Source organism: Mus musculus, chromosome 14, assembly GCF_000001635.26.
Source record: "Mus musculus strain C57BL/6J chromosome 14, GRCm38.p6 C57BL/6J".
Lineage (NCBI taxonomy): Eukaryota > Metazoa > Chordata > Mammalia > Rodentia > Muridae > Mus > Mus musculus.
The window spans coordinates 26,043,227-26,113,810 of NC_000080.6; the positions used below are offsets into that span (position 1 = coordinate 26,043,227).

At 46.4% G+C, this 70,584-nt stretch overlaps 2 protein-coding genes and 1 pseudogene across 5 annotated transcripts; 1 reads left to right on the plus strand and 2 right to left on the minus strand.

Moving 5' to 3' along the window:
- Nucleotides 1-20,524: 20,524 nt before the first annotated feature.
- Tmem254c (transmembrane protein 254c) lies at nt 20,525-24,199 on the minus strand. Of its 2 annotated transcripts, none has more exons than NM_001270498.1 (4): nt 23,825-24,199; nt 22,325-22,428; nt 22,049-22,108; nt 20,525-21,434 (listed from the first exon to the last, which is right to left on the minus strand). In NM_001270498.1, exons 1-4 carry the CDS (start codon nt 23,909-23,911, stop codon nt 21,314-21,316), a joined length of 372 nt encoding a protein of 123 aa, NP_001257427.1. In that variant the 5' UTR covers nt 23,912-24,199; the 3' UTR covers nt 20,525-21,313. The 2 variants fall into 2 exon arrangements, with proteins under 2 accessions (NP_001257427.1, NP_001257428.1); NM_001270499.1 differs by lacking the exon at nt 23,825-24,199 and adding an exon at nt 23,572-23,766.
- Nucleotides 35,806-37,072, minus strand: Gm19014 (predicted gene, 19014; annotated as a pseudogene).
- On the plus strand, nt 38,086-52,905 carry Cphx2 (cytoplasmic polyadenylated homeobox 2). 3 transcript variants are annotated; one of them, XM_017315708.1, is made up of 6 exons: nt 38,086-38,252; nt 38,353-38,516; nt 39,092-39,127; nt 48,443-48,645; nt 51,411-51,527; nt 51,621-52,905. In XM_017315708.1, exons 3-6 carry the CDS (start codon nt 39,115-39,117, stop codon nt 51,834-51,836), a joined length of 549 nt encoding a protein of 182 aa, XP_017171197.1. In that variant the 5' UTR covers nt 38,086-38,252; nt 38,353-38,516; nt 39,092-39,114; the 3' UTR covers nt 51,837-52,905. The 3 variants fall into 3 exon arrangements, with proteins under 3 accessions (XP_017171197.1, XP_017171198.1, NP_001257435.1); XM_017315709.1 differs by having other exon boundaries at nt 38,437-38,516; NM_001270506.1 differs by lacking the exons at nt 38,086-38,252; nt 38,353-38,516 and having other exon boundaries at nt 39,067-39,127; nt 51,621-52,901.
- Nucleotides 52,906-70,584: the final 17,679 nt, after the last annotated feature.

Here is a 70,584-nt window from a genome sequence, read left to right on the forward strand (position 1 = left end):
GCCCAGACCCAGGATATTCACCTGTCTGTGCAATTGAGGACGCCTGGCTTTCCCCACACAGTGAGCAGCGGATCCAGCAGTAAAGTGAACCTACCACGGGCAGAATTTACAAATCTAAAGAGAAGTTATTTTGCATCTTTATCAGTTACTTACGAGTTACATCTTCAAAGCAGTTTAAAAGCAAGAGATATTAGCGACATGGTGGGGGGGGAGGGCGGGGGGGCGGGGCAGGTCTTTAATCCCAGCAATTGGGAGGCAGAGGCAGGAGGATCTCTGTGAATCTGAGGCCAGCTTGGTCTACACAGCAAGTTCCAGGACAGCCAGGGCTACATAGTGAGACCCTGTCTCAAAACAAAACAAAAGAAACAAAACTATTTTTAAAAAAGCAAGGAATGGCCCAGAGACCCAGTAAATTGAAGTCAGAGCAGTTAGCAAGTGTGCTAGCCCTGCACTAGCCAGTGTTTGGTAAGTGAAAAAATAAATTAAAAGGGGGACATGACTACTCATAGGTATGGTGAAGGTGAGAGTCTATTGTAGCTAGAAGAGAGAACACAGCCAGAAGCAGAGATGTCTGGGAGAGTCCAAAGCAGACATAACTCTGCACCATGTGAGGAGTGGGGAGAGGAAGAAAGAAGGGAAAGAGAGAAGCCAGTTACAGCAGCCAGGAGGACAAAAGGCAAAAAGTGGAGGGTAACCAACATGGCTGGATTATGTGGGGAAGAGGAAGGGCAGCCCTGAAGCTGGGCTAGAGATTAGGAGATGGGGGTAGAAGATAGGGTATGCCAGCCACACCCTGGAGTAGGTGGAGAGTGAGACTGAGGGATGGTGGGAGAACCTGGGGGCCAAGCCCTCTTTGATATTAAATAGGCACCTCAGCCATTTGTCCCAGGGTTTGAGACTTAACATTTGGTAGTCTCTAGGAAAGGTGAGAATGGAAATAAGCCACATATTCACATAGGTATCTAGTCTTTAAGGAATTCACATACTGAGCAGTCATCACGCCATAAACAGGAGCTAAGCCATGAGGAGTCGCATCTGCCATACTACCTCCGATCCTCAGGGGTAGTCACAGGGGCCTATCATCACACCCATTCCAAAGATCACGAGGATGAGAATCAGAGAGGTTAAAGAAACTCGCTGGTGGCCATACAGTTGGATGATATGGAGTCAGGGTTCAAATCTAATTCTGCTGCCTCTGCCAGCAAACTTTTAGATAACAACATACTCTATGCTGAGTTCTGTTCCCATGCTAAGCGAGCTGTTGGGGAAGGGTGGGATGGAGGTAGGGAAGGTTTGTGTCTTTTACTTAAGATTGAGCTGTTTTGTTTTGTTTTTGTTTTTGTTTTTTTCCCCAGTGAACTTCAAGCCATCCCAGACTTCCTGTAGTCTGAACACTGCTGACACTTCCCTTGGGGAACACATCCATCCAACAAGTGTAAAAACAAACGATAAAGCAAGTACAGTGGCCAGGTGTGGTGGCGCTTGCCTTTAATCCCAGCACTTGGGAGGCAGAGGCAAGCGAATTTCTGAGTTCGAGGCCAGCCTGGTCTACAAAAAAAAACAAAAACAAACAAAACAAAACAAAACAAAAAAAACCAAGAAACCAAGTACAGTGATGCTAATGAATCTGCCGAGCCAGCCCACTCCCAGAGTGCCTAGCTTCAGGCCAAACACCTTTGTGGCCAAGCATGGGCGAATAGTTTCACTGTACGTCAATCTGGGCTCAAGAGACTGTCTGAGGGTCACGGCTGTTAAATTACACGTCTGTGTCTGAACGGTACAGACTCCCACAGAGGGAGTTGGATACCCTGGACCTGGAGTTACAGGCAGTTGTAACCACCCTTAATGTGAGTGCTAGAAACCAAACCTGGGTGCCCTGCAAGAGCAGTGAGTGCTCTTACGTGCTAGTCCTTCTCCCCAGTGTCTGCAGCATCAGCATGCTGGGTCAGCTGTGCAGCTGGTGCACACAGCAAGGGCTCTGTATTCATCAGTAGCTTTTCCTCCTCGGCTCCCCCTCGCCTGTAGGCCGTGGGCTCTGACACAGAAATCCAAACTAGGAGTCTGCCACCAAGACTTGGATCTAATTCTTAAAAAGCAACACACACACACACACACACACACACACACACCCCGCCCCCAAGAGGATTAGGATGCCCAGATGAGCTGGTTTCAGAGGAAGGATTTTTCTCAGTAATGCCAAGAATTGGCTATACATGATAGGGCGTTCTGATTTAGCTTAGCCAGGCATGAGATTGTAGAACAAAACGAAACCTAAATCCACAAGGATTTGTGCCGCTTAGAGCCAGTGAGCTACTTAATTATTTGAATTTAAAATAAGACAACACAAAACCTGGCACTGGTGGTACATATCTGTAACCCAGAACTCAGAAGGTGTAGGGAGGAGTGTATGAGGTGAAGGTTAGACCTAGTTACATAAATAAATTAATAAGTGAATAAATGAATAACGTATGCAATAGGATACTCATCTTTGTGAAATCACAGAGTATGGGCCCATGCTCGGTGGGTAAAGATGCCTGCTGGTCTGTGTTTGCACCCATGTTGGGGATAGCTCTGACCTTCATAAGTACCATGTAGTGCACACACACACACACACACACACACACACACACACACACATACACACACGTACACACCACACATATACACACATACACGCACATAAAAGTAATTAAATTAAAAAATAAATCAATTGGAGCTGGAGAGATGGCTCAGCAGTTAAGAACACTCACTGCTCTTCCAAAGGTCCTGAGTTCAAAGCCCAGCAACCACATGGTGGCTCACAACCATCTGTAATGAGATCTGATGCCCTCTTCTGGTGTGTCTGAAGACAGCTACAGTGTAATCACATACATAAAATCAATAAATCTTTAAATAAAAATAAATCAATTTGGTAGCACTTGGAAGGCAGAGGCAGGTGGGTTTCTGTGAGTTCAATGTGGGTCTATGTAACATGTTCCAAGCCAGCCAGAGCTACATAATAAGATTCAGCTTCAAAAAATTAATTATAAAAAGCAAAGTGATGAAGTACATTATGTAAACCATGAACACCCTCTGTCACTCGCTGTCCCTTCTCCACCACCATAGTCCCTGCAGCTTAGGGTCTGCTTCCTAGTCTCTGTCCACAAATTCTGCATCTATTTAGTATACATTCAGACATATCTAGAATGTCAGATATTTTGTTTTTCCATTTCCATTTACCTCAGTTATATCGCTAGCTCTTGTGAGGCCATGAACAGCTTGAGATGAGTGAAACTGCATCCATTGGACTCCTCTGAAGAGCAGAAGAAAGAGATGGATTAGTTGCTTAGCACAGAGGGCATGGCAGCTCACAAGAGTCTCTAACTCCAGTCCCAAGGAATGCCCTCTTGTGGCTTCTGAGGGTTCTGTGCCCATGGTGATAGGAATACACGCAGGCAATACACCAATGCACGAAAAATAAAATTAAATTAACAATAATTAATTAACTAATTAAACAAACAAACAAATAAAACTAAAAAGCAAGAGCTGCAAAAGCCCCCAGGAACAGATGCACACATCACTATTTATCCAGGGTGTCCTCTATTATTAGTCCAAAACTAATAGACATGTTGTGATTGGCTTTCCACACTACAAAATCCCATTTTAAAAAGTATATATGTATTTTTATTTATATGTAGGAGTCTTGTGAGTGTGTGCTGCGTTTGTGAGGTTGACAGCAGGTGTCAGAAGAGGGAGTAGGATTCACCAGCTCGCCGAGCTGGAGTCAGTTGGGAGGCACCTTATATAGGCTCTGAGAACGAGACGCAGTCCTCTGGAAGAGCAGCAGGGGCTCTTATCCACGGAGCCACCTCTCCAGCAGAGGACACATGTTGAACTAATATGCAGTTCCTAGCGCCAGAGGCTGAAGGGGAATTTGCCAATCAATATTTTAATGTTTGATTTCTCAGAGACGCCACTGTACCAGGCCAGTAAGGAAGAGTGTTTTCTCGCCCTCCACTAGAGGGCGCACTCTTCCCAGCGGTTTTTGTGGGCATTTGCCTCCCATGGTTGGATGTATAGGCTTCGTCTGAGCCCTGACTTCCATACATTTTCCTTCTTTCCCAATTCTTGCCCCCTTGTTCTATTGGAGCATCACAAGACAGAGGTGGCATTGGCCTAGAGAGCCAGGGATGCCTCAATCTTCATCTTGTGAGTGAGTGTGTGTGTGTGTGTGTGTGTGTGTGTGTGTACATTCCACAGGTATGTTATGTCTGAGTGGAGATATTTTTTGTTTGATTAGAGACAGGATCAGTATGGCCTGGAACTCTCTAAGTAGGCCAGGAGGCCTGGAACTCAAAAATCCACCTGCCTCTGCCTCCCATGTGCCCGGTTAAAAGGCATGTGCTACACTATGCCTGGTGTTTTGTTTTGTTTTGTTTTTGTTTTTTTTAAGAGCTATCATTGAGGTAGGCCTTTATCATTTTGTCTCTCTGTAAGGATGGCGCTGCAGGCAGTCATTCTTAGGAGCCATCAGTTTAGGAGGGCCCTGAGGCCAGGGGCATTCTCCAACACTGGTTATTTAAGTTTTGATAGTTTGATGATGGAATAGGATACCCTGTTGTGGGTTTTATTTATATACTGTTTATTGGCAACTGGGCTTCACTGGCCTTTCAAATACCGTTTTCTACTTTTCCTTTTCTTCTTTACATATCTTGATAGTATGAAAAATACCTTCTCTGTGTACTACCTACCTTTTCTCTGTCTTATGTGTGTGTGTGTGTGCGTCTGTGTGTCTGTCTTTGTGTGTGTGTGTGTGTCAGCCTGTGCATGCAAGGGTCAGGAATGTCAGAAGAGGGAAGAGGGTATTATATTCCCTGGAACTAGATATGGATGCTAGGAACTGAACCCAGGTCCTCTGCAAGAGCAGCAAGCGCTCTTAACCACTGAGCCATCTCCCTCGGCCCCAAGAAGAGGTGAGAGACAAAACATTGCTAATGGTAGAAAATTTTTGCTTGTTTTCTTACAAAACCCAGCAAAACTAGAATGACAGGAATCACTCCATCTAGCTGGCAGAAGAGCAGTGTTTCTGCTCCGTCACCCGCAGAAGTCACTCCAAACATTCCAAGGAATGCTTACAGGACAATAGTAACTAGCCACTTCAAGGAAGGGCCTCCTGCAGCATTCTTCAGAAAGGAGCGCTGACATTGGAATGGGAGGTGGACGTCAATGGAAAGAACTAGAGGAATGGATATGCCAGGCAGCTGCTCGGTCGAGTGCAAGCTGGCTGGGCACAGTGGGAGTGAGTGCCACCATTAATGATTATTCTGCCATTTTTGAAATATCTTCTCTGAACCTCGTGCTCAGCTAAGACTGCATACATAGGTCTTAGCACAGCGAAGCAACCAGGTAGGATCTGCAGCCCTGTTTTTGATATTTGATATAAAATGTATTAAACAGTCTGGGTACTCATGGCCACCCACAGAGGGAAGTGTTCTTTCTGGAGGAGCTAGCCCATCCTGCAATGTTCCCATTTCCCTGCTGCAGAAAGCCACAGAGAGTGGAATGTGAGGCTCAGAGGACCTCAGGGGTGGTCGTGGTTCGTCATTTTAGGGACTCCAGCAGTTTGCTCCAATGTCACCTCAGGACGTGCATGCTACAGACTGATTCTGGGTCTCCTTAGCCTAGCTGCTGGAAGACACATGTCTGGGAATCTGGCAGGGGCTTGCTCTCCCTGCTCATGGCCAAAGGCAAGGGGCCAAGGGCAGCAGGAAATAGAGGCTGGCGGACTTCTGGGCGCAGTGGTCGGGTGCGAGGGTCTATCCAACTGGAAGAGCCTGGGTGGCTGTTGGGGGGCGGGGGGGGGGGAGTGTGTGTCTGGAATGAACAAAGCTTTCTTGTCCTCAGCTTTTGGGCTTTTGGTACCAAGCAAGGATTTCCAAAGCCACGGGGAGGACTGGGCTACAGGAGCCTCCTTGGCAGAATGAACACGGCCAGCTTCTCTGTGCACAAAAGGACAGCAGTGGCTGGCCAAGGCACACAGAGTTAGCAATCAGAAAAGGTGTCTCTAGGTCGGCATGGACGTCTGCAGTAGGTTGGGAAATGAGGCAGAAGACATGAAATGTTGAGATTCAGTGCTGTTGTTATTATTATTAATTATGTTGTTGTTTTGTTTTGTTTGTTCTTTGTGTAGTGAGAGGCCAAATCTTTTAAGTTCAAACTCCATTTTAGAGAACCTGACCTAAGTTTGAACTCAGATAAACTAACAAACTGGTACCTAGCATTAGTTTCCAAGTTGTCCCCCAACAAAACTCGAGCCTAGCTCCAGTCTCTAGGCCAATCTCCAACAAGACCAGCATCTCCAGGTTATTACTCCAACAGATCTGCACCCCTGGGTTACAAGCCTATCCCTAGCCTAACAACCACCAATGTAGAAGGGAGCAGAAATTAAGTTTATGATATGGCCCAACACCAGTCAATTATGTTAAAGGCCACAGTAGCTTTCCAATTAGATACTTGTACATGTACTCCCTGCTTTCTGCTTACTATAAAGTCTTGCCCTGAGAGATATTCAGGGTTTCCTCCCCTCACCCCCAACCATCTTGTGTGACAGTGGAGCATTGGAGGGGCCCCAGCTTGCTCGAATAGAATAAAGACTCTGCTATGAGTTGCATCAGATCAGCTTCTGTCTGTTTGTTGGGGGATCACTAACATTTCCCTGCAATTACAGTAGCCTGGAACTAGCTCTGTAGACCAAGCTGGCCTCAAACTCACAGAGATCTGCCCGTCTCTGCCTCCCAAGCACTGGGATTAAAGCTGTGTTCCACCATGCCTGGCTGAGACTTAGTGCTTTTTAAAAGATGAATATCTATTTATTATTTTATTTTACTGAGACAGGGTCTCATGTAGCCCAGGCTGGCCTTGAACTCATGTAGCCGAGAATGATCTGGAACTTCTAATGCCCCTGCATTCAGTTCTGGAATTAGGAAAGTACGCCACATGCCTGGTTTATAAGGTACTGGGCTTTGAATCCACGTTTGGTAAATGCTAAGCAAGCACTCTACTTCCTGAGCTACGGTCCCAGCTGTTTCTGGGTCCCCAACACTCTCCGGTGGAGAGAGGTATAGGAAGATGAGGGGATCAAGAAGTGTACAGTGAGGAGAAGGGGGGATGCTAACAGTGGTGTGGTACCTGCCAGCTCAGCTCTGGGGTGTTCACAAGGGGTGCTCCCGGTGTATCACAGAGCTAATCAACAAAAACATGTTGTGAGTTTCCCAAATGCTCTAGGATCCCCTGTAGAGATGGGAGGCAGCTGGCATCCCACCCCCAGCCCTTAGAGAGTGTTCTCTGCTTCACTCCCTAGAGAGATTATCTCATTTTGATTCCTGGAGGTGGGTGTTGTCATAAAAATGTTAGCTGTCTGCAGACAATGCTAGGATGAAGGCTAGAAGAATCTAAGTGTTAGTTAATGTTAGTAATGGAGGCGAGGACTGGGTTCAAATCTCAATTGTCTTTACTGGCTGCATAGCCTTAGGCAGCCCCTCCACCCCCACCCTGCATCTTCATTGTCTGTGTTCCCAGGTCTCTAGGGAGAAGGAGGAGGATTGACAGTTCAAGGCCAGCCTGGGCTACAAAGCTAAGAACATGTCAAAACCAAAATACAGCCGAATTCCTTTGCCTGCCTCTGAGTTTCCCTGTCCTTTGGAGCCTGCAGCTATTCAGTCAGGCCCTTGCTAATTTCAGCTTTCCTTAGGTGCTCACATTCAAAGTCCCCAGGGAAAGAGGTGGCAGTGGAGGTGTGGCAGGGTTTAACTGCCCCATGACAAGGTCGCAGCAAACACTCATTCTTTTCCTTCAGAACCTGAGCTTTATGTAGTCTGCTTGCCAAGTCAGCACACAAGTGCACACTTTTACAGGCCATCATTTTGTGCACAGAGTTGGCGTAATGTTCAAATCAAGGCAAGCTAAGCAAACGCTTACCATTTCTTTCCCATGAGAACTTTCAAAATCCTTTGATTTTTTTTTTTTTTTGTTTGTTTGTTTGTTTTGAGATAGGATCTCTTCCAGCCCAGGCTAGCCTTTGAACTTGCTCTGAAACCAGTATGACCTTGAACTCCTGATCCTCCTGCCTTCAATTCCCAGTCCCGGGACTACAGGTGTTTGTCCTCTATGTCCAGTCATCCAGTGCAAACTCCTTTGTCTACATTTTGATTTTGTTTGAGATGAGGACTCATTGTGTTGTCCAAGCTGGCCTCAAAATACCAGGCTCACTGGGTGCAGCCTCTAATCTCTGCATTTAGGAAGAGGTCGAAGTTATCTTTATCTACAAATGTAGTTTAAGACCACACACACACACACACACACACACACACACACAGAGAGAGAGAGAGAGAGAGAGAGAGAGAGAGAGAGAGAGAGAGAGAGAACACCCTGCCCCAGCCTTCCTTATAGCTGGGGCTATAGATGTCACTACACACACGCTCTTCCAGGTTTTTAAGTTCTCTTTTAGAAGGTTTTGAAGAAGGGCGTGTGCACACAGTACACATAGGTGCGGGTACTGGGCTTCCAAGTGACTGATTATTAGAGGGGAAAGGGTGCGTAACCCAAAACCAAATGGAGTCCAAGATTACTCAACGGTCTCCTGTGTGTGCCCGCCTCACCAGCACCTAGGAGCAGCAGAGGGGACAGAACCACAAGTTCATGGCCAGCCTAGCCTATCTAGCAAAACTCTCAAATCAAAAAAACAAATAAGCAGGGCTTGAGAGGCAGAGGCAGGCTTGAACTCTATGAGTTCAAGGCCAGCCTGGTCAACAAAGGGAGTTCCAGGATAGCCAGAGCTGTTACACAGGGAAACCCCGTCTCAGAAAACCAACCAACCACCCATCCTGCCAATCAAACCAAACCAAACCAAATCAAAAGTCTTTTTTTTTTTTTTAAACCAATGCATGGGATGGCAGCTGATAGTTTACAAATAAGGGGATCCTCAGTCAGGTAAGTTTAAATTTCTTTTTTTTTTTTGGTTTTTCGAGACAGGGTTTCTCTGTATAGTCTTGGCTGTCCTGGAACTCACTTTGTAGACCAGGCTGGCCTCGAACTCAGAGATCCACCTGCCTCTGCCTCCCAAGTGCTGGGATTAAAGGCGTGTGCCACCACCGCCCGGCTTAAATTTCTACCTTAAATGGTTGACAGTCCCTGCAAGGCAGGTCAACTGGTCACTAGGTGATGTTAACTCCACACTGTCCCCAATCCCACCCCCTCTGGACAGTGGAGCCCTGGGCAGTTCGTGGCTCTCTTTTGTATCCTCCCGCTAGGGAGAGGCTAAAAGAATTCATCCTCCCAGCCGGGCTTGGTGGGCGCACGCTTTTAATCCCAGCACTCGGAAATGAGCCCTTAATGCCTCCTGGGCTGCCAGGGAACCGTGCAGTACAGAAAGGATCCAGAATCTCCAGGAAAAGAGAAGGTAAAAGAAAGAGAGGGGTCGACCATGGCTACATGGAGAGAGGGGCGGAAGAGAGGGAGAGAAGGAGAGCTAGAGATGAGAGTAAGAAAGGTGAGAGCTTAAGAGAGCGAGGAGGAGGGCTGGTGAGATGGCTCAGTGGGTAAAAGTACCCGACTGCTCTTCCAAAGGTCCAGTGTTCAAGTCCCAGCAACCACATGGTGGCTCACAACCATCCGTGACAAGATCTGACGCCCTCTTCTGGTGTGTCTGAAGACAGCTACAGTGTACTTACATATAATAAATAAATTAATTAAAAAAAAAAAGAGCGAGGAGGAGCCAAGCAGCTCCATTTATAGTGGGCTGGGCTACCTTGCTGTTGACAGGTAGCTGTGGGAAGGGGCGTACCTGGCTATTGTCAGGTAACTATGGGGGTGGAGTCTAGCTAGAATGCCAGGAGCTGGCTTACAGTTCCATTGGAGGTTCCGTCCATTGTCGTCGTAGTGAGAAGATTTTGTTTGAGATGAGGACTCATTGTGTTGTCCAAGCTGGCCTCAAAATACCAGGCTCACTGGGTGCAGCCTCTAATCTCTGCATTTAGGAAGAGGTCGAAGTTATCTTTATCTACAAATGTAGTTTAAGACCACACACACACACACACACACACACACACACAGAGAGAGAGAGAGAGAGAGAGAGAGAGAGAGAGAGAGAGAGAGAGAGAGAGAGAACACCCTGCCCCAGCCTTCCTTATAGCTGGGGCTATAGATGTCACTACACACACGCTCTTCCAGGTTTTTAAGTTCTCTTTTAGAAGGTTTTGAAGAAGGGCGTGTGCACACAGTACACATAGGTGCGGGTACTGGGCTTCCAAGTGACTGATTATTAGAGGGGAAAGGGTGCGTAACCCAAAACCAAATGGAGTCCAAGATTACTCAACGGTCTCCTGTGTGTGCCCGCCTCACCAGCACCTAGGAGCAGCAGAGGGGACAGAACCACAAGTTCATGGCCAGCCTAGCCTATCTAGCAAAACTCTCAAATCAAAAAAACAAATAAGCAGGGCTTGAGAGGCAGAGGCAGGCTTGAACTCTATGAGTTCAAGGCCAGCCTGGTCAACAAAGGGAGTTCCAGGATAGCCAGAGCTGTTACACAGGGAAACCCCGTCTCAGAAAACCAACCAACCACCCATCCTGCCAATCAAACCAAACCAAACCAAATCAAAAGTCTTTTTTTTTTTTTAAACCAATGCATGGGATGGCAGCTGATAGTTTACAAATAAGGGGATCCTCAGTCAGGTAAGTTTAAATTTCTTTTTTTTTTTTGGTTTTTCGAGACAGGGTTTCTCTGTATAGTCTTGGCTGTCCTGGAACTCACTTTGTAGACCAGGCTGGCCTCGAACTCAGAGATCCACCTGCCTCTGCCTCCCAAGTGCTGGGATTAAAGGCGTGTGCCACCACCGCCCGGCTTAAATTTCTACCTTAAATGGTTGACAGTCCCTGCAAGGCAGGTCAACTGGTCACTAGGTGATGTTAACTCCACACTGTCCCCAATCCCACCCCCTCTGGACAGTGGAGCCCTGGGCAGTTCGTGGCTCTCTTTTGTATCCTCCCGCTAGGGAGAGGCTAAAAGAATTCATCCTCCCAGCCGGGCTTGGTGGGCGCACGCTTTTAATCCCAGCACTCGGAAATGAGCCCTTAATGCCTCCTGGGCTGCCAGGGAACCGTGCAGTACAGAAAGGATCCAGAATCTCCAGGAAAAGAGAAGGTAAAAGAAAGAGAGGGGTCGACCATGGCTACATGGAGAGAGGGGCGGAAGAGAGGGAGAGAAGGAGAGCTAGAGATGAGAGTAAGAAAGGTGAGAGCTTAAGAGAGCGAGGAGGAGGGCTGGTGAGATGGCTCAGTGGGTAAAAGTACCCGACTGCTCTTCCAAAGGTCCAGTGTTCAAGTCCCAGCAACCACATGGTGGCTCACAACCATCCGTGACAAGATCTGACGCCCTCTTCTGGTGTGTCTGAAGACAGCTACAGTGTACTTACATATAATAAATAAATTAATTAAAAAAAAAAAGAGCGAGGAGGAGCCAAGCAGCTCCATTTATAGTGGGCTGGGCTACCTTGCTGTTGACAGGTAGCTGTGGGAAGGGGCGTACCTGGCTATTGTCAGGTAACTATGGGGGTGGAGTCTAGCTAGAATGCCAGGAGCTGGCTTACAGTTCCATTGGAGGTTCCGTCCATTGTCGTCGTAGTGAGAAGCTCGGCAGCATGCAGCAGGCATGATTAGAAGATTATCAAGAATTAGAAGGCAGCAGGCCTTCTAATTCTTGATCTGCAGGTAGCAGAAGAAGACTGACTGTATGTATTACACTGGGCATAGCTTGAGTATAGATAAGATCTCAGCTGCCGGGTGTGGTGGCGCACGCCTTTAATCCCAGCACTCGGGAGGCAGAGGCAGGTGGATTTCTGAGTTCTAGGCCAGCCTGGTCTACAAAGTGAGCTCCAGGACAGCCAGGGCTACACAGAGAAACCCTGTCTCGAAAAACCAAAACCAAAAAAAAAAAAAAAAAAAAAACCAAGATCTCAACGGCTGCCTCCAGAGTGACATACTTCTTCTAACAAGGACACACCTCCTAACAATGTCCTTCTTTTTATGGGCCAGGCATTCAAACACATGAGTCTATGAGGGCCATACCTGTTCAAACCACCACACACCCCTCACAGCTTTTCTTCTTTAGCCCTATCTTTATGTCTCCTGTGAACAGTTTCTGACTCTCCCAGGAAAACCCAGTGGGGCTGGAGCGGCCGCTCGGCAATGAAAGAAACTTACCGGTCTTGCAAAGGATCCAGGTTTGGTTCCCAGCATTCACACCCTGTTGCATCAGGAGGCTCACAACACCCTGTAGCTCCAATTTCAAGGTATATCACGCTTGCTTTCTGGTCTCTGGAGGGTTTCTGCACGTGGTGGACATAGATTCACACAGGTACACAGATATACACATAAATAATAAAAACAAGGAATCATTTTTTAAAAGAATGGAAACCCAGGATATTAGAGATTCTTTCTGACATCTCTCAGTGGTAAACACCATAGCGATTTCTCCTGCTTCAACTGTAAAGAGCCATCTACCTTTGGGTATTTCTGAAGTACTTGAGCTGATTAGTTTTTACAGTCTCCACTCAGGAAGGCTGTGTAGCCTGCAACCTATGTCAAATAAACTCATCATCTGCTGGAAGTTATCGGCTGCAGTAACAGTTTCCAGCCTTGTTCTGAGGTTTTCTGTCTGAGGTCCGACTGAATCTGGAATTAGACTCAGAGTCACATCATGCCTTGGAACTTGTGGGGTAGGGGGATGAAGGGGAAAGGGGATAGGGGGGTGAGGGGGAGGTGGGATGGGGGGGTGAAGGGGGGAGGGGGAGAATCCCTGCAAGTGGCATGGCTGGTAGCAAAATTACCAGGAAGAGATGAGCGTGGAGCTCAGGTTATGGTGGGTGTAAAGCCACCTGTGTGGGTGCTGGTAACCAAGCTTGTGCCTTATACATGACTCCTGAGCCATTTCTCTCTAGCCAGCTATTCCCCTAGCCTGTTAAGTGGAGTCTCAATGTCTGCCTTGACCCTGACTGAGGATGGGTGGTTTTTGGTTGACAGTCCTTGGAGGGCAGTGTGCAATTATTGATCTGTTCCTTTTAGTAGGGCAGAAGGTACCTGGTGGCTAGTTACAAATGAATTCTTTGGGGCCATCCTCCTCACAGTGAGGACTGGAGGTTCCGAACACTGTATGGACATGCAGAGGAGAGTCCTGGGCATCCTTACTTCTACCCCAGGAGTCTCAGAGCTACTAATATGAACTTGGACTAGTGTCTTAGACTCAGTCACATCAGCCTAGTCATCCCAAACTGCATGTCTGACCTAGCCTCTCTTCCTCATTCTGAAGGTTTAACTCCTAATGTGAGAAACCAGAATCATCATTGGAGTCACCTACAAAGTCCCAGGGGACAGTGCACAGTGGTCACTCAGTACTCAAGTCAAGTTGGTACTTACTTTCCTGCTGGATGCCATTTCAAAGAGGCATCTCAAAGGGCTCTTTGTTGTGGGAAACTCTGCTAATTAAGGTCAAAGTCTACCATTGATTGGATAGCCTTCTGGGGCTTGGCAAGTAATGGGGGAATCCCTTTATTATCGGGGCTTCTCCTTCTCTGACCTTGTCTAGGGAATTCTAAGCCCACACATATGCCTCTACCAGAGGAATGCCACATAGCCTCAATTAGATTACAGGATCAATTTCCTTTCTCCTGATTAAGACCTATTCAGCTAGCTCCTATGATTCCTGAAATACTTTCCCATGCTAATGAGGCATTTTAGTACCCTAAGCCTTCAGTCTGCCAACACTGTATAAGCCTTGACTCACCCTACATAAAGGTGATCTGCATCCTGATGGGTGGTCCAGATGTGGTCACTGGCCATACACACTCAGCCCCCAACCCATCATCTCTGCTCCCTTTTCCTGCATGAATCGTATCAGCTGACAATCCACAAAAGTAGGGAGAACCACACTTTGTTCTAAGCAGTGGAATAATTTTCATAAAAGGAATTGGATAGTGGAGTCTACTTCAGACATGACTTTCGTAGAAAAACACATTTCACTGTGAATGTACAAACAGTGGGAATGACTCTAAGGCCTGGTTAGTCATCACCAGGCAATCAGCCCGGCACACTTGTTACAGGACCAGGCTTTGGAGCCGTGGGGTCTGGGCCTAGGCTTTGGAACTGCGAGGTTTGGGCTTGATTCCTGGTTTCCTTACTTGCTAGTCCTTGCTTTTGTTTTGATTTCTTGAGAAACATCTCAAACTAGGTAGCCCAGGCTAGTCAGAATTTGATGTGTAGCCCAGGCTGATACAGTCTCTTAGGGTTTCTATTGCCGTGGACAGATTCCATGACCACGATGACTCTTATAAGGAAACATTTAATAGGAGCTGGCTTATAGTTCAGAGGTTTAGTCTATTATGATCCATGTCAGGAAGCATAGGGGAATATGGTCGGACATGGTGCTGGAGAGGTCGCTGAGTTTTACATTTGGATTGGTAGGCAGCAGGAAGAGAGTGAGACACTTAGCCTGGCTTGAGCATCTGAGGCCTCCAAGGCCCACCTCTCAGTGACACACTTCCTCCAAAAAGGCCATACCTCCTAACAGTGCCACTTCCTATAGCCCTATGAGGGCCATTTTCACTCAAACCACCACAGCTCTCATGATCCTCTTATTTCTTAATTTCTCAATGCTGGAGTGTTTCAAGTTGGACGAACTGGGCTAGCAGTAATGTTTCTTGTCTCATATTTGCAAATATTCAGCATTTCTCACAGGCAGCTTGGTGAGATCAGGGATCTGGCTGTGCCCAGGGGTTAACTTGGTATTATACCAGAGGCAGGCACAGCTGCTGGCACAACCCCTGGCACACAGCGAGTGTCCAGTCGAGTTTGCTCTTACTAACATAGAAGCCATTTTGTGGGATTCTGCTGATTCCAAGGACAAGATGGGATTGCATAAGAAGCCCTCCTCGGGGGAAGGTATGTCTCAATGCAGTCCTGACACCATGCCAGGGTAACAGTAGTGACACATAAATCACTGGAATTTCATGATGTATTTATTTCCAGTTTCTTGGGAAATCGGCTAACACTTGGAGCATAAGCCCCTGAGCCCTGGCTGTGCAGATGCCAATGCTTCCTAAAAGCTGTAAACATCCTGGGCTGCTAAGAAACCCTGGGACCTGCAGAGAGCTTATGTTATTTGTGCATTGCTATGGATACACACAAAGGCAGGCGTCAGGAACATGGACAGGATGCAGGGATTTAAGGCAGCTAATGACAGGGACCATTCTCCCTGCAACATATTTGGGTCATGAGGCAGACACTGCTGAGAACATGACTTTGGATGGTTCACTCCACACTCAAGACAGGCAGCTTGGGGAAATGTTGAGAGGCGTGTGTGTGTGTGTGTGTGTGTGTGTGTGTGTGTGTGTGTGTGTGACAGCTTGTGTGGGTGTGTGGGTTAAGGGGTTGGGGGTGGAGGATAGGGGGACATAGTGTCAGTTGACAGCCTGCAGGAGTCGGTTCTTTCCTTCCACCATGTGGGTACTGGGCTCAAATTTAGGTCATTAGGCTTGGTGGTGTCTTTCCATGCTGAGCTGTCTCACCAACCCCTTAAATTATGTGGTTCAAAATAAAATAAACTTTGGAGGTGTCCATGATTCCACGATGAACTGTATTGGCCAGCTCTCTCAACAGAGCTTCTCTGTGTGACCCTGGCTATTCTAGAGACAGCTGTGGAGCAGACTGGCCTCACAGAGATCTGCCTGCCTCTGCCTCCTGAGTGCTGCGACTAAAGGCGTGTGCCAGCATGCCCTGCTCTAGAGCTCTAGGCTCCCTTTGGTTTCTCCTGCTCTTTTTTGTTTTGTTTTGAGACAGGGTTTCTCTGTATAACTCAGGCTGTCCTGGAACTCACATTGTAGACCAGGCTGGCCTTGAACTCGGAAATCCGCCTGCCTCTGCCTCCCGAGTGCTGGGATTAAAGGAGTGCGCCACCAAGCCTGGCTTTCTCCTGCTCTTTACATCTAGCTGTCAGTTGGCTCTTGTACTGTCTTCAAGACAGACTGTTCCCTCTCTAAGGAAGCAGCAAGAGATGCGAACAATTCAGCTCTTAGCAGACTGCCAAGAATTAAATGAAAGTCAGACAAGTACTCAGAGCCCTTCCTGAGATGGCGAAGTTAAATAGTGTCTGGCATGTCATAACACAACAGGGCCTTTCCATTACAAACGAATTGCTGTTTATTTAAATTGAACTAAAACACACACACAAAATAACAGTGCATGTCTACATGACAGGCAGCTCTAACACACAGGGATTGTAGCCCAGGATTGAAGGCAGCAGGGAATGGGGATAAAAGGAAAAACAAAGGGAAGAAGACAACAAAGAGATGATGTAATTCTCTCTAGGCGACACAACTCTTGAGAGTAATTTGACAGAGCTGTCACTCAGCGGTGTGAACCCCTGCTCACCGCCTCCTGCTCACAGGAGAGAACAGCAGCAACAACAAAAGACTGACCTGGGTTTTGCCGTGTAAGTATGAAGTGCATCACGTTGTATGCTAACCTGAAAACTGAATGAAACGGAAAGGTGTCCTGTGAACCTCAGGCTCTCAGAGGATTGCTGTGTGCAGCCTTTTCCTTGGGAAGTATAGGTTCATGAGTAGCAGCTGTCTTTCTTTTTGCGGGGAGGGAGGGGCTCTGCCTCTTTTTGGTTGGCTCATCTTATTCCCAGTAGCATCAAAAGGAAAGGAAATAAATTATGACAGTCTTAGCATAAATGATCCCAGATCAATGAAACAGTATTGGACTCTCAGGAGTTCAAGCAGAAAGTTCTTGAAGATATGGTTCTTTTAAAATATTGTCAGAGCCAGGCAGTGGTGGCACATGCCTTTAATCCCAGCTCTAGGTGTTAGCATTCTGTCTTAAGCTCTGTCCCAGTCACCTGGCAACAGCCAAGTAGGCCTGACCCACTATAAAAGGGGCTGCTTGCCTCTCCTCCCTCTCTTGCTCTTTCTGTGCTTCCCCCCACACACTCCTGTCTCTCCCCATTCCCTTCCCCCTTCCCTCTCCACGTGCTCATGGCCAGCCTCTACTCCTCTACTCCTCTACTTTTCTCTTCTCTTCTCTTCTCTTCTCTTCTCTTCTCTTCTCTTCTCTTCTCTTCTCTTCTCTTCTCTTCTCTTCTCTTCTCTCTCTTCTTCTTCTTCTTCTTCTTCTTCTTCTGCTTCTTCTGCTTCTTCTTTCTTCTTCTTCTTCTTCTTTCTTCTTCTTCTTCTTCTTCTTCTTCTTCTTCTTCTTCTTCTTCTTCTTCTTCTTCTTCTTCTTCTTCTTCTTCCTTCTTCTTCTTCTTCCTTCTTCTTCTTCTTCTTCTTCTTCTTCTTCTTCTTCTTCTTCTTCTTCTTCTTCTTCTTCCTTCTTCTTCTTCTTCTTCTTCTTCTTCTTCTTCTTCTTCTTCTTCTTCCTCCTCCTCCTCCTCCTCCTCCTTCTCTCTCTCTCTCTCTCTCTCTCTCTCTCTCTCTCTCTCTCTCTCTGCCTCTACTACCCTCTTAACTCCCCTCCCCATACCCTGAATAAACTCTATTCTATGCTATACCATCATGTGGCTGGTCCCTCAGGGGGAAAGGATGCCTTGAGGATGCCTTGGCATGGGCCTGCTGAGACAACCCCTCTCCCCACACCTTACACACCCATAGAACATATCCCCCTTTCTCTTTATCTTTTTATAAACACATCACATAGCCTGTGGGTCTTGCGTTTATAAGCCCATTTCTAGTCAGCCAGTGGTGGTACAGGTCATTAATCCCAGCACTTGGGAGACAGAGGCAGGAAGATCTCTTGAGTTTGCGGCCAGCCTGGTTTACAGAGTGAATTTCAAGACAGCCAGGATTACACAGAAAAACCCTGTCTCAAAAACAAAAACTCATAAAATAAATACCTGCCAGTATCCATGCACCTGGCTAGTGTTTAATCAAGCTTGCTTCAGATTTGGCTCAAAGATTGTGGTCACGGTCTTATTTTCACCTAGTAGGATCAACAACTTCTAATTCTTGATCTGCAGGTAGCAGAAGGAGACTGACTGTGTGTATTACACAGGACATAGCTGTTTGCCCCTCCTCCCTCTATTGCTCTTTCTGTGCTCCACCCCCCACTCCTGTCTCTCCCCATTCCCTTCCCCCTTCCCTCTCCATGCGCTCATGGCCAGCCTCTACTCTTCTCCTCTCCTCTCCTCTCCTCTCCTCTCCTCTCCTCTCCCTTCCCCCTCCCCCTCCCCCTCTTCTTCTTCTTCTTCTTCTTCTTCTTCTTCTTCTTCTTCTTCTTCTTCTCTCTCTCTCTCTCTCTCTCTCTCTCTCTCTCTGCCTCTACTACCCTCTTAACTCCCCTCCCCATGCCCTAAATAAATTCTATCCTACACTATACCATCCTGTGGCTGGTCCCTCAGGGGGAACGGATGCTTCAGTATGGGCCCCTTTTCCCCATACCTGACTACACCTCCATAGTGCATATCCCCCTTTCTCTTTATCTTTTAATAAACACAACACTAGGGAGTAGAGGCAGGAGGATCTCTGAGTTTTCAGCCAGCCTGGTCTACAGAGTAAGTTCTAGGATAGCCAGGGCTACACAGAGAAACCCTGTCTTAAACAAAACAAAACAATCTAAAAATATTCATTGAGACCCCTCAAATGAATATTTTCATTTATTCAACAAAGAGTAAGAGACTATGGAGTTTGGAATGTTCATCTCTAAACTGGAAGTTCATCTCTTACACACACACACCCCTTCCCCAGGCTTAGGATCTTCTAGAAGAGGGGTGGATGAGTCTGTCAGAGCTTGAGGTGTTGGAAAACAAGGCAACAGCATTCTCTGGATTCAGAAGGGTGTTTCCACATAGAACTCGCAGTGACTGTGACAGCATCCACATTATGTGTACAAGCTCAAGCCAGACAGAACCCCAGCACAGAGGGGCTTAGGTGGGTACACAATCCCACCACCAGCTGAAGAGCTAGTGGTATTTGAAAGCTGCAGGGGGTGGGGGTAGGCAGTTTCCTCACTGGTATGACCCCTAGAGGGTAGACCATACATCAGGGAGAGCCAAGCCACACTGCACAAAAGAAGTTTGATGGAAGATGGAGAAGAAGAAAACTCAAAATTGGGTGGGGAGGAGTGGGAGGGTGAAGGTGATGGTTATGGATAGACCTGGGGGGGGGGAGTGGACGTGTTTAAGATGCAATGTATGACATTTTCAAAGAATTGGTAAAAATATTAAAATATTTGACAATTTCACACATGTACATAATGGACTTTTGGTTGTGTTCAGCCTTCTATTATGCGTCTCCCTCCCCTCACTGAAAATTGTCTTCTAAGCAATCTCTTATTTCTACATTTTTGTGAGTGTGAGTGGGTGGGAGACCCATAGAGAATTATCATGGTGGCTCAAGTTATGGAGCATCGATGGGGGTGTATTTACTTCCATATGGGTGTCATCAGTGGCCACATCACTGAAGAGCATGCTATTCCCTCTAGCACATTCATTCGCTTCCCATCAAGATGGGGAGTGTGGGATGTCATTTGCCCCTCCCATGTGCATGGTGAAGTAGGTGATAAATCCAGTCTTGTGTAGGTCACTACAGCTGCAATGAAGTCACAGATGCAATGCCTCGTCGTGCCCCAGGGACACTGCTGCACAACGCTCATCCCTGTCTTCTGGATGTTCCATTCCTGATGGCTTGTTTAGAGGTTCTAGCAGGGGAGCATGGCTACTCATGCACCTTTGACTGAAACTGATGGTCTTCGTTTCTTTTCTATTGCTGTGAAGAGACACCATGATCGAGGCAACTTATAGAAGAGAGTATTTAATTTGGGGGTTTATTATTCTATACGGTTAGAGGTGGTAAAATAGACAGTGTTGAAATAGAAAGCTATAAACCCTGGCAACCAATGGGGTGACAGATGTTAAAACCAGATTGCCCTCACATCTATGGACGGCTCTTTCATTCTCTCTGTCCCCTCTGCCTTAATTTTCCCTTAGCTTTGGAGGTCATATAGATGTCCCGTTCAAGGACACGCAATCCACAGTCATTTATTTCATACTTTGACCAGCTGTCTCTACAGAAGACACTGTGTATGGGATTCTTTATAATCCTAGGAAGGGACACCCACACCAACCTAGGGTATTTTATGACAGAGCCTCTGTCCACTTTTGTCTATAAAAGGTGACGTTCCTTTTGTCTTTTCCATCTCCTTAGGCCCTGTCTGTTACACACATTTTAAACCCCTCCCCTAAATTATGGGGCGTGGGGTGGGACTGAGCTGAGAGGGTTAGGGAGGGAAGTTGGACTTCTCTGAGTTCTGAGTACACCTTCTGGTGTAGCTTCACCTTTGAGGCTTTATCAGCATTATGGATATCAAGGGTACACTACAGAGAGAGGAAGAGAAGAAAAAAACCTAACAGGTAATTCCAATTAATAAACACACTTACCCCACCCCCAATACCAATAGCACGTTCAGGAGAAACCAAAAGAACTCAGATGCATGTGGAACTGATGTTATGTGGAAGTTTTACTTTATCTTGGTCCAGAACCAGAAAAAGTTTGGGGGTAGAAGCTAAGATATCAGTGGGGAGGAGGGGAGGGGGTGCTAGTCAGAGCAGGGAGTGAGTGTCTTAATTAGGAATTTCATTGTTGTAAAGAGACATCACGATCAAGAGAACTCTTACAAAGGGGAACATTTAATTGGGGCTGGTTTATAATTTCGGAGGCTCAGTCCATTATCATCATGGTAGGAAGCATGGCAGTGTCCAGGCGAACATGATCCGGAAAAGGAGCTGAGAGTTCTACATCTTGATCTAAAGGCAGCGGAAGGAGACCGTTTCACACTGGCTAGACTTGAGCAAATATATGAGACCTCAAAATCTGGCCTCCACAGCGACCCATTTCCTCTAACAAGGCCACATACCTCCTAGTAGTGCCACTTCCCATGGGCCAAGCATATTCAAACCACCACACAGAGCATAGGTGCACCCACAAATAAATCTAGTGTGTTTTAGCCAAAAGGCAGGAAAATGACTCAGCTAAGGACCTCAGGAAAGTGGCCTGAGGCCATCTTCAGGCAGGAGGTCTGCAGAGCTGGAAGGGCAGGGTCTTTCTTATTTCTTTCTTAAACAAGAAAGATCTATCCAAGGTTAGTCAGAGCACCAAAATAATAGTAACCAGAGGGTCTCAGGCAGGTTCTTCGACAGACACTGCCTAGAAGACAGGGAGGCCATCATGGTACCCAGGGCCCCACTGAAAGGAGGGCTTGAAGAGGTGGAGAGAAACTTGCTCTCTCTTTTTTAATTGTGTTTTTGGCGCTTTGATCTGTAAGCAATCAGGATGGAGAGAGAGGCTACACCAAACAGAAAAGTCTGTAGGAACCAGAGGAGCTGGGCCTGGACGTCTGTGATTCCTTTACGCCTGTAAGACAGCAAATTTAAACAATAGAATTTTAATGTTGGTTCCGGGAACAACTGTATTCTTTTACTTTTATGTATAATTCTGAGGTACAATCTATGAGGATCTCATAAGTTTGGGGACATTTAATTTACGTTGACCCACAGCACTGTTTGAGGAGCTTTAAGAAGAAACATATACCCGAGTCTGAAGCAGGGCCTATCAGATCACAGTCTCTGGGTCTGGAAACCAGGCATGTGTATTTTTGAAACAGCTCCTCATGTGATTCTATTTTGACATTGGATTGAACAATCACCAGCCTAGAGGAGTAACTCAGTTCTTTTGCAGACTGGAACACAGACTCTTGGTTCCAGTTGGTTAGGCAGAACTTTTTGAAACACAGCAAAAAGTATCCCAGTTAAATAACTAAATCATTAACCGGAAACACAAGAAACTGCATTCACTCATCAAACATTTAATGAATGCGTCTGTCCCAGGCTCAGTGTTAGGTAGAGGGATTCAGGCTGCAGTGGAGCAGGCTCTCAGCCTAAAAGTGCATGAATTATTTAGACATGGCTACTCGTGACTTACATCAGATATCAAGATAAAAGTGGTAAGTTCCTATTACAAAGACTTACTTGCATAAAACCAAGGCATACAAGGACTCTCCCACATGAATTAGCCAAGCAAGCCAATACCTGAAACCAGAAAAGGAAAGAAAAAAAAAAAGTTTTTCTTTTTTTCAGTTTAGGGTGATAGTTATTTGCTAATCAATTCTAACACAGAAACTTTAAAGATATAGGCACCTGATGGCAAACTAGCATCACTGTTGTTGGTTATCTAAAAGGAACTGCAGGCCTTCCTGGTACCAAACACCAGGAGCTGCTGTGCCTGCCCAGAACAGCTTTCCTTACCCATTCCTTAGGAAGGTGTGATAGTGGTCCACCAAATACTTCGTGAAGGGACCCAGGGGCCCAAGGCTCTGATAAGGGATGCTCTGAGGCCAGAAGACAGCCCACTGCAAGAGAACCACAGGCACAGAACATTTTCAGGACATGGTTATTATGAAAGCAGCTATGAAACAGTATTGATTGTACAAAAGCTATGCACCAAAGAACTCAACAAGTCACACAGTCCTCCCCTTCCCAACTGTCATGTTCGCAAAGTCGCTTGTGAGACTTAGGCAGAGGAAATACGCTTACCAGAGTCACTGTATGGGGTGACCGTTTCTCTTAATGGATATCAGCAAAACACTATTTTATAGAAGTTATTAACTATTTTTTAAAATAATTTATGTGCCATGACTAGACTGCAGAAATTACAGCTTGAGCCAATCTCCTATTCGATTTAGAGCCACTTCTCTTTCGATTTTTATACCCCTAAAATTAGGGATGTCCTCAGCATAGGGGTGGAAAGGAAGTAAAAGCAGGTTTCTGAAGTTGTGATTGCAACTGCTTGTTTGTGCAAGGTTTCTGTAGCTGGATTACCATCTTCCCCGTCTGTCTGGTAGTTTCTGAAAAGTCTCAATGCATGCCTCTGCCTATGGTGAAATTAGGTTAGGGGTGATGACCCTTGACCCCAATAACACCGTAGACATGACAATCCCAGGGTCTCCTGGGATATCTAAACAGCATTTCTTCGTATTTGTACCAGTTGAGCCCAATGTACTTCCTAGCATCTTTCCCATTATTCTTAAAACAAAATCTTCCTCAGATGGAAAGCGCCACCCTTCCTCAGTGCACCTGTCTTCTTCCACACCTATGTCCAGTTATATCCTTTTCCTTCCTTCTTACCAATATAAACTCTACCCATCCATTAGGTTTATCCCAATTTTGCAAGCAATTCAAGCTTATTCAAGCACTCTGCTTCGATTCTTATACTGAGTTGTTAGGTCTACTGCAGTGTACTAATTTCACTTTTCTCTTCCCGATTGGATAAAACTTGGTTAAACTTCAATGATCGTGGAATAGGGCGCAAGGACAGGAACACCATCAAATAGAAATCCTTCAGAACCCACCGAACTTCCGTGTACATCAGTAACCCAGGCAACCGCCGTGCTTGCGCAGAATTGTCCACCCCACCCCCACCCCCACCCCCTAACACCCTTAGCTCAAACAAGGGCTAGAGCTGCCAGCACTCCCCCAGCACTCCCTATGCCTACCGCGAAGTAGCCCAGCCCTAGGGCGGTGATCAGTGAGGGCCAGAGTCTGGCTACACGGAAGTATGCAGTGGGGTCCCTACGGGCCTCCGACTTCGCCACCACCATCTCGAGAGACCTAAACACTGAGTCGCAGGGCCAGAATCGCTTCCAGCCCAGGTCCACACAGGGAAAGCCTGGCGAACCGGTTCCCCAGGCTTAGCCCTGACTAGCCAGTGCGCTTGCGCGGCGCCTGCCAGCCGCTCCCGGGCTTTACCGTGTAGTAGCCGAAGGAGACGGTGATGACTGTGAACCAGAACAAGCTGCCCCTCTGGAAGTAGCCGGCGCCTGTGGCCGTCCCCATCGCTGCAGCGATCCCACCGGATGGTCACTTGCATCCAGTGCAAGGTGGCCCGGGCGGGGCGAGCGGTTTCCTGTGCACCAGACCCGGAAGGTTTTGGCTGCGGTGATCTGGGGACCGAGTCTCGGTCTTTTCCGGTGCAGGAGGCACCTCTCAATTTCAGTTAGAATAGCCGCTGTTTTGCCTCCTTGATAATGGCGAGTCAAGTTTCCGAGCCATTTCAGTGAGTTGAGACGGTGCGGAGCATTGCGCCTCCTCATTTGCTCTCCTCATTTGGGCGGAGCCATTCATAGCGCTGGCTTAGTGAGTGTGGCTATCCCTACCTCGCCTCATTTGGGTGGAGCCTTGCACAGGGATGGCCTACAGAGTCAGGCTATCCCTACCTGTCTACTGCTCTTTTTGTAAGCTTAGTGTAGCTTCCTAGCCCACTTGTTTTTCACTCTATCCGTAAAAAAATGCCATGAGTTAGCCCAGGTCGAGGCTTTGGGTTTATCTAAAAAGAAAGCATTAAGTTTCTAACCCATACTGCCTACTAAGTATTAGTGATTAATATTAACTCTACCTCCTGGTTAAAACTTTAGTGTATGCATTCCCCCCCCCCCCCCCCCCGCGCGCTTAGTTGCATCTCTGTGTAGTGGGAGATGTAGGGTACCCAACTGTTTTGGATTGAGCATCTTCAGAGAAAGACAAGTTTTACTTGGGACTGAAAAAAAAAAAAAAGATTAAAATAACCCGATCCCGATGTTGGACTATGTTTGTAATCCCAGAACTCAGAAGGCAGAGAAGGAATGGCCTGAGGTTGAGGTCTTGTGGGCCCAATGGTGAGATCCAGGCCAGCCAAAATAATAATGCCCCAGAGGGACTAGGACTGTGGGGGACTAGGACTGTGGATTAGATAGTAAGCAGAGAGCTTGCCTAGCCTGCAGAGCGCCCAGGGTTCAGCCTTCAGCACCACGTGAGCAGGTGTGTTGCCCCAAGCTTCTGATCCCATCATTTAGGAAAATGAGGAAGTCAAGGCCATCTTCAGATGCACAAGTTCTGACTAACCTGGGCTGCTTGAGACTCTGTCTCAAAACCAAAAGCTAACCGGAAAACCACCCAAGCATTGCATGGTAGCACACACCTGTCTCTCCAAGACTGGGAAGGTGGGAGCTATGGCTGTTTCAAGCCCCTGCCTCCAAAATGCAAGAATAAACACTGGGAGTTTACTAAGTACAGAATGAGGTTTAGTTTCTTCACTCCTCAGCACATCTGTGGGCAGCAGACTATTGTTTTAATATCAACAATAGCAGGCACACAGAGAGTCAGTCGCCTTTATCCTCTGATGGGTATGGAAGAGGGAAGATAAAAGCCAAGCAGTCCAGGCGGTGTGAGATGAATATTCCCAGAACTTGAGTTAACATGCAATGCCGTCCAGGGCCTGTTTCCTTATTTAATCACCCGTCCTGGGCAGCAGTGTTTTAAAGAAGGAGTTCCAGAAGGTGTGATCCAATCCGTTTCCCAGATAAACCATAGTGCACAGAATCCTCAGACTCATCAGTGATGAAGTGGGCATGGCAGTCCAATCTACATCTGGGGTGGAAGTAAGAGATGCAGGGGTTCAAGGCCAGCCTCGGTCACCCCAACACCAGGTTTCTGAAAAATCTTCACATATGTAGTGGTGCATGTTTGTAATCCCAGCACTAAGGAGGCAAGGGCAGTTTCAGACGTTAAAGGCTAAGCTTCAATAAACAGTCACGTCCCCCAGATACACACACTATGACAGTGTGAATTTAGTGCTTCTCATCAATTGGTCCTGTTTCCCAGCCTGCCTTTTATGTCTTGTCTCCTAGGTGAAAGTCTGTCTTCTCTTGTGTATCCAGGGCTTTTGAGATGCCACTTTCACCTCCATCCGGATGACCCTAGATTGGTCTCTTGAGCCTTGGTGTTTGTTTCCTGTTATTGATGATCATCTTGGTGTTTGTTTCCTGTTATTGATGATCATCTTTACCCAAGCACCTACCCACACCTCAACACAAGAAATCCACTGTCATTTTCCAGAGTCAGACCTCATCAAGCCCCCCGTGGATGTCCATGGAACCCTTCTCCAACATATACATAAAATAGGTATTCAAAACATTACAGACAATAAGTCATAAAGTAGCTTAACAATTTTTGCTATATATCCAATTTTAACATTTTTATCAATGACATTTCCAAATGTACATACCAGTGAATAAATGTTGCCTGTTGATTTACATAAAGAAATCCTGGGCTGTCAAGATAGCTCAGTGGGTTTATGTTAAGTGTTGTAGGCTGAGTTTGAGCCTCAAAACCCACATGGTGGATGTCCAACATGGGAGGTACCCATGCATAGAATGGGCAATCATTATTTAAAAATTGATTCAAGGGCTGGAGAGATGGCTCAGCGGTTAAGAGTACTGACTGCTCTTCCGAAGGTCCTGAGTTCAAATCCCAGCAACCACATGGTGGCTCACAACCATCCATAATGAGATCTGATGCCTTCTTCTGGTGTATCTGAAGACAGCTACAGTGTACTTAGATATAATAATAAATAAATTTTAAAAATTAGAAATTGATTCAAGTCTTGGCTGAGTATTTGATGCTGCAGAACAGAGATTGTTTTCAATAATTTTCAGAGCTAGTCGATACTTTAATTTCATCATAGCTAGTGCCAAGAGAGAAATTGTTGGGAATTTTGTCCTAATCTCAAGCCAAAAGCCATTAAATAGTAAATGTAAAATGAAAACCAAGCCAGCAACTTGAGCAGCAATTTTAAAATTAAATATCCTAGCCGGACAGTGGTGGGAGTCTAGCTCTCAGGAGGCAGAGGCAGGTGGATTTCAGTGAGTTTGAGATCTTCCTGGTGATCTACAGAGTGAGTTCCAGGACAGCCAAGGCTACACAAAGAAACCCTGTCTCAAAAACCAAAACCAAACTAGTGTTTCTAGGGGGTGGAGAGATGGCTCAGTGGTTCAGAGGGCTTGCTGTGCAATCGTGAGACCTGGAGCTCAAATGTATGTAATTCCACTCTGAGGGATCTGACACCTCCCCTGGCTTCTTCATATGCACTGGTGTGTGCATCATTGGCACACACATACAGACACACATAAATATTTGGAGCTTTGACGATGTCTCAGTGAATAAAAGCCTGACAGCCTGGATTTGGCCCCTGGCACTCCTGTGAATTAGTTACTTTTCTGTTATGATAAAAACTATAACCAGGGCAGGGAGTTGGCTCAGTGGTTAAGCACACCTGTTGCTCTTGCAAAGGACTGGGGCTTGATTCCCAGCACCCACCCGAGGGTTCACAACTGCCTGTAGCTCCTGTACAAGGGGACCTGACACCCTCTTCTGACCTCTTTAGCCACCAGGCATGTGTGTAGTACACAGACATGCATGTAGGCAAAACACTCAGATATAAAATAAATCTAAAAAAGTTTTTAAAAGCAAGGAGAAGAACAAAAACTACTTTGATAATAAACAACACATGGAAAGAAGAGTTTGTTTCATTTGCAGCTCTACATGGGAAATCCATAATGGAAAGGAAGACATAGGGACAGGAAGCTGGCCAGTTTTCTCCAGCATAGAAAGCAGAAATTAGAAATTGAAGTAGGATGTCTTAGTTAGGGTTTTACTGCTGTGAGCAGACACCATGACCAAGGCAACTCTTATAATGACAGCATTTAAGTGGGGCTGGCTTACAAGTTCATTGGTTTAGTCCATTATCATCAAGGTGGGAGCATGGCAGCATCCAGGTAGCCATGGCACAGGAGGAGCTGAGAGGTCTACATCTGCATCCGTAGGAGCAGACTGGCTTCCAGGAAGCTAGGATGAGGGTCTTAAAGCCCACGCCCACAGTGACAAATCTACTCCAAGTAGGCCACACCTACTCCAAGAAGACCACACCCCCTAATAGTACCACTCCCTGGAGGAACAAGCATATACAAACCATCATATAGGATGAGGTTATGTCTTTATTACGGTTTTATTGCTGTGAAGAGACACCGTGACCATGGCAACTCTTATGAAGAAAACATTTAATTGGGGCAGACTTACAGTTCAGAGGTTTATCATCATCATGGCGGGAAGCATGGCAGCATGCAGCCAGACATGGTACGGGAGAAGTTGATAGATCTACATCTTGATCCTTAGGCATCAGAAGGAGACTGTGTGCCATACTGGGCTTAGCTTGAACATATGGGACCTCAAAACCTACTCCCCCGGCCCCGCCCCCACCCCCCTACCCCCGTGGCACACTTCCTCCAACAAGGCCACACTTCCTAATAGTACCATTTCTTATGGTCCAAGCACAAAAGCATGTGAGTCCGTGGGGGGCCATTTCTATTCAAATCACCACACGTTATCTATAAACTATCATAGTCCCTCCTCCACTCCCCTACTAAAAGCTCTACCTAACATATTCTAAAAGTTCTATAACATCCCCAAACAGAGCTATCATCTAGGGACCAAGTATTTGAACTTGATGTCTTCTATCACCAAGCCCCAAACCTGGTAAATTGGTGTTTCCCAACCCCACACTCCTGATCATGGAAGGAAGTGAGGTATAGCCCCACAGCCCAAGGATCTGATTGTTAAGTGTGCTGGCTAGTCTTATGTCAATGTCACACAAGGTAATGTCATCTGAGAAGAGGAAATCTTAATCAAGAAAATACCTCGATGATGAGATTGGCCCGTAGGCAAGTCTATAGGTCATTTTCTTGACTGGTGATTGATGTGGGAGAGCTGAGCCAATTGTGGGCAGTGCCCCACACCCCTGGGTAGGTGGTCTTGAGGTGTATAAGAAGACAAACTGAGCAAAACAGAAACAGGCTAATAAGCAGATTTCTTCATGGCTGCTGCATCTATTTCTGCCCTGATTTCCCTCAGTGATGGAGTGTGACTGAAAGTTGTAAGCTGAGATATATCCTTTCCCCTCTGAGTTGCATTTGGTCTTTATCACAGCAGGAGAAACCTGAAGGAGACAGCCTTCACATACATGGCATCCAGAAGACATGCACCAGAGAACCAAGTCACTTGGTTGGCGAGAAGGCCTACTGTTTTCTCTAGGTTGGCAGGGGTCTCACACATGGATACTTTCTCCTTTTCCATTGTGGTAATGACCAGAGCGCATGGAAAATGATCAGGGAAATAGAGACCAGTAACTTCACAGTCCTTGGAAGGAAGACAAGCTGTTAGTAAATATTAAAAAGCAACATAGAGACCTGACATACTGGCGTACACCCTTGATCCCAGCTCTTGGGAGACAGAGGCAGGAGGACCTCTGTGTGTTCAAGGCCAGCCTGTTCTCCAGAGAGAGTTCCCGGATAACCAAGGCTACACTGAGAAACCTTATCTCAAAAACCCAAAACAAACAAACAAACAAACAAACAAACGGCAACATAGATCAGAATGAAGGGAGCAGAATTTAAAACTTCATACTTAGTGTCAGGTCTCAAAGAATCCAGAGACAAGGCTCAGTCAGTGGCTGTGGCTCCTCCCAGCAAGCCTCACCCAGCTGCTACATCTCTGTCACCCCGGAGCTTGGCCTCCCTTCTCCCTGCTTCTCCTTCCTATATAAATGTTCAGGGGCCAGGTGCTCTCTTGGTCCTTGGCTCTGCTCTTGGTTTGCTTGTTCCCTCCCTTCCCATACTCCCCCCCCTTCCCTTTCTCTCTGGCTGCTCCCCACCCTCCAACCCCCTCCTCATGGCCCAGTTCAGTGTGGACTCTTCCAGATGCCACTGGATTCTTCTTCCCAACCGTATTCAGAGTGGTCACGCCCTCACTTTCATTTACTCAGCAAGGTACAGTGGCACAGCACATTGCTGTCATCTCAGGGCTTAGGGGGTAGAAGTGCGAGGATCACGAGTTCAAGGTCATCCTTAGCCTTGTAGCAAATTTGAGGCCAGCTTGGGTTATATGACCCTCGTTTCAAAAAACCTGGTGTAGGAGCCAGGCTGTGTCGGTCACACCTTTAATCCCAGCACCTGGGAGGCAGAGGTAGGGGCATCGCTGAGTCTGAGGTCAGTCTGGTTTATAGAGTGACTTAGTCACATAGAAACCCTGTCTTGGAAAACAAAACCCTTCCTCACCACCTAAACAAAATGAAATAAAAAACCTGGGGAAGGTTTTCATAAGGCGCCTCATCTGGAAGCCACAGGGAAGCTGTGGCCTGACCCTCAGTGGGTTTGACCTCCTCACTCGTTGAGCACATTCATGCCTACTCACAACAAACAGATACATTTCTCATAAAAAGATCTCCTCCCGACACCTGAACAACAAAACAAATTCCCTTGTTCTTATGAAAGTCACCATAAAGTTAAAAGACTTCTAGGCAGTCTTCAATGTTCATAGTGGGAAAAAGAACCGTAGTCAAGCACTGAGCGTCCTCAGATGCCTTGACTGGGATAGAAAAGTGAAAAGAAAGCCAAGGGTAATGACCCTTAATCTATGCAAAAGACGCATAAATAATCTACAGGCAGCTGGGCACAGCAGCACCTGCCTCTAACTCTGGCACTAGATGGGAAGAGGCAAAGACAGGAAGGCAGGGAGTTTTTAGACATCCTGAGCTATGTAGTGGGCTTTACCTCATAAAACAAAAACAAAATAATACCTTTGGTATTTGATCTACAAAAAGATCATCAGAAAATAACTCCAGACATAGACCTGTATGATCCAAGCATTGATTCCCATGATGGAGGTAAGCCTCAGAGAAGACAGGAAATGAAATGGGTGGGCAGGCCATCAGATGATTCTGGGACAATTAGTTACCTATTGGGATGGGACAAGAACAAACCAAGTATCTGGAACTCTATGCCCAAACCCAGATACACAAACAGGTTTGCATCTAACAGGGCAGGGAGCTCCTCTCTCCCACCTGCCCCAGGAGAGTACTGATGCTGGTAGGACAGTGGACTGGGCGTAGTGCAGGGGCAGCGGGAACGGTCAGATATAGCTCTTCCATTCAGCAGACAGAGAAATAGAGGCTTCTCTCCTGCAGAGGCCTGGAAAATTAAGGCATCCCCCATTCCATTCAGTACCTAAGCTCCCCCCCCCCAATAAATTGTTTTTAAAGCTTTAGCACCTTAAAGCTAGTTTTCAGAAATAAAGTTCCTCATGCTACCCTAAGGAGCATGCAACCCATAGCATGACTGAGAGGTGATCTTCCTTATGACACCAAAATTACCCAGGAGAGAGCAGAAGCCTTCTGTAACATGGGAAGTGTGGGAGCCTGTGGTCAGAACTCGGGCACCAGTCACCTGAGGACAGTTTTCCCACCCAGGTAATCTACAGCTCTCGCGCTAAGCTTTTGGGAGTCTCCTTCCTAAATGATTCCCAGGGCTCTTCCAGCTTGTTCCTGCTAGGTGCATGGAGAAGGTTTAAGAGTATGCCAGCAGCAGACTCCTGAAGATCAGCACGATCCCTCAGCTGAACGCCAAAACCATCAAAGACCTGGCCTCCCCTCTGCTGGGCAGCCCCTAGGCAGCCGGGCTTCCATCCTGAGCTTCTCAGATCCTGTATATATTTTATTCTAGTTTACACCACAAACCTCTTCTCAGACTAGTTTTCTAATTGTGTATTGATGAAAAATAAAGCTAGTGATTTTCTTATAGTGTCCTGTGTATATTTGTATATTCTACACTGAAGAAATGTAGAATGGCCTACCATAACTCTGCTCTGTATTGAAGGAAAATAAAGCTATTGATTTACTGAGAGAGAGAGAGAGAGAGAGAGAGAGAGAGAGAGAGAGATTAGCTAGCCAGAAATAGTTTTTTTTTTTTAAAGATTTATTTATTATTATATCTAAGTACACTGTAGCTGTCTTCAGATGCACCAGAAGAGGGTGTCAGATCTCATTATGGGTGGTTGTGAGCCACCATGTGGTTGCTGGGATTTGAACTCAGGACCTTCGGAAGAGCAGTGCTCTTAACCACTGAGCCATCATCTCTCCAGCCCCAGGAACAGCTTTAAGCAGGCTGACCTGCTGAGAGGGATGCCAACATAGAAACAAGGCGCGTTGATTTGGCTAAAGACAGTAGCATTTAAAATTTCTGGCCAGATTAAAGGTGTAAAAAAAAAATCTGAATACAGGGGCAGGGGGGACAGCTCAGCGGGTAAGAGGTTTTCCAGACAACTTGGGTTCAATTCCCAAAACCCACATGATGGCTCATAAGCAATCGGAAGCCCTCTTCTGGCCTAAGCACAAGGGGTGTACTTTGGTGCACAGCCTTTTTGTTTGTTTGTTTTGTTTTGTTTGTTTGTTTGTTTTTTGAGACAGGGTTTCTCTGTGTAGCCCTGGCTGTCCTGGAACTCACTTTGTTGACCAGGCTAGCCTCGAACTCAGAAATCCGCCTGCCTCTGCCTCCCGAGTGCTGGGATTAAAGGCGTGCTCCACCATGCCCGGCTTTTGGTGCACAGTCTTACATGCAGGTAAAAACACCCACATACATTAAACAAAGATTAAAAAGTTCCTGCTTGTGAGAAAATCCTGCCGTCTCTTTCTCATAAGCTGTCACACCGGAGAGGAGACTATCTTCGATTTCGAGCATAGTTCCTGAAGGGTTGTAGACCCATGCCCTGAGGGCACCACTACTTGGGGAGGCCGAACCTGGGAGTTTGACTGTGCTTATCCTACACTGCTTGCTGGGCTGTTGGGAAGCTGTAGGGAGTCACCATTCTGGGGGTGGGAAAGTGTAGACTAAGACTTGGGAAAGCTGGAGCTGGCTCAGGAGTTCCTGGGCCTGCAACAAGGCCGGGCCTGGCCATGGGATTCTCAGGCTCTTGGACATCCAGGAGCAGAGAACAGAGTCGACGGTTGGGGTGTGGGGGCTCTCGGCCCCGGGGCCCAGGCTTGTCCCAGTCCTTGGCTTGGCAGATGCAGGCTTGCTGGTGGTTGTGACTCGGAGCACAGAGAGGCCTTCTATGGGAGATTAGGCAGCGGCTCTGTAGGAGAAGGCCTTCTTCATGGCTCCCCACAGCAGATCTCGATGAAAAGAATGAAAAGAGACAGCCTATGATTCTAAACAGTTCATTGTCATGGTGGAAAGTAGATGCCTAAAACCATATCCCCTTTTCAGGGTGGGCCTGAGATTCCTATCTTTTGCAGGGAGGAATGTCTGGGAAGGGAAGCTTACTGGCTAAGCCCTCAGGGCCTCTAGCTAACTCATTAGCATGTAGAACTCTGTCTTGACCTTACAGGCACGTGTTCCAAGTCTGGAGTCTGGCAGGGAGCTGTGAGCCACCTAAGCCTCAGGTGAGTCTCACCGAGTCTCCGGGTCTCGACCTGCTCTGCCTTACCAAACTTCCTAGCATGGTTTTCCGTCCCACAAGTCCCCTTCCCAAATCCACATCCTATCAATTCAGGGAAGAGGACACCCCACCCCACCCCCCACCTTTTTTTTTTTTTTTGAGACTGGGTTTCTCTACATAGCTCTGGTTGTTCTGGAACTCTCTTTGCAGACCAGGTTGGCTTCAAACTCACAGATTTGACTGCCTCTGCCTCCCAAGTGCTGGGATTTAAATATGTGCACCACTACTGTTCAGCTAAGGACATTGGTTTTTGATAGTGGACAGTTAGCTGAATTCCCTACAACTTTCTAACTTTCAGAATCCTGAGATAATTAAGCCCTGGCTTTCTGCCAGAGGACTGAGGGGGCCTCCTGCCTCTTGCTTATCTGTGACTCTTCTGTGAACTCTCTAAGCACACCTCACACTGAAAACGAACCATAATGACTTATATTTTACAGGAGGGACAAAAGAAACATCCTGTTTCTGAGCCAAATAGGAATGACTACAACCTGGGAACACAGATTCATGTTACCGTGAACGTCAAGTCCCATTATGGGAGAGGTGAAGTTTTATAGTCACAGAAAAAAGAAACTCACAAATCAATATGCTTACCCAATACATTGGTGGGGATATCAGGAAGGAAGGTTGCAGCAGGAGAGTAGGGAATGTTAAATTTTAACCTGGGGCAAGCAACTGAGGTGCCTATTCAACAGATCAGATCAGACCTGGCCTCCAGGTTCTCCCTGTATCCCCCAATCCCTACCTGCTATGGCAGGGCGTGGCTGGCATACCCAGCCCTCTACCCTGAACTCTCTGTCCCAGAGGCTGGGCTGCTCTCCTATATATAATCCAGGCATTTTGGTTACCTGCCCTCTTTTGTACCTTTGGCCTCCTGGCTGCTGCATCTGGTTCTCCTGTCTCTGCTCTGCCTTCTACTCGCCCTCTCCTCACAGGGCCCAGCACAGTCTGGGTCATGGCCACTCTGGACTCTCCCAGATGTGCCTGTCTCTGGCTGTGCCTTTTCATCTACAATAAAGTTTCTTCTCCGCCATACCTAGGAGAAGTCATGTCCTTTCCTTTCTATTTCTTCTTTTCATTCAGGGAAACCTCTCTGTTTGGGTTTCAGCTGTTATGACCTTTAGCTCTAGGGTTGATAGACAGGGTTTTGAGACAGTGTCTTCTTACTACGTAGGCTTGGCTGACGTTGAACTCACAGATATGCACCTGCCACTGCCTCCAGGGTGCCGTGCAACATCACACTCAGTGTAAATGGCTGCTAGTAAAATAACTCAAGATGATTTGAGCTCTCCGTTTGCAGCAGAGCATATCTCCACAACGATGAAGCTCAGATGAAAGTGCAGACCCTTCGATGGATGCGGCCATGGTTTCTTTACGCTGTGAAGAACCTGGGTCCCGTGTGACAGCTCTTCTTTTGGTGTTCTGTTTCTGACTCCCTTTCCACTAAGAGGTGACGTCATTATGTCTGGTGCTGAACCAGCCCAAACTCCAGCCACTTCTTTTCCCAGTTCCAGTATCATAGGATGATGAAATCTAAGCAAACCTTTAAAAGCGGGGCGGGGAGAGAGAGAGGAGTGGGAAGGTTTTATTATTTGTTTTGGCTGGAAGGAAATTACTTGAAGTGGAAGAACAGGACAGAGACAGTAGGAGCCTGTTCAAGAATGGGGTTGGTACTAAACTGGGGGGCTTTTGGATCCTTTAGTTGAGGTGAGTTACAGGTGGTTTGTGTGTTTGTTTTTAAATTTTTCATTAGGGGATTAAAAATGTGTGGTGGAGGCAGGGCTGGAGAGGCAGCTCAGCAGTTAAGAGCACTTGTTGCTTTTGCAGAGGACCCAAGTTCGATTCCCAGAACCCACATTGGGCAGCTCACAACTGCCTGTAACCCCAGCTGCAGGGAGTCTGACACCTCAACCTGCACTCACACACACAGTCCCCCTCCCAACATATGCACACAATTAAAATAAAATAATAGATTTTTTTTAAAACTGGAAAATGATAGATTAACCTGGAGGGAAGGAGGAGAGGCTGGCACGAGGCTGGTGTATCCCTTGTTATTCTGGACTAGAAGGAGCCATTCAATGTAAGGTGTAGTACTGGCATCTGTGAACAGGACAAACGTAGTCAGGTTTAGAGACAGGACTGTGGGATTCTAATACAAGGACCCTTTTTATATTCTTTTATGTTCAAGATAGAGTGCCATGGATTTTACGATAATCCTCCTGCCTCAGGTTCCCAAGTGCTGGGATTACAGGTGTGAGTCACCATGCCTGGGCCTATTTTATGCCTTTTGGGGTGGGGGTGGGGAGCAGGAACTCACATTGCCCAGGCTGGCTTTAAACTCACTACATATAATCTGAGGCTGACCTTGAACTTCTAGTTCTCTTGTCTCTACCTGGGTGCTGGGATTGCAGGCATGAGCCTTCTGTGGAATTAGGGGAACAAGGCTCAAACGGAGGGCTTCATACAAGCCAGGTTAGCACACTTTGAGCTTCACCCCCAGCCTCTATTTTGTATTAACAATGGAAGGCCGTGTTTCAGGAATTGCAAACAGAAGCATCCTGGGGCCACCTTTATTCATTCTTCATTCAAAGTGTTCAGTTTTCTTTAATGACCCCCATCTCCCTTGAAGGGTAGGTGCAGGCAGCTAGGTGACTGAGAAGACGTGTTCACCTGAAGATCTTGCCTTGATTGATGGTTTTACCCATGTATGGGAAGGCCCCCTCCCAGGAAAAGTACTCTCGAACCAGAGTCTGGGTCTCCCTCCCCACCAGGATCCATTTTCCGCCATGGATACAACTCATAGTCCACCAGCCAATCTGGTCTAAGCAGAAAGGCGAGCTCGTGGCCTCTGAAGACCTCAACGCCAGAGATGGAGCTGCTGTCATTGGTTCCAAAGAGAATAACACTAGCAAAGGCATTCTTCCTCAGTTTGTCCAGTTGGTGGAACATTCTAGTGATGAGGTTGCAACTCATGGAGGTCTGGGTGAGCTCTTCGGGGAAGCGATACTCAGCATACCACAGGGACCAGCCACGCTTATCAAAGTGCTCCCAACAATATGGCACTGCCACAGAGAGGGCTCTGAGGCAGACGAGTGAAAGGGTCCTTAGCCCTGGGCTCAGCATCCACTGCCTGCTCACACTCATCCATCTCTTCCTTGGGGGCTGGGCAGCTGCCTCTTTTCCTCTTTCTGCTCAGCCTGGGGCTTCTGTTTCTCTTCTCGTGAACCCTTTTCTTTCCTTGGGGCATCTTTTTTAGGCTGGCTCTCTGCAAACTTCTTAGCATCAAGCTGCACCATCTTCTCACACAGCTTCACCTCTCCCAAGATGGTCCTGAACTGGGGCTGGTTAATGCAGGTAAGGAACCATCAGTTGGTACTGGGGAAGGCCTGGCAAAAAGAAGGCTCTAAGACTTGTATCTAGAGCCACAACTGGGTACAGACAACTGTGCTATCAGCCAGTGTCACTTGCTCACCCACCAGAAAAGTCCGTGTCTTCAAGTGAGTGTCAGCAGCCCCAGGATTCACTTCGCCTCCTCTTTTGCATCTTTGGTGGCCTGTTTGCTGTGGTGCATAATGCCCAGGTGCTAGCTGGAGGAATAGTGTCACTGTCAGCAAAGCTCACTCCCTGTACCTCCTGAGCTGGCATACTTCCCCGAAACTTCTTGTTGCTTACATAGTAGGCGATGACGTTGCTCTCAAACACACAGAATACGTCATCACCCTCAAATGCTGGAACCTTGCCAGCAGGAAATTTTTGAAGAAATTCAGGGGTATGGTTGGTTTGGCCTAAGTGGTGTGGAGAGCACTCATACCTGAACCCCACTGTACTAAGCAGAAATGAGGGCCTTCAAGGCCCTCCCTCCCTTATTCTCCTCTTTAAAGGTCAACTTTCTAGGTAAGTAGCTAATAGTGAAAAATATATTATATTAATATATTTTTTAAAAAGATTGATTTATTTATGTATATGAGTACACTGTAGCTGTACAGATGGTTGTGAATCTTCATGTGGATGTTGGGAATTGAATTTTTAGGACCTCTGCTCACTCCGGCCAACTCCACTTGCTCAGACCCTGCTTGCTCTGGCCCAAAGATTTATTTATTATTATACATAAGTACACTGTAGTTGACTTCAGACTCACCAGAAGAGGGTGTCAGATCTCATTAAGGGTGGTTGTGAGACACCATGTGGTTGCTGGGATTTGAACTCAGGACCTGCAGAAGAGCAGCCAGTGCTCTTACCTGCTGAGCCATCTCATCAGTCCTATTATATTAATAATTAGTAACTAATCTCTTTGAGTTTCTAAGCAGCCAAGGCTTGAAACTTTTATGTCACCAAGATTGGCCTTGAACACCTGATTTCTGAAATCCTTACCTTGACTTCTAGAGCACTGAAATTACAGGTTTGAGTCAACCCAGCTAAGACATACATACCTGCAGATTCAAACCAGGTTGCTGGGAGATAATGAAGGAAGACCAGCCCTTCTACCTGCAACGGGGAGGCAAACTGCTTATACACCTGCAGAAAATTATTTGAGAACAAAGAGGAATTCAACACCTTTTCTTCCAGATGAATTAATATGATGCAGCTGTGAGGTGTGTGTATTTTCTGTACCCTGATTATAGAAAACGACTAACATTGTAGGTTTTCTAGCCTCCTACACATTGAGCAAATACAAAGGTGCTAGATAGAACTATGAGAAAAACGCAAAGGCATCCAGTTTCTCCAACGTGAAACCCAGGTTTGGGCTATCCCCCGTTCTCCCTTCCTCCCTCCCTCCCTCCCTCCCTCCCTCCCTCCCTCCCTCTCTTTCTCTCTTTCTTTCCTTCTTTCTTTCTTTCTTTCTTTCTTTCCTTCCTTCCTTTTATCTCTGTTTTTTTCAAGACAGAGTTTCTCCGTGTGGCCTTGGCTGTCCTAGAATACACGCAGTAGACCAGGCTGCAGTCAAATGTCCAGACACCCACCTACCTCTGCCTCCCAAGTGCTGGGATTAAAGGTGTGCACCATCACCACCACCTGGCATCTTTCTCCGTTTTAAAAGGTGAGGTCTTGCTAAATTTGATAGGCTCATTTTGAACTGTAGACTCTCCGGACCCTCGTGCTTCATTTTCTTCATTTATAATTTTTTCCCCCTGAGACAGGGTTTCCCCACGTAACCCTGGAACTTGTTCTGCAGACCAGGCTGGCTTCAAACTCACAGAGCTCACCTGCTTCTGCCTCCACAGGGCTGGCATTAAGGGCAGGTGACACAATCTTCTCCACCACCCGGCTCTCTCTCAGCCTCTTGAGTAGCTTGGAATTACAGGTGGGAGCATCGGGAATTTCATCTTCTGCTCCTTTAGAGAACTGAGGCTGACTGGGGGTACATGACTCTCAAAAAAAAAAAAAAAATTGCCGATAGAATACATGAGTCTTATAACGGCGAGCACTCTATTGCCTATATTCTCAGTGTTCCTTTATTGAATGTTGTGGGCCCTCTGTGACTTCGATAGACTTCCTTCCTTGCATAGCTGTCACCTGTACCAGGTCAGCAGGATATGGCAAGCTTATGGTCTTGGCACCCTGTCTCCACTGCCCTCTGGTCTAGGTGGGGGTAAAACAATGCCATACTATAAAGATAGCACAGAAACTCAATAGGAAGACTCCTTTGGTGTGTGTTTAATGAATGAAGGGGCTTTGTTTGGAAGACTGATTTGGTTTTTGCCAGTAGGTGTGCCTAAGGTGATCCTGGTGGAGGGTTTGGCTGGGTCAAGGGTGGAGCCTTTTTTTTGTGTGTGAAGATTGGGTGGGGTGCTTAGGGTGTGGCTGGGGAGGGGAGCAGCATCTGCTTATATTATCAGTAACCAGAAAAAGTTATTTCTCTCTTCTGCACCGAGCAAGGTCTGAGATTGGAGGTTTCCAGCATGCTTTCAAAAAGTAAGTTGCTTGGTAAGGGACCAAACTATGGCTTCTGTAGCTATCTATCTGATGCTCTACCCAGGGATGTCTAGCCTCTATGGTATTTCAATGTATTTATCTACATATGTGTTGGGCTGCATTCAGAGCTATCCCAGGACACATTCTCCCTACAGCTTGGACGCGCACTGCATCTGGGTTTTTGTTTGTTTGTTGCTTGTAGGGATGTGAGTTCTCATCTCTGGGTTTTGTTTGTTTGTTTGTTTTGTTTGTTTTTCGGGACAGGGTTTCTCTGTACAGTCCTGGCTGTCCTGGAACTCACTCTGTAGACCAGGCTGGCCTCCAACTCAGAAATCTGCCTCTGCCTACCAAGTGCTGGGATTAAAGGCGTGTGCCACCACTGCCCGGCCTCATCTCTGTTTTTCTTTTTCTTTCTTTCTTTTTTTTTTTTTTTGGTTTTTCGAGACAGGGTTTTTCTGTGTAGCCCTGGCTCATCTCTGTTTTTTAGCTCTTTTTTTAAAAAAATTATTTTATGAATATGAGTACCCTGTCACTGTCTTCAGACACACCAGAGGAGGGCATTGGATCCCATTACAGATGGTTGTGAGCCATCATGTGGTTGCTGGGAATTGAGCTCATGACCTCAGGAAGAGCATTGAGTGCTCTTAAGTGCTGAGCCATCTCTCCAGCCTTTTTTTGTTTGTTTGTTTGTTTGTTTGTTTGTTTTTTGAGACAGGGTTTCTCTGTATAGCTGTGTCTGTCCTGGAACTCACTTTGTAGACCAGGCTGGCCTCGAACTCAGAAATCCGCTTGCCTCTGCCTCCCGAGTGCTGGAATTAAAGGCGTGGGCCACCATACCCGGCCTTATTCTTTTTCTTGTTTCAGGGATTGTGGTAGTCCTGGCTCTCTTGGAACTCCCTATATAGGCCTTAGAGAGAACTGCCTGCTGAGATTTTAGGCCAGTGAAAGTTAATGAGATGGGGCAGGAAATGGAACTTGGTAGCACAGCACTTGACTTGATCCTTAGTCTTGTAAAACCACGTGTAAAAATAAAGCTGGGTGTGGCAGGTGTGGTGTGTCTCCACTACTGAGAGGCAGAGGTAGGCAGATCTCTGACTTGGAGAGCAGCCTAACCTGGTCTACACAGTGCGTTCCTGGTTATCCTTGGCTGAAGGAAAATAAAATTAGTGAAAATAAAATAAATGAAAGGGAAAGAGGTAATAGAGAGAAATAAGAGGCAAAAATCTTATAAATGTTAAGCTAGGGCTATATGGTGCTTGAAATTGCAGCCTTTTAATAACTTTTAACATTAGTAACATTTTTTGCTAAAGGATTAACAAAAGTAGCTGTCTTAACGTCTTGTGTCAAAGCAATTGCAGAAGCAGTGTTGCTAGCTATTAATGTAATTAAAGCTGCTATACCAGCAATAATCAAGCCCACACTACCCTCTCGCTTCTGTTTAGAGCCTGACTCACTTCTCCCAGTACTTGTAAGCTTTTTTTCAGAATACGAAGGTCCTGTAATACTCACAGGTAATAAAACAAAAGCTGGCTGATAGACACCATAGCTGACATGCCAGGTTTCAACACACTAACACAATTAGAAAGTGTACAACTTACGTTGAGTACTATAGAATAAATAAAAGTAATTTTAACATGACCAATTAATAAAAGATTAGGAGTCTTAACACATGCACCAACTCCCAGTCCAGATCCTACCCCAACTTTATCCACTGTAAACGTAACTTTATACCAGGCAGCTGTCAATGTCCAAATGTCTCTGAAAATGTCCAGAACCAGCCTTTCAAATGAAGACTATTATTTCCAATATTGGATTGACTTCTAGGTCAGTCTATGTTTGAGTCAGAATAACTGGTCACATTAAAGGAAAGAGAAGTGTCATTATAATAACTTCTGTTTGGTTAAGTTTTTGAAGGCAAGTTTCCACAGTCCACATGTTCTCTGTCCCACAAAGTCTAAAAGCTTGAAGCAAGGCAGCTTGTCCAATCTGGGATATAGGCAAGCAAAGGTGGGCCAAGAACAGGTGTCCTATACAGCTTTCCTGTCACCATTGTCAGGGCACTCAGCAAGCTCACAGTCAGCATCATTCTTTGTCCCAGCATCAGCATGTCTCACAAATCACTCTGGCAGCTAGCATGCTCCTTACGCTCCTTCAGCATCCTGGGGGGAAAAAACACAAACATGCTCTCTTCCCCATATTAAATATCTGATTGGGACCATGCCATGTGCCAGTATGTGGATCCTTCCATTTCACCTAGGCATAAGTATGCCGAGTTGTAGGGTGCCATGGACACTCAGCAGAGAGAGTTCCTTGGCATCCAAATATAAAATTTTAAAATGAGAAGAACATGGTTTAAATAATTGTGTGGTGTATGGGGGATATAACTCCCCCTTTTTATTTTATGAAGGTATTGTTTTAAAGTTCCACAATACCTTGTCCTTGAGGATTATAAGGAATCCCAGTAATGTGGGTAACATTAAATTGTCAATAGAAAGTCTCAAATGCTTGACTGCAATAGCCAGTTCTATTATCTGTTTACTCTGATCTGAACACCCAGTATAGAAAAACAATGTAGGCAATGACTAATTAAATTAAACTTTTAGCTGCTTCTCTTGTTAAAGCAGTTACAACTAGAAAGTCTTAGAAGGTGTCAATAGTCACATGTACATATTTTACTTTTCCAAAGTCAGAAATATGAGTAACATCCATTTGCCATTATTGATTAGGTATGAGTCCTCAAGAATTAACACTATTATATAGTACAGGAAGAAATTGAGAACAAGTCTTTACAATTTGACTTTCACATTCTTTAGAAATACCAAATTATTGTCTCAAGCCTACTGTCTCAAGTTCTATCTCCAAATCAGGTTCCTGCCAAGTGGCCCCAAGATCTCTTGTGCTCTGAGCAGAGGTTCTCATGAACCCTGTGGGAAATTGGTTGCTAGGATTTTAGGTATGAACCCTACACCTGATGACGTTGCTATTCTAGGACAGTAGGGAAAGCTGGGTTGTGCAATGAAACCTGGGGGAATGTGTTCTTCTAGAGTCACTAAACCTTGCTTCCTTTTCACCAGCCCCTCAATTTAGTTGCAGATAAGATTAAATATACCCCCAAACTCAACAGTCAAGAATTAATTTCATTTAGGTTGTTTAATGGCCTTGGCATGGAACATTTTTTCTGACCTGTATTTTAAGGTGAATTGATGTAACTGAGAATCTGTTTGGAAACAAGGTCTTACTGTGTATGTAGACTGGTTTGGTCTTGGCTCACTGAGATCTGCCTGCCTTCTGTTTCTTGTGTGGGGGTTAAAGGTATATGCCACAACACCCAGTCATCTGAAAAATGAATGCCTTAGAACCAATGAACTGTCCAGTTCTTTTACAGTCTGTTACGGTGTTTGAGACTCTGGAAGCAAAGGGTGAGAACCGCCAGCTTATCTGCTCTCAGAATGAATTTGGCTTTATTCCAAATGGTCCTGGGTTTAATACCAGCCCCACAGAAAACGGGCCTGGTGGCACAAGCCTGTGATCCCAGCACAGGGAGGTTGAAGCAGAGGGATCATACATTCAAGGTCATGTGTTACTTGTCAGTTGGAGGCTAACCGGGGATCTGTGAGTTATGATGGACATGTAACATACACATTGCATGACTTATTTAAGGAATTATGCTTGTGGCTTTCTTCCTGAGAAATCTCGCTAAGGTGAATGCTGTGTCTCCTTCAGGAGAGAGAACAGTGGAGCCAACATTGAAGGAGGGCTGGGGACTTAGAAAAGTGGTAGAGTATTTTCTAGGCCAGTGCAAGGCCCTGGGTTCAGTCCCTACTACCAGAGAAACAACTAAACACTAGTACTGGCTGGTGCAGGAATGTATATCATAAGAACCAAGGACCAATTGGGCCGGTATAAAAATTTTCAGAGCAATGTCAAGGGGTCACCTTTGGGCTTTCTAGTGTAAAGACTGATTTTTTTTCCGTCTATATGAGAAATAGTTTTCAAGGCCCAAGAAACCAATGGGGGTACACTGCCTAAGGCAAGCAATGTAAATGCTAGACCTAGAGGACATCTGGGAATGTTGGGACTGGCCAAGAACTCTGATTCTCTGGGTTCAAAATGGTTCTGTGGCTTTAGCTGACCTCAGATAAAGGTTCTTATCTTATCCTTGTCCGAGGACAACCGAACATTCAGTCTGCTGTTGGGTTTAAGGACCAGCGATGCTACCTGTCAGCCTTGTAGGTATTTGACACACGCTCACCTCTTTTCTTCCCTCGGCTGCTGGAATTTGACACTCACCTTGCTTTCCTTATGTCTTCCTCTGATCTTTGCTACTATGACAATCGCAGAATCTGGGTTGTTGTTTCTCTTTTTTTTTTTTTTTTTTTTTTTTTTATAGTTCTGATAGTCGGAAAGCCCAAGAATGAGGGCTGGTGTTTGGTGCGGGACTTTAGGCCTTGTGGCCCTGTGACAGGAAGGCGGGATTGTGAGAGTGCCAGAGCTCACTCTCACCATGCCTGGATCTCTTTATCTTTAGGTTTTCTAAAATTTATTTCAAACTGTGGTGAAAAATAAAACTTACTGACTAAACCTACAGAGTTTATGTTGCAGATAGCCCTGGGGCTAATTATATTTGATGTTAATTCCGTTCTCCTGTGAGGGGTTGTGAACAAGGAATGAGTCTGCACTCAGGTGATTTCCTGTAAACCTGCTTCCCACCTTAATTTCTAAAATAATGGCTAGAGGGGCTGATTGGGCAGAGAAAGAGGGGAAGGTGGAGCTGAAAGTCTTGGGAGAAAAGGGGAGAGAGAGAGAGAGGATGGGGGAGGAGAAGGAGGGGGAGGAAGAGGAGGAGGAGGAGGAGCAGGAGGAGCAGGAGGAGCAGGAGCAGGAGGAGGAGGGAAAGTGGAGCACCTGGCCTGGAGAAACCACAGGTTCTAAGGGGTCTCTTATATGGGGAAGATGGTAGTGTAGTGGTAGATCTGCTCAATCTAGGTGCAGAGCATGTATTCATATTGAGTTGTGTTTTCATTGCCTCGGCTTATCTGGGTTGGAGATTTACTGCAGCAAGTTTAGTAGTGTTTCATTCACTTTGTTTTATCATCAAGCACTTTGTTCAGCAAACCAGGACTATGATTTGTTTATACGGCACTTAAGTAGATGGCACTCAGAAGTTAGAGGACAACAGCCAGGGAGTCAGTTCTGTTCCCATGTGGGTCCCACGGTCAAACTAAGATTCCCTCAAGCTTGGTGGCAAGAACTTACTTGCAAAGCCATCTTGCTGGCCCTATTTTATTTACTTTTAGATGCATGACAAACCCATTCATTTCTTTTTTATTTTAAGGTTTATTTATTTTAATGTATATGTGTACACTGTAGCTGTCTTCAAACACACCAGAAGAGGGCACCAGATCTCATTACAGATGGTTGTGAGCCACCATGTGGTTGCTGGGAATTAAACTCAGGACCTCTGGAAGATCAGTCAGTGCTCTTAACAACTGAGCCATCTCTCCAGCCCCCGTTAATTTCTTATACAAATTCAATGTCTGAGATACCTTGTTTTTTTGTAGTTTGTTGTTGTGTATTGAGTGAAGCTGACTACTATGGTCAGCGCCCCCAAAAGTTGTATGCTAAAAAAAAACCCTTAATGTATCAAACCAAGGGACCAATTCAAGACTAGAAGATTTGACTCTAAATACTCAAGTTCCCTCTTGTATTGAAATCACCTTTAAGCTACTAAGCCATATCACATAAGGCATTAGCCTACACTTTGAGGCTGCTCACTTCTCGCAGACCCCACCCCTTAGTACTGATACATCAAGTGCTCTTAACCACGGAGACTTCTTCCAATTCCCTTAACATTTTGCTTTTTAAACTTTTGTTTTGAGACATGAGATTCCTAAATTGCTTGAATTCTCTGTAGCCAAGCAAGCCTTGCTTCTCCTCTTGCTTCTTCTGGAACAGCTGGGACTGTAGGGCAGCACCCCCAGCCCTGGCTGTCTCTGTTCTTTGTTATTCAGTTAATGTGCAGTTGTTCTTGAATGCCTTGAACAGTCTCAGTCTTGGCTAATTGATTATTCTGTTCCTGGGCTCCTCCAGATTTTATACAGATTTGTATTGCCAGAGATTGACCTGGTCAGCTTTGGGCTTGTACATGTTTTTTTTTTTTTTTTTTTTTTGGATGTACTTAAAGATTTATAGGGGGTGATGGTGGCCTGTGCCTTTAATCCCAGCTTTGGTAGCAGAGGCAGGTGGATCTCTTGAGTTCAAGCCTAGCCTAGTCCAGGACAGCCAAGACTACACAGAGAAACCCTGTCAACAAAGAAAGACATATTTATTGACTATGTATGAATGCTTTGACTGCATGTGTGCTTGTGCACCACATGCATGCCTATGGATGGTTGTGAGCTACCACTTGAGCACTGGGAACTTGTTAGACCTGACGAAAACATCTCCACAACTGTCTGATTAAGCAAACTTTATTTAGACTGGCCAGTTGGCTGCCTCTCCCAAAGTTTCAGAGAGCAGCCCCTCACTGACTTGGGGTCCCTTTTATGGGGAAGAGTTAGGGTTGAATGAAAACAGCTTTCAGATTAATTGGCTGTTAGTACCCAGACAGAAGAATGGGGGACTCTGGGCTCAAGACTGTCTGTGGGGTAGATTAGTGCAAGACTCATTATGTGAAAGGTATCTGGTAAGACACATTTCATAAGGCAAAAGGGCTATCATCATATCACAGGTTCAGGAGTTTAACAAGACAAAGGGCTGAGTATACGTCATGGGGTCACAAGTTCAGCATAGGTTGAAAAACATGGTTTGCCCTACAGACAACTAACCTGGGCTCAGGGGTTCACAGAGACTGAACGGACAATCAGGGAGCCTGGGTCTAACTGAGGCCCTCTGCATATGTTATGGTTGTGTACCTTGGTTTTCTGTGTAACTCCTAACAGTGGGGGCAGGGGTGGTCTTCCACTCTTTTGCCCACTTTTGGGACCCTTTTCCTCCCACCAGGTTGCCTTGTCCAGTCTTAACATGAGGGGAGGCACCTAGTCTTACTGCAACTTGTTATGCTGTGTTTGGTTGAGGATTGGGGCTTTGGGGAAACAGAGGACTGCAGTCTGGAGGTAATATGAGAGAATAGTAAGTAAATTAGAGGGGCTGGGGAGATGGCTCAGCGGTTAAGAGCACTGACTGCTATACCAGAGGTCCTGAGTTCAGTTTCCAACAACCATATGATGGCTCACAACCATCTGTAATGGGATCGGATGCCTTCTTCTGGTGTGTCTGAAGACAGCGAAATTGTACTCATATACATAAAATAAGTAAATAAAGCTTTAAAAAATAAGTAAATTAGAAGAAAAGAAAAACATGGTTTGCAGGCTTAGGAAACAAACTTATTCTTCTAAGGCATGGAAATTTAATAACAATGTATTATAGTGTGGCTCCTTAACAACAAAGAGTCTTGTTTTTCCACAAGCTGAATCCCGGTCTTCAACAAGTACTCTTTTGTTTGTTTGTTTTTCAAGTCAGGGTTTCTCTGTGTAGCCCTGGCTGTCCTGGAACTCACTCTGTAGACCAGGCTGGCCTCGAACTCAGAAATCTGCCTGCCTCTGCCTCCCAAGTGCTGGGATTAAAGGCGTGCACCACCACTGCCTGGTCAGCAAGTACTCTTAACTGCTGAGATATCTCTCTAGCCACTTATACTGAATGTTTTGAATGTCTCCAGTTTGTAAGTCTTCCAGTGTAGGCTTCTATTGTAGCTCTTATTGTCCTAGCTCTTATTGTCCTAGGCACCTGACTCTTGTATTTGATTTGTAATGTTCTCAAGTCTAGGGTGCTGTGCCCCCTTCCCCTTAATTAGGAAAAGAACCTGAGAAAGTTCCACACTGTGAGGATAGGCTGTTGAACTTTAACCTGGCTTTAGTTAATTTTTGTTTATTTAATTTTTGTTTGTGTGAGTGTGAGAGAGAGAGAGAGAGAGAGTCAGAGACAGAGACAGAGACAGCACAGAGTGTGTAGATCAGAGGATAACTAAGGAACTGTTTCTCCCTTCCCATTATGGGTTCGAGAGACTGGATTCAGGCTGTCAAGCTCTTGTGGCAAGTGTTTTTGCCTACTGAGTCTTCTTGCTAGCCTAAGAACAGTGCTTTCTGACAACCACCACACTGGACAGTCGGGAAAAGACCCCATTTCAATGGCTAGCAAGAAACAAACCAAAATGGTTCTAAAACAATAAACATAGCCTTAATGCTATTATTCTGTTTTTTTTTTTTTCAGAAAAAGATGTTTTAGTTGTGTGTGTATTTCTGTGCCTCTCTCTCTCTCTCTCTCTCTCTCTCTCTCTCTCTGTGTGTGTGTGTGTGTGTGTGTGTGTGTGTGTGTATGAATTCAGGCAGCTGCAGTTGTGAGCCACCTGACCTGGGTGCTGGGAATTGAACTCTGTCTGGTCTTCTTTAACAGCTGAGCCATCTCTCCAGCCCCACCTACACCCATAACACTTAAATTGTTATCAGGTTAATGTGAGTTGGTATATCCTTAATTACTAACATAAATGGGTGTCATTAGGATCTTTCTGCATAGTGTATACAATTTTGTTAGGCAGAAGAAATTCTTTCCTATGTTAGTGACTATAAATAAACTCTGACCCATCCAGCAGGTCAAGTTATTCGAGGGTCTCAAGGGGACCTTCTTCTGCGAACCAAATGGGGGGGGGGGGGGTAGAGAGAGACAACGAGGGCCTTATGCGAATAACGACATGGAACCGTTCTGAATTGCATCAAAGCCCCAATGTATTAGCCAGGCCCTAGGTTTAAATGCACAAGCAAAAGGGGAAGTGCCTTTCAGCAGGAGGAATGGGGCAGAGGAAATGGCACCTCAGCAGGAGGGATGGGGCAGCAGAAAAAGAGGAAGTACTTCTCAGCAGGAGGGATGGGGCAGCGGGGAAATTTTTCTTTTGGCGACTACACGGGGGAAGCAGGAACTTGGCGGTATCAGGGTACATCTTAAGGTCAGGACATCCGGCGCTGACTTAGGGCTGGAACAATCTGTGGTTGTTCTCCGAGCTGTGCGTCCAGTGGCCCGCTTTTGACCTCCTTTTCTTCTGGGGGGGCGGGGAGGCCCAATTCAGAGATCAGGACAATAGCATTGCCTTAATAGCTCCCAACAAAACTCAATTATCCTCATCAATTTAAAGTTGAGTCTGTAACCTTTTGTGGGTAGAAATGAGGTAGAGCACCACTTTAAGAAAACAAACTTTACAAATCAGTCAACAAACAAGCCTTTCTCTGGATGCCACTTACGTTCGATGCATTTCTGTTTCCATAGATTTTCCTGGCGCTCCAGAAACAAAAGACAATCGCAGCAAAGCAAGAAAGCGATATGGAAGCAGAAACTCAAAACCGAGACATAAATTTTCCAGAGATGAGCTGAAGAGACTTAAACAAGAATTTGCATACGCTCCTTACCCGGACTTCACCACCAAGGATGAGCTGGCCCGGCAGTTCCAGTGTGAAGTGAGCGTGATTGACGTAAGTCAGAGAGCTGAAGCTTCCCTTTGGTGAAGCCATTTCATGAGAAAGCTGACTGTCAGGGGCAGTGTTAACATGTCTGTTTTCATCTTTTAATGTGACTGAACATAGTATACACAGCTTAGGGAAAATAACCTATTATGAGGAAAAATTGGAAGCAGAGACACCTTAAGGAGCTATGGTCATGGGACTGGAGAGAACCTTAAGAGCTCTGGCTGCTCTTCCAGGGGAGCTGCGTTTGAGTCCTAGCGCCTACTTGTCAGCTCATATTTCTGTAACCCCAGTCCCAGGGCTTCTGACATCCTTTTCTGACCTTCACACACACATAGACATACCCGCAGGCAAAATACCATACACAAACAATAAAATTAAAAAAAAGAAAATTAGGCCACACCGACTTGGGTCCTGTGAGAATCAGGCAGATCGGGTCTGAGTTTGAGGCCTGTCTGATGTACAGAGCAAGTTTCAGTACAGCCAGGGCTATAAGAAGGCACCCTGTCTCCAAAATAACTACAACAACAACAAAAAATTAAAAGTTATTGTTATTACCTAGGGTGGCAACTGTGGGGGTTTCATACTGTATTTGCTGTGGGAAGAACATTTTACTTTTGGTTGTGAGCCTAGCCTTTAATGGCTGAGCCATCTCTTTAGCCCGGGAAGAACATTTTGGAACATGTTGAACATGTTTGCATGCATGAACAGGTTTGCTGAGGTGTTAGGTATAAAGCGAGGAGAGGGTAGACAAAGTTTGCTCCCCCAAAAAGAAATAAATGGAAGACTGCAGTTGTCTCTGTACTACAGAGGCCCAATAGGGGGCTGTTGACTAACTACTAGCTTGGTCATATGAGGGTCTCCTGTAGGTATTCACAGCTGCTCTGTGGCTATAATTGTTGTTAACCAAAGCTATTTGCTTGAAGTGAGTTTATGGAGGACAAAGCTGTGTCTTGCCTGGAAGACTGCACTTTGCAAGCACCCTTCCCTTCCTCAGTGATGTCCCTGAGCCTTGAAGGGGTTTGTTGATGTAGATCTCCCTGTAGTGGGGGTCGAACACGCACAAGCACTCAATGCCTTGACAGATACGTAGTAATCTGCATTAACTCTACTGTTTTCTTTGACCAAGGTTGAAAGTAGCACAAATCTATGATTTTAAAAGGGAAGTATTTTTAGCCTCCCTACTAGAGGCCCTGAACTCGGAATCCTCTTGCCTCAGCTTTCCAAGTGCTAGGATTACAGGTGTTTACCATCAAGCCTAGTTATTTAGTTAGAGTCAGAATCTTACTTTGTAGCCCTGACCATCCTGGAACTCACTCTGTAGACCTTGAACTCACAGAGAGATTCTCTTGTCTCTGCTTCTTGAGTACTGGGATTAAAAGTGTGTGCCCCCATGCCTGGCCCCCCATCTTAAATAATATTTAATCACTTCTACAACTCATCCCCCTTCAAAAAAATTGGACAATAATTTTCATGTATAATTGTTTTAAGGAGGCTATAAGTAAAGCCTAAATGTGCTTAGGACCAAATACCAAGGCATGACAAACATTTGCCAAGTTTTCCATCTCTCTCTCTCTCTCTCTCTCTCTCTCTCTCTCTCTCTCTCTCTCTCTCTCTTTTGAGAAAGGGTTTCTCTGTGTAACCCTGGCAGTCCTGGAACTCACTCTGTAGGACCAGGCTGGCCTCGAACTCAGAAATCTGCCTGCCTCTGCCTCTCAAGTGCTGGGATTAAAGGCATGAGCCACCACTGCCCTGACAAGTTTTTCATTTTTTTTTTTAAGATTTATTTATTTATTATATGTAAGTACACTGTAGCTGTCTTCAGATACCTCAGAAGAGGACATCAGATCTCATTACAGATGGTTGTGAGCCACCATGTGGTTGCTGGGATTTGAACTCACGACCTTCAGAAGAGCAGTCTGCGCTCTTAACTGCTGAGCCATCTCTCCAGCCCAAGTTTTTCATTTTTAAATGTAACACACAATACAATTTGTAATACATTGTATCTTGGTTGGGGGCAGCCTGGTGGAGTATCTGGGATGTCATCTTAAGGGACAGTTCCCATCTGCTGTCTGGATACAGAGGTTAGAGTAGGGTTAGCTGGAGCTGACTTCCATGCTTGAACATGGAAGCAGGGCTGGGGGCTGATTGGAAGGGTGCACAGCTCACAATCTCCATGGAAATGTGAAGGCATAGAAAAGGCCACCTTCATTTCTTCCCCCCTGTCTTTTCAAGGTCAGGAAGGCTGAGTCTACATGACTGTGACACTGACTATGGGGCATGGCAGAGTGGCAAACACCTTTACTCCTAGTACTCTTTGGGGGTCACTGAGTTTGAGGCCCACCTGATCTGCATAGTGAGTTCCAGGACAGCCAGAGCTATAGAGTAGAGAGAACCTGTCTCAATCAAACAAATAACACAAGTGAGAAAGAAAAGAAGCACTGTGGGGATAATGTGTTAGAATAGGGGCTTGAGTCTGGTCATACCACACCAGGCCAAAGCAGTTCCACGTGGAAGAGGTACTGGAGACAAAGAGGGAAAAGAGAGAAAGACAAAGGGAAAAAGGGTGTAAGTTACATCTTTTATTTAGGCTGTGACATAAGGGAAGTGTGGGAAGTGGACTCAGGGAAGGTATGTGGTTGTCATGGCAACAGGGGTCACCTATGTGTGACATTCCTGAGTTTGGAGCCCATCTACAGAACTGGTTCTTTAGTACCAACAGGGGGCACTGCTAGAAAGCAGCTTTGATGAACAATTTTCTTTTTTTGTTTTAGAACTGGTTTCAGAATAAAAGAGCCAGATTGGCACCAGAATTGAAAAGCAAAATTTCTGCCATGAGAAGAATGCGCAGGTGCCAAGACTACATGCGTACAGGTCACCAGGATACCCAGGTACAAGCTTCAGATTGCAGCCCTGGGCAAATCTCTTACACCCAAGTGTCACCAAATCTCTCACACCCAGGTCCCTTGCTCTCTTTTGTGCAGCCCCCAAAAGCTTCTGGTGAACAGTACAGCTCATGTGACTCTGTGGTCCGAAGCATCGGAAGGCAATCAATTGGCACTGTGGAGCATCAAGGGGCCGCTGGAAGGGAATCTTCTTTCAGACCAACAAACTTTACTTTTCCCCCTGTGTATGAGCAGTATTATATGGGTGACCAGCTTGAGACACAGGAAACCCAATATTTCACATTCTCTTACTGACAATGTTCCTTGTAGGCAGGGGCAAAGGTGGGTGGATTGTAACTGTTCCCCAATGCTCCCAGGACAGCAGCAGAATAACTGGGAATATCAGCAACCACTGCAGCATCCTCAGAGCTACCAAGAGAGGGTCCCGATGGCAGACTGGCTCGTTGTACACCAGAGTCAGAGAGATGGAGACACAGCAGGCACTCAGATGCTCCTTGGCCAGCTGCAGTCAGTGTTCCACCAAATGCTGCTTTGGCTACATGGGCAGCAAGGGACTGCTGACAGTGTTACTCCTCAGGAGAGCAGTCCTGTCAAAACACACAAGCTTCAGGAATTTAGAAAGCAGCATGAGGGGCTAAAGTGGAGTCCAGGAGTCTCAACAAAGATCCAGGGTTCCCATGAGTGATTCTAGAAGAGGAAGGTTGTGACCTTGTCCTAGCTATAAGCCTTTTTTTTTTTTTCCTTCCCCTCACTGTCAGGCATATCAATGCTTTTAACTTCTATGGACCAGATTGGCCAATCTTCTAGGACTCCTGGCAGGTGCTGTTAGAAAAAAGGAAAGCGCAGGGCCAGCTTGTCCAATCCAGCCTCCAGGGCCTCAGTAGCCAGTGGCAGCCTAAGGGGCTTTGACCTTCTCAGTGGCTCCAAGTCTGAGGGAGGTCTGACATCATGTTCCCCAGAGTATTGAGCTCCTGGGTCAGCTGTCAGAGCCTAGCTACAAGTTTAGATGGTCACTATTGGACTGTTCCAATTTTAGATGTAGTGGAGAGAGTTATCCAGAGAGCCAGTGCTCATTTGGCCAAATAGGCAAATAAGAAGTTTACCCTTGTTAACCTGGAGGTTATTATTGTTAATGTCTTCCCCTCCTAACTCCCTTGAGGGTTTTTTGTTTTATTTTATCTTAGGATGCTGCTTAGATTATTAGAGGTTTTATTTCTAGAGGAGACAATCAACTGTTGTAACACTTTATAAGACGTGAAAAGGTGGAGGGAGTGTATTCAGAGTATGAGACTGTGAATACACATTGTATACAAGTGTTACGTTGTCCAAGAATGAATAAAAGATATTAACTTCCAAACCAAAATACCTGTATGTAGACTTTTTTCTTTAGCCAAATAAAGATTCAATCTCTTAGAGAGTGGGTGTGTCACCAGGTAGGTGGCACACACCTTTAGTCCCAGCACTCGGCAGCCAGAGTTCAAGGCCAGTCTGGTCTACAGAGTTCCAGCCCCTGGCTAAATCATAAGTTATTTCCCAAGGATTTCTGTCAACTTACATGTGATCCATCTGGATTCCAGGTTTCTTTCATTCAACTGGTGAGACAGGAGTTTTTGATGTCCTCTGCAGTGGAAGCTAACCAAATTTCTGAAGCTCATTTACATCAAAGCATTTTGTAGGGAACTCTGCTCGCTGAGCCCCCACCCCCATTTTTTTTAACATAAAATTTTTAAAATATTATTGTCGAGGGGTCAGGGCTGCATGCCTGCATTCATGGTGGCGGGGAGGGGGCTGGGGGTGGGGGGGTGGTTGAAGGATTTCTGGGAGTGTGTACTTCCACTGTGAGTTTTGAAGACCAAACTTGGGTCTTTAGGGCTGAGCGATCTTTCGGCCTAAACTGAGGTTTTTGTTTTCCTTATGGAATTGCAACTGTGTAGCACTACACCAGTTTGCTGTGGTGCTATGGAGTGAGCTCATGCCTTTGTGCATACATTCACATTTTTTTTTCTTACTAAGTGGCTTAGCAAGGGGGCCAGAGAGATGGCTCAGCAATTGAGAGCACTTACTGCTCTTGGGAGGAGCAAGATTCAGTTCCCAGCACCCACATGGTGGCTTACAACTTTCTGTAACTCCAGGGAATTCAATGTCTTCTGACATTGAGGGTACCATGCACACAGGCAAAACACTCCATACACATAAGAAAAGTGCTAGCCATTGAGCAAGGCAGGCACTCAGAACAACGCCCAGATTAATACACCTGCAGCAGCTGAGCTTGGCCAGAGCCATTCCTGACCTTACTCTAATCGTTTACACACGTGTTCCATGACCTTGAGCTAAACACGCTCAAATATGTCTATTCTGGGTTGTTCTTAAATTGTGATGATAAACCAAGCACGCATGCTCAGGAATGCTTGCCAACTCCTGTGAGCATGTGTTGGCTCCCTGGGTAAAATCTCCCACCTTGTTCCAGGAGGGCATTGCTCTGAAAATAACTCTTGTGCTGTCTTTGCCTGTTGCAGGTAATATGTATTCTCCAACTCTTAAATCCTGATTATGCCTGTTTAGTCTTTGCACCGAGAGATGTGAGTTTGTTGTGCTCAGTCACAGAATTCCAGCAAATTTCAAATACCAGATTATATATTAGGGACTCTCGTCTTTATGTTGCACATTGGCCAATCAGAATAACACCCTTCAAGTTCATCCGTGCTTTGAACAGGGTTTCTTTGCTAGGATCAGGAGTATTTGGGACAGGGGTCTTGCTCTGTTGCCTAGGATAGTCTAAATTTCTTGCAGTTGAGCTAGGCCAGTCCAAGGCATTCCTTGAGGCCATGATGTGTGGAGAAGGAATGTAGCTTTGTCAGAAACCAGGAGCATGCTTGGCAGGGTTAGTGATAACCTGGGCTGAGGTTATCAGACCTAAGGCTTCAGAGTCTCTGTAATGGCTTGGAATATCTCCTGTTCCCTTTGTGCAACATAGGATTAGCTTCCTACAGACTTTGTCCCATTGGCAATAGTTTGCACTGGCTTTGTTCCACTACAACCCCCCAACCCTGAAAGCTGTGTAGAAGAAGTTGCGTAAGACAGCTTGTGCATGACCTCATGCCCCAAGCTCTCCTAGCTTCCTTACCCTCTCGTGCCTTTGTTCACACTCTGTTCATCTGTTACTGAAGAATGACCTGCTGGCCCAGGTTAGACTACAGTGATCCCCCTGCTTCAACCTCGAGTAGCTGGAACTACAGGTGTGTGCCATGATCCCTTGTTAATTTTCTTAACTGAAAAGCTGAATAGTATTTATCCACTCATTGGCCAAGGACTACTTAATAGTGGGTGCCCGCACAATGACGTCCTTGGGAGACAGATGTTGGTAGAAAATGACTAAGCTGGATAAGACTTCTGCTTTTAAGGCATCTAACCAAAAGGGTTATGTGGAGGACACGTTGGCAGCTTTGTACAAACTGCCTAGGGGAAGGGAGGAACAATGGCCGGTCACATTACTAGGACCCTCCGTGATTACAGTTGAGCACCATGACATTGCTGTCTCCAACATTCCCTGAGATGGTTTGTATCATTTTCCCTCAAAGCTTTGTTCAACAGCAATGGCTTGGTCTCAAGAAAGATCTGGGTTCATTGAGGATACAGGTGCTGTGCAGAGGCACCAAGTGCAAGTCAACAATTTGATTTTAAGGAACTCAAGGTTGCCTCTTTTCTATTCCTCACTCTGTGGTGTAAACAGCCCCCCACCCCAACCTGAAGCTGATGAACCAGACCTGGACTTTGCTGCCACTAAGGAGATTACCTAGGGTGGGGCCTGCCTCCCTAAATCACTCTATTGTTCAGCCACTGTAGCTGTTCCTCTTCAAGATACTGCTACCTCAATATATATCAAAAGATGGCCTAGTCGGCCATCACTGGAAAGAGAGGCCCATTGGACTTGCAAACTTTATATGCCCCAGTACAGGGGAATACCAGGGCCAAAAAGGGGGAGTGGGTGGGCAGGGGAGTGGGGGTGGGTGGATATGGGGGACTTTTGGTATAGCATTGGAAATGTAAATGAGTTAAATACCTAATAAAAAATGGAAAAAAAAAAAAAAAAAAAAAGATACTGCTACCTGCTGAGAGGCCCCGGATCTATTCTGGAGACTACATCCTATTCTGCACCTGCAGCTGGCTCTGAAAGAACCTAGTGGGGAAACCCCCACTCAATTCTCATTCAGCGCACACCCAAGAATCACGAACAGAAGACCATCTTGATGTAAAAGCATGAGGTAGTTTAATGACGGAGCTCCGGGCCGGCAAGCATCTCCCGCAGGAGACAGAGGTGTCGACCACGTGGTGGAGCCATAATGGCGGAGCTCCGGTTCGAAACGTATCTCACAGAGGAGACAGTGGTTTCGACCCCGAGACTTGAAAGCTAGGGACTTTTATAGAAAAGGGGTGGGGCTGGGGGAGGAATTGGCGTGGTTTCACATGATTGGTTCATTTAAACATCAACAGACTGTCAGAAGGGCGGGAGATAGGGAGGCACTAGGCCAGTCAGGACATGTGATGACGAGTCTGCCCGGGCATGACCTGGCCTGTTCTGCTATGTTCTCAGCCCCATGTTTTAAAGCTCACAAACAACTCTTTGGGCTATTTGACATAAATTACATGAATCACATGTCTCAAGTTTTATTTCCTTTCAGCTCCAAGGATGAATTGGCGGGAATGGGTCTCCCCCCTCCTTTATAAAGCGTGTCCACCATTAAACATTTGAGCTTTGATCAGAATACTGTCTTGGTTCCATCTCTCTCTCTCTCTCTCTCTCTTCCACCTAGTTTCCCTCTCTTTCAGTGCCGGCCTGCCACTCAGGTGTACCCGTCCTTGTGAGCCGCTGGACAGCTCGCAACACTGTGGGAAACACAGAGTAGTGATTTTGTATATAATGGACAGTTCTTGGCTCTTAAAGGGATACCTGAGCAAGCTGGGAACCATTTTTCTTTAACACAGGCTATAATGTCGCTTTGGTGACTAGCTGAAGTTTAGGTTCCGTCGGAAAAAAAGACTAGTTTAAACCGTATGAGCTGTAAGAGCAAAGCAACAAGTCTGATTTGAACATTGGGTCACTCTCAGAGTCAGAATGGCTCCTGAGAACTGTGGCCAACAACATACACAGCAGCATTTAAAGAGAACGGAAGCAAAGGAGAGTTTAATGTCGCTCCGTGTCCTCTCCACCACTTGGAGAGGCAGAATGCGAGCAGTCTGACTATGCTTACTGCATGCCGGTGCTGCACTGTGGGTGGGAAAGAATAGTCTAAGATGTGGGAAAGTTAGAGCTGGGCCCCTAAGCCTGCGACGAGGCCAGGGCATGGGGTTCTCAGACTCTTGGACATCTAGGCACCACTGGGGGTCAAAGAAGAGCAGAGAACAGAGTTGGGGGCCTGTGAGCTGGGGACTGTCTAGCCTGGTGTGTGTGTGTGTGTGTGTGTGTGTGTGAGCTGGCTTGTTCCATGGGTGATTTTCATCAGCTTTGGAGGAGGCAGGCTTGCTGGTAGTTGTGACTGGGAACACAGAGAGGCCTTCTATAGGAGAATAGGCTGCGGCTCTGTAGGTGAAGACCTTCTTCATGGCTCTCCACAGTAGATCCTGATGAAAAGAGACAGTCCGTGGTTTTAAACAGTTTGTTAAAATGGCAGAAAATGGTTGCATAAAACCATACCCCACTTCTCATGGGCCTGAGATTAAATACCTTTTGCAGGGAGGAATGTTTGGAAAGGGAAGCTTCTTGGCTAGGCCGGCTGGGCCTTTCGGTACCTCATTAGCATGGAGAACTCTGCTTTGGGTCTACCTGACCTTAGGACACATTTCTTTTATGTGGAAAGCAATGTACGAGTTCCAAGTCAGGAGCCTGGCAGGGAGCTGGGAGTTGCCTAAGTCTCAGGTGTGTCCCACGGAGTGTTCAGGTCTTTACCTTCCTAATCTTCCTGGCATGGTATTACATCCCAAACAGTGTGAGTGCACGGATACTTCAGGAAGCTCCTCCCCACCCTCCAACTCTAGAGACAAACAACCTGTCTTTTCCTGTTCTTCCAGTCAGAGCCATCTCGTGGATTTGAACAAGTTGAAGGTGCAACTCAAGCCTCCTGGCCAGAGCTATTCTCTGGTGTTGGCTGAAGGTTCCTCTGGTCCCTGTCTAACCCTACAGCCCGAAAGGGGTGTTGGCAAAGACTCTTTATCTAACTTCTCCTTAAAACAAAAACAGAAAAAGCAAAAAACTGGTAATGCAGCAGCCACAGGGCGTCTGCCAGTTCTTAAATCTGCGGAAGGCTTAGGGTTTTGGACCTCTGTGACCCTTAAAGCCAATAGGCCAAGGGAACGGTCCCGTTACACAAGACATTTATTCTGTGATGGACAACTTGTCATTGAATAAAAAAAATCCCCCAGGCCAGGGAGATGTGTCCTACTAAAATCCCATGGAATAAAAATAGCTAAAAACAAGGCTTCTTATTTTGGGAGGAAGTCTTTGAGATAGTACCATGTATGGTCAATGACAGTATCTATAGCCCAGACTCATGGACCTGAGTAGCTTCTCTCATCAGAAGCAGAGATACCCAAGGAGGAAAACCCCCCTCCCCCTCCCATGATTTTTTGCTGATCTTAGCTGCAATTCAGCAATGCATAGGGCCATCTAAAATAGGATAGACCGATAGCGACATGGCCCCTGAGCCCCCTCAGTCAGATGAGCCCAAAGATCAAGGCTCTAAAAACCACCCTATTTCAGATCTTAACTGCCCTTACCCAACCAATAAAATCCATCTGCCCACTCCTGCCTCCTTATCCCTCAGAGGAAACACTAAATACACCATCTGCCCCTCCTGCCCCTCCCTCTCCCACCCAAGGACAGGGCTGCATTAAAAAACAAATGAGCTTCACCTGCCTCTCCCAGACTCCACCTTCCCCCACCTAGCCAGAGAAAGGTATCCCCACTCCCCTGTCCCAAAGCCACAAAAGCAAAAGTCAAAATGCTTAGACAAAACCCTGCCAAACTCCAGAGTCCCCCACCCCCAACCATTTACCACGCAACCTCTTTGTAATTTTAGTGACTCCCTTGCAAAAACAAACCCTGCCTCCCATGGTACTCAGGACTCTGATACAGAACTGGGATCCCAAAACACTCAAGCATTCCCCATTAATGTTATCCCAGTCGAACTAAACTACTCAGCTGGTACCCATTCCAAAATTCAGACTTAAAAGAACTCAGGCAGGCAGTGAAAGAAGATGGCATCCCTGGACAAAAATCTCTCCTAGAGAGCCATATTGCCAACCTAACCCCTCAGAATTGGAGAGCTAATTGCCACCCCTCCCAGCCCAGCCCAATGTTCTTGGCCTAGGAGGCCTCATTTAGAGATGAATGCCATCAACAGGTCAGGCAAAATCCCGAGTGAGGTGACACACCATGGGGTTTTGATGAACTCTTTGGCCAGGAAGACTTTTCTACTGGAGTGAAAGATCCTGACAGAATGTAAAAGGTCACAGAAGCCCTGAAATTGGCAAAATAGATTTCATTGTTAGTAGAACTAGCTTCACTGATTTAGAAAAATAGAGGTGCACAATGCTCTGGCCACTCCTCGAACCTGTGTGTCTGCCAATGTTCTGACCAGGTATGTGCCCATTGCTGCACCTCACTGCCAGGTGTTTGTGATATTGGTTGCTGGGAAAGAGTCAGGAAATCTCCCCAGCAACCATAGTTGGGGCCAATCCAATCCGGAGTGCTGCACCTTCATTAGACTCTTTCCTTGTTTCCCCTCCCATACCCATTTCTTGAGGAATCAATTATTTTAGAATAGACATTGTTTAGATCTGGAAATCCTCTACTCCCCTCCCCCCTTCCCCTTTCCCCCCTGAGGGCCTATAAAAACTGGGTCCTCTTTCCCCTCGAGGTCGACTCCTCTACCCCTGCGTGGGATATGAGTCGTCCCCAGAGCTCTGGCTTTCCCCAAATAAAGCCTCATGTGGTTTGCAACAAGCTTGGTCTATTGTGAGTTCTTGGGTGTCCACTATTGTCCTGAGGCCTGAGCGAGGAGCTCCTCTCATTGTCTTTCAGGAGCATAGCAGCCAGCAGGGTACTATGAACAGGTCTGCCTTTGTGCAATACAAGCTTGGGACAGGCTCACTCCACCCTCAGGTTCTCAAGACCCTGCCTCCCCTCTGCTTTCTCTCCATCAAAAGCCAGGAGAACCCCTATCTGATTTTATTCTCAGAACCAGAATGAGCCTAGAAAGAAAAACCCCCAACCCCACAGCTAGAGAGATCTCCTTCTTAAAACTATTGTATGGGAAGGCATGACTTTGGAATCCAGACCAGCCTATCAGGGTCTCTGGGAGGAGCACTATGATAGGTGGATTGTGGCAACCCAAGATACAGGAACCGTATCACACCAGAGCCATTACATCTGTGGCTCAGGTGTTTGTGGCATCAGTAAAAACAGAAGGAATCTGCTTCAAATGTGGACAGACAGGATATTGGAGTGTCCACAAAACTCCTTCCCCATAACAGATCCTAATCCCCCTAAGGAAGTTTGTTCCTGTTGTAGGAAAGGTTTCTATTGGAAGAGATACTGTACCTCTGTGTATGATAAGGATGGTAAACCACTGGAGACTTTAAACTTCAGAAGGGGCAGCCCTCAGCCTCAACAGTAAGAGGGAACAGCTACTCCCATAGAAGCCTTATGGGTGCCCAGCATCTCAGAAGGCTCCCACCCAAAATTAACTAAAATAGATAATAAGCCATTCAAGTGCCTTATTGATCCTAGAGCAAACAAGACAATTTTAAGACAACAAGAGATCCTACAAGACTGGCAACTGATCTCTTGGCCCCAGCTCCTAGGCATAGGGAGCACCTCTCATGTATTCATCACCAAGCAGGCCTGGCCTACAGATGGGAGGGCCCTGATGGAGCTACCAGATTCATACACCCCCTGGTAGCTCAAGTAGCCACCACTCTTCTAGGGAGAGATGTCTTTCAAGCCCTAGAGGTAGTGCTTACCACCCAACCAGAAAGAGATCACATCAAAGTAGAGGGCATTACATATAATGAAAGTTATACCCAAGGATACCCTATACACAATTCTAGGGGCCACTGTTAGATTTCATACTCCCTGCCTTGATTGGCTCTCCAATGAGGCCAACAGTGGCCTCTATCCCACAGTGGCTTCTTTCAGGAGAGAAGCTTAGCGCGCTTACACAGGTGGTATTAGAACAGCTTCAGCTACAACTCATCCGCCCCTCCCACAGACCTTGGAACACCCTGTGTTCACTATAAAAAAGAGCTCAGGGGGTGGAGACTATTATAAGGCTTGAGGGCAATTAACAAAACCATGTGAGTCTGGGGCTCCCCACAAAGAGGGCTACCCCACATCTCAGCCACCCCTGCCAATGTCTCCCTATCAGCAATAGACATAAAAGACTGCTTCCCCCCCCATCCCTCTCCTACCATGAGACTGCAAACTCTTTGCATTCTCAGTACTCCCCCCCCCCCCCAATTAGCAACTCTGGCCCAGCCTCACGATATGAATGGACTGTTCTCCCACAGGGAATGGCTAACAGTCCAACCATCTGTCAGGAGGCTGTAGGCACTGCATCGAAACCTTATTTAGATAAAGGACTCAACTTATACCACTATCTGGATGATATATTAATATCGGGAGACTCTTCCACTTCCCTGTCCCAACTTAATGCCTTCCCTATCTGCCCTAGAATTCAAAATAGCCCCTCACAAAATCCAACTTATTTGCCTATTCAGTTTTTAGGAACAGAGATCTCCCTTACTTCAATATGCCCCCTCAATTCTACCCTTTCCTTCCCTCAAAAATTAACTCTTGCCTCCCTCGAGAAGTTTTTGGGCCACTTTAATTGGCTTTGACCCTGACTCCCCCTTCCCACGAGTACCCTTTAACCCCTCTTTAACCCTCCCAAAGAATACTGTCCCCTGAAGCAATATAAGCTCTAAATTCTGTCAATGCAGCCCTAAAAGGTATGGCTCCTGCTAGCTACGACCCAAAAATACCCAATGGATGGTGCACCCCACATTTTAAATGAGGTGGATGCACTTGCTAGCATGATTGAAAATGGCAAGGACAGAGTCTTACAAACCCTAGGAAAAGAACCTGACATTCTTGTCACCCCCTTCTCCCTCTCTGACATTAAATGGCTAATCAAAAATCACTCCCGCTTTGCTGTCAGCTTAATAGGATTCCCAGGACAAATTGACAACCATTATCCTGACGAAAAATGGGCCCCTGCGGATGAACCCCTTATTCGCTGATTCAAAGAACTGCCCCATCACTCCCTGAGTATAAAGAATTATATGCCATCTCTCTAATTCTAAAAGAAGCCAAGGGCCCCCCTTAATCTCTTTTCAGACAGTGTATATGTTGTCAATTTTCTCCCCTGGTTGTCAAGATCCTTTGTCAAACTAGATGCCAACCCACTTTCCCCTCTACTCACACAGGTCTCCACCCTCCTACAGGAAAGAGCCTCTCCTCCTCTACATCCAGCATGTCAGATCTCACATTCTCTGCCAGGTCTGACTTCTGAGGGAAATGCACCACCTCAGCAGGGACAGTCATCTTCTCCTCTGAGCAAGCAGATAGATTCCACTTGTGCGCACACACAAATATAAAGGGGCTGCATGCCCACTTCCCCTACACTCCCTTTGCTTAACTTCGAAGGCATAATAAAAACACAATGCTCCCTTTGTTCATCCCTTATTACCACCCCAGCTTTACAAATGATGGGCACCAATCCCAGAGGCCTCAAATCCAATGCCTTATGTCAAATTGATGTCACCCATGTTCCCCAATTCGGTTGACAGAAATATGTTTTTGTCTCCATAGATATATACTCACATTTTATATGGGCTATAGCCCAAACAAGTAAAAATTCAGAAAGGTTCATTCACCATATGTTCTTTGCCTTTGCTATGGGCATTCTTCATCAGATAAAAACTGAAAATGGCCCTGCCTTCACTAGCTCTCAATTCAAAACCTTCTGCACACACTGGGAAATTGCCCATCATAGGGGAATTCCCCACAACTCCCATGGCCAAGGAATAATAGAAAGAACACATCAAACCCTAAAAGCCCAACTCCTAAAACAAAAGGCAACCACCTATCCCCCTAATGTACAATTAATGATGGCTCTGACTACCAAAACACCAAACATCCTCCTATCTCCCTCCATTGGCACACACCAAAGTTATGCCCCATTCCCATGCTTGTCTGATGGTATGATCCTTTGGAATTTGGAAGGGGCCAGACACTTTCTTTATAACTGGGAGGGTTTTCACTTGTGTTTTCCCACAGGACCAGCCTAATCCTATCCAGGCTCCTGACAGAAATGTCCGACACCACCCCACCAACCAAGACGGCCCGCCTCTCGATGGCAGATCAAGGACAGAGGAGGAGGAGGAGGCAGAGGAAACAACACATCCACAAGGACAACAAGATCCCCTGGGAGGACATCCATGACCTGGTGACTGCTGCCCAGGCCATGTGCCCTCCACAAGCCCCCCTCTCCTCTATTCTCTTGGCTGTTTTTGTCATTCTCCATGCTAACTCTGCTACTGCCCAGCCTCTCCCTAGCCTTTCCAACCCCTTTCCACTGGAGACTCTTCACTAGGGAAACCTACACTGGACACAACAAAGTTATAGAGACCCAGGACTGCCCACTTGAAGGATGTCAGGTCAGGACTGAGGTCCTCCTACCCCCAGATTCATCTCCACTATCCCCAGCCCTTTCCTCTGCTTTCCTTACCCAAACACAGGCAAACGTCTCCATAAATGGAGATTGCAGATAGTGGAGCTGCAGAAATGGACTCTGTACCAGACTGGCCTCGAACTCAGAAATCCGCCTGCCTCTGCCTCCCGAGTGCCGGAAGTCGAGCGCCACCAAGCCTGGCTCACAGATCTGCAATTTAACTGGTCCCAGCTTAACTAGTTTTTACTAGAGGCAGAGTGCAATGGCTATTTGTCACCAAAATAAACAACCTAAAAATCTAAACCATATGTTTTCAGTCATCGAAATTGTCTTTCTGGACTGGAGAGATGGCTTAGCGGTTAAGAGCAGTGACTGCTCTTCCAGAGATCCTGGGTTTGATTCCCGGTAACCACATGGTGGCTCATAACCATCTGTGATGGAGTCTGATGCCTTCTTCTGGTGTGTCTGAAGACAGTGACAGTGTACTTACATAAAACAAATAAGGAAATCTTTAAAAAAAAGAAAGTCTTTCTTTCTTTTGAGATTTTGTGCTTGCACGAATGCCTGTGTATGGGTGTTTGCCTGCATATGTTTGTAACCATGTGTGTGTAGTGCTTAAGGAAGAGGTCAGAAGAAAGTGCCAGAGCCTTTTGAACTGAAGTTACAAATGGTTTATAAATGCCATGTGGGTCCTGGAGATTGAACCTGGGTCCTCCGGAAGCACAGCCAGCACTCTTAACAGCTGAACAATCTTTTTATTTATTAATTGTTTGTTTGTTTCAGGACAGGGTTTCTCTGTAAATCCCTGGCTGTCCTGGAACTCACTCTGTAGACCAGGCTGGCCTTGAACTCAGAAATCTGCCTTCCTCTGCCTCCCAAGTGCTGGGATTAAAGGCGTGGGCCACCACTTCCAGGCTGAACAATCTTTTTAGCTTCCTTTCTTTTGGAAACAAGGTCTCAAGTGTCCCTGACTAGTTCCGAACTCCCTATGTGTCAAACTTATTATGTAGCTGATGATGACCTTGAATTTCTTTTTTTTCTTTTTTCTTTTTTTAAAGATTTATTTATCTATTATATATGTAAGTACACTGTACTTGTCTTCAGACACACCAGAAGAGGGAGTTGGATTCCATTACAGATGTTTGTGAGCCACCATGTGGTGGCTGGGATTTGAACTCGGGACCTTCAGAAGAGCAGTCAGCGCTCTTAACCACTTGCCAGCCCCAACCTTGAATTTCTGATCCTTCTGCCTTGGCTGTTAGGATGAAAGAGTTGGTGAAGACAGGACAGAGTTTGGTGGGTGTCAGGGCGTGAAGGTGGGAATGTGGGTAGCAGGGTAAGGCCATCCTGAGGAGGGTGAGATGAGTCCAGGCCCCTAAGGGCTGCAGCTCTAGCTGCCTCATCCAATCGGTTGTTTCTCTTGGAGACAATAGAGTCACCAGTCTGGTGGGATCTGCAGTGGACAATCACAATAGCTGTGGGGAGATGGGAGGCCTTTAGCATGGCCATAATGTGGTTTGCATTAGTTACTCATCCTCCTTTTGTGGTAGGTAACCCTTGTTCCTTCCAGATAGCAGCATGGGACAGGAGGATATGGAAAGCATATCTGGAACCTGTGTAGATGTTGAGAGACTGTCCCTTTGCCATTGAAAGGCTCACACTAACAAAGGAGCCAAGGCAGAAAGATAAGGAGTTCGGAGCTAGCCAGGGACACTTGAGACTTTGTTTCAAACGGAAATAGAGGCTCCCAACTTAGCTAAAAGATGCCTTCCCAATAACGGGACAGGACATGTCGGCACTACCAAAAAGGAATGGGTGAGGGGTATACCCCTAAATATGCAACTAAGTGGTAGGGTCTGATGAGGAAGACTAGGTTGTCCTCTTACCGCCGATGATAGGAAAACTTGAAGGTGAAGTGGGTCCCCAAAACCCCATCAGGACCGAGCAAGTGGCCCCGGTGTCTAAGAGGAAGAAGATGGGCTGCCCACATACCATAATAGCTACCTGGGGCTCCCTATTAGTGATGGGTGTGGTCGGGTCAAGGTAGCTCTGGCCCCTTCAGTCATCCATAACCAAGCCTAGGATGTCAGCCGGAGGATTACCTGGGAGTGAATGTCCCTCTGTTCTGTGTGAGTCGAGGGCAATTAACAGCCCAATGTCCCTCCTAATGGCACTTAGGACATGGTCCTCTTGGCTTGTGGGGGGTAGGGCAAGTCCTTGCCCAGTGACCTTGCTGACCACATCTATATCAGGGAACTGGTGGTCTCTGGGCCTTAGAAAGCCAGGAGTCCCAGGGTAGTAGCTGGAGCTGGTCGGACAGCCTTTGCCAGCAAGTGGTATTTGTGTTTTCAGGCTTTCTCATCTCTCTCATAGTACACCTTGAAGGCCAGTGCCAAGACGTCTGCCTGTGGAGTTAGGGCCCCCCTCTCCAGCTTTCTAAGTTTGGTTTTTATGTTGGGGTAGCTCTGGAAAAAAAATTAGGTCATCAGAAATTGCTTACTTTCTGGAGTTCCAGGGTCCAGATTAGTGCATTGCAATAAAAACCTTTGTGAGGCGTTCTAAAAATTGAGATGGGTTCTCCTGTTTGTCCTGGACAACCTCTTGGAGTTTTTCAAAATTTACTGCTTTTAAGGCTGCCTTTCTTAGGCTGGTCAGAAGGCATGTAACAAACCTGTCTCTGGCTTAAGATACCACCTGTGGAATTGTAATTCCATCGGGGATCCTGGTCAAGGACTGCCTCAGATCCGATTGGATATGGTCCATCTGTTCGGTGAATTTCATCTGCGTGCGTTTTTGCCTCTTCCCAAACTCACCTGCAGTCTTCAGGAAGTAAATTATTAGTAAGAATCAAATGAACATGATGGAAAGTCAAGCTAAAAGACTGAGTGATGGGCTGGAGAGATGGCTCAGCGGTTAGGTGCACTGATTGCTCTTCTGAAGGTTGTGAGTTCAACTCCTGGCAATCACATGGTGGCTCACAACCATCTGAAATGAGGTCTGACACCCTCTTCTGGGGTGTCCAAAGACAGCTACAGTGCACTTACACATAATAAATAAAATAAGTCTTAAAAAAAAAAAGACTGAGTGATGTACTGGAACTCCTTAATAAAGCTGGAGGAGTTAGAAGTGTAGGAACTCAGAAGTGTAGGAACCTATTTGAGAAATTTCACTCAGCGAGAAAGGAACATGTATTCCGACTGGACCATCAACACCAGCCACTTCCCTTAAAGGATCGATGCTGGGTCAGGTGTTCCTGGAGGTGAATGACTTGGGGGGTCAGGCTGTGGCCTTAGAACTTGTGATAGGGGTGAAGGTCGGTGCCAATGCAGAGTGTTTGGGGTGACCTGCATCTGGCATAGAAGGAGGGGAGGGGCCTAGAGAGGTGGAGCTAGTAGGATCTGCGGCCTGGTGAGGAGAAACTGAGGTCAGTCATAAGGACTGGGGCATTGAAAGCCAACCCCTTGGCCTAAAAGAGGCAGGCCAGGCACTATCTGGGAGTAAAGGGTCCCTCCCACCAACTGGAGAAACTCCTTAGCAATCAATATGCCAGTGTGTGTTTGCGGGCTTCTGCAGTTGGGTAGCAGCAAGTGATCAGTGTGGCCAGAGACCTGTGGTGGGCCACAGTGGCACAGCTCACGTGGTAGAAGTCTGAGAGTCTCGCAGCAGTGGCAGTGATGATCTGCAGCAGCAGTGGAAATCAGATGGTGGATGACAGCAGGTGTCACCGGATGGAGTCCACATGGTGTAGCAGTGGCTGCAGGCAGTGATGGTGGGCGGTGGCAAACATCCACATGGCATCCATTCTCTAGAGGCAGCAGAGGCTTCACGGTCCCACCAGGTGGTGACGGCTGTCTGGGCTTCTCAGCTCCCCTAATCAGCAATTACCGAAGTCTTCAGCACCAATGTTGTGATCTTTGCACAGCTTCAGAAGGACCACATCAAGCCAAACAGTTCCACGTGAGGTTTATTGAGAGAGAAGGGCAAGGTGGTGGCAGAAAGAGAAGTGGGATGGGGGGAGGAGGGAGAGAGAGGGGGAGAGAGGGAGGGGGAGGGGGAGAGGGAGGGAGAGAGGAGGAAGGGGAGGGGGAGGGAAAGAGATGGAGAGGGAGAGGGAGGGAGAGGGGAAAGGGAGGGAAAGGGAGAGGGAGGGAGAGAGGGAGAGAGAGATCAGAGGGGCCTTTCGTTATATACGGATGGTGACATAGTCACAGGTAAAGATAAAGGTGGGAGGTGAGCCAAGTGGATTCTAGGAATATGGTGGCTATTGCCTTGGCAACAGGTGTGTGGGGTGCACCTATGTGATGTCATCAGTTTGAGGGGAGGGGGTGTGTCCTGATACCAACCCTTGCTCTGTGCAATGCTGTGGGTTGAATTGAGGACATTGTATATAGCAGAAAAACAATACTAATGGAGCTACATCCTAGTCACAGAAAGTGTCTTTCTTTCTTTCTTTCTTCCTTTCTTTCTTTCTTTCTTTCTTTCTTTCTTTCTTTCTTTCTTTCTTTCTTTCTTTCTTTCTTTTGAAAGAAAATAAAACTTGAGACCTGTGATTCATGTAATTTATGTCAAGTAGCCCAAAGAGTTGTTTGTGAGCTTTGAAACCTGGGGCTGAGAACATAGCAGAACAGGCCAGGACATGCCCGGGCAGGCCCTTTGTTAAGACATTCCTGAGGCTGCTTGGCCATAAAGATAAAGAGAATGACGTGTCTGGACTGGCCCGGCACCTCCCTATCTCCAACCCTTCTGACGTAAGTTAAATGTTATCTGCATGTACAGTCCGCTGATGTTTAAATGGACCAATCATGTGAAACCGCGTCAATTCCTCCCCCAGCCCCAGACCCTTTTCTATAAAAACCCCTAGCTTTCAAGCCTCGTGGTCAAATCCACTGTCTCCTGCGTGAGATATGTTTGTACCCGGAGCTCCGCCATTAAACTACCTCGTGTATTTACATCAAGACGGTCTATTCGTGATTCTTGGGTGCATGCCAAATCGGGAGTTGAGTGGGAGTTTCCCCATTAGGTTCTCTTTCTTTCTTTCTTTCTTTCTTTCTTTCTTTCTTTCTTTCTTTCTTTCTTTCTTTCTTTCTTTCTTCCTTCCTTCCTTCCTTCCTTCCTTCCTTCCTTCCTTCCTTCCTTCCTTCCTTCCCTCCCTCCTTCCTTCCTTCCTTCCTTTTTTTTTTCAAGACAGGGTTTCTCTGTATAACCTTGGCTGCTGTCTTAGAGCTTGCTCTGTGGACCAGGCTGGCTTCAAATTCACAGAGATTGAGAAGGCTAGGCTAACATCATGGCAGGCTTCAAATTGGCAGTCCAGGAGACTAGGCCTAAGAACTGGGCAAGTGTTACTTGAAACAGAACCCAGCCTCCAGCCTCCAATCCTCGATAATTGACCCATCCAGCAGGTCCAGTTATTCGAGGATCTCGAGGGGGACCTCCTCTTAATAACCAAATGGGGGGTAGAGAGAGACGAGGGTCTTGTACGAGTAACGACACGGAAACTGTTCTGAAGTTGTATCAAGACCCCCAAAATGTATTAGCCAGGCCCAAGGTTTAAATACACAAGCAAAAGGGGAAGTGCCTTTCAGCAGGAAGGATGGGGCAGTAGAATTGCACAAGGAAACGGGGAAGTACAGATACTTACCAGTGGGAGGGATGGGGCAATACAAGCAAAAGGAGAAGTATTTATCAGTGGGGGGGGCAATAGAATTGCACATTCTTAGGCAGTTACACGGGGAAGCAGGAACTTGGCGGTATCAGGGTATCTTGAGGTCAGGACATCCGGCGCTGACTTTCTTGGAGCGGTGCATCCGGTGGCCTGCTTTTGACCCTCTTTTCTTCTTGGGGGGAGAGGCCCAATTCAGAGATCAGGACAATAGCGTTGCCTTAATGGCTCCCAACAGATAATAGTTCTGGAATGCCAGAACCCCCTAGTGTGCTTTAAATCAGGCCTGCAAGCTCACTTGTTTGTCTATGTTGGTAATGGGAAACCCCAGCATGCTGGGCTTCTGCAGAATAAAACACTCTTTGCATTTACATACTTTTTGAGTCTGGGGTATCATTTTTTTGATGAATCATGGACCCTTACAAGATCCACCTGCCTCTGCCTCCTAAGTGCCTGGAGTTGAAAAAATGAAACATAAAAACATAAAAACTAGGCCTTTAGGCCCAGGCTTGAGAACGTGACCTTTGTGACTCAATGCCCCAAGGTATGCTAATCATAAAACAGATAGCAACATTCCTCTACCCACCTGCTTCCTGGGTTCTGGGAGTGTTTGTTCAAAAAGGACCACCCTGACCATTCATGGAACCCGCTATGCAAATGTGCCTCATAGAAACTGTCTTGAGAAATAACCGCACAATTATCAGGTATTTTTCCTTGTGACTTTGCACTTCCTCGTGACTCTTAACTGGTACTTTGGGTATTTTCCAACAGCGCCCTCCCCACCCTCTTGAGTTGTGGTTTCTTCCTTTAAATACCCCCTTACCCAGCTACTCCGGGCGCCACAGTCCTCTATGCCTGCATGGTGTATGACTGTGGGCCCGAGAGCACTCTTGAAATAAAAGTTCTCTTGCAGTTTGCAGCAAGACCGTTTCTTGTGAGTGATTTGGGGTGTCGCCTCTCCTGAGTCAGAACGTGGGGGAGTCCTCACGTTGTGGGTCTTTCAGAGTAAAGGCATGTGCCACCACCTGGCATATGTGCTTTCTTAAGGGCCATTTGATTTTGTTACTTTGGGCCCTCAGCAGGGCCAAACATAGTGAGGAGTGCTTAGTTGAACAAAGTTGCTTCCATCCCGAGGGGCCAGGAATTGAAAAGAGAGAGGAAAGGGCTAGGTACTAACAGCTCTTTCAAAGCATACCGGAGGTAGCCTTCCCCCAACTAGACCCTGTCTCATAAAGGCTCCTCTATTTCTCAGAAGCAACATGGGAGAGCTCTGCTTGCTGCCTGCAGCTTATTCTGTAGGTAATCTGTATTAGTCAGGGTTTTCTTGAGTCACAGAACTTATGGGTAGTCTCTATGTAGTCAGGGAATCTGTTGATGATAGTCTGTAGTCCAACTCCCCAACAATGGTCAGCAGCAGCTTGAATGGAAATCCAAGGATCTAGCAGTTGCTTAGTCCCACAAGGCAAGCAGGTGAAGAAGAGAGAATGTTCCCTCTTCCAATGTACTTATGTAGGTCTCCAGCAGAAGGTGTGAGCTAGATTAAAGGAATGTACTGCCATGCCTGGATCTGGGACGTGCTTTGTCCCAGGCTGACCTTGAACTCAGAGGTCTCCTTGCCTCAGTCTCCTGGGATTAAAGGAGTGTACTACCTTGA

Excerpts from the sequence above, each read along its gene's own strand:
- Tmem254c (NM_001270499.1), bottom strand. The coding sequence starts at position 23,676 with ATGGTGGTGGCGAAGTCGGAGGCCCGTAGGGACCCCACTGCATACTTC. Across the intron at positions 22,109-22,324 it reads CACACCTTCCTAAGGAATGG|GTATTGGCTTGCTTGGCTAA; the intron begins GTAAGGAAAGCT and ends TTCTGGTTTCAG. Across the intron at positions 21,435-22,048 it reads TATGCCTTGGTTTTATGCAA|GCGTAAAGGAATCACAGACG; the intron begins GTAAGTCTTTGT and ends GCTGTCTTACAG.
- Cphx2 (XM_017315708.1), top strand. Across the intron at positions 48,646-51,410 it reads GTGAAGTGAGCGTGATTGAC|AACTGGTTTCAGAATAAAAG; the intron begins GTAAGTCAGAGA and ends TTTTTGTTTTAG. Across the intron at positions 51,528-51,620 it reads CAGGTCACCAGGATACCCAG|CCCCCAAAAGCTTCTGGTGA; the intron begins GTACAAGCTTCA and ends TCTTTTGTGCAG.